The sequence below is a fragment of the Gossypium arboreum genome, chromosome 2 (assembly GCF_025698485.1).
Source record: "Gossypium arboreum isolate Shixiya-1 chromosome 2, ASM2569848v2, whole genome shotgun sequence".
NCBI classification, from domain to species: domain Eukaryota; kingdom Viridiplantae; phylum Streptophyta; class Magnoliopsida; order Malvales; family Malvaceae; genus Gossypium; species Gossypium arboreum.
In genome coordinates, this window is record NC_069071.1 from 82970727 (window position 1) to 83042815 (window position 72089).

A 72089-nucleotide genomic window follows, 5' to 3' on the forward strand; every position below is an offset into this window, starting at 1 on the left:
TCACTAACATAATCGCCTTCGGGACTTAGCCCGGGTATCATTCAATACTCATACACACATAAATCAATAATCAATACATCCATATTTCATTCCACATAATTCAAGTAAGGTCACTTCTTGAGGACTTACCTCGGATGTTGTCGAACGGCTTTTACGGCTATTCGATTACTTTTTCCTTCCCTTGTCCAATTGTGGCCCTCTTAGCTCTTGAGCTAATTCAAACAAATTCAATTTATCAAAACCTCATTGTGCTAGCTTATGGCGAATATGACAAGGAATTTAAATGGTCATATGGCCACCCTTTAGCTTGAATACACAATGGTCATGCACATTTTATACTACATCAAGCAATTCAATACAATTTATTCGAGCATCAAGGAAAAGCTAAGGCCTTCAATAGGCTACCCAAGGCGAATATACTTGTCCATGTTGAGGCCAATTATGCACTTAATACCACACAAAACAGCATGCATTTTACTAGTTAATGCTTTGCATATTGTAGCTCAAAACTTACAATATAGCATCAAGCACTCATATGTGTGCTAGGCAGAATGTGCTTACAATTTCACAATTATTCTTCAACATCTTCTTCTTTAAACAAACTTATTCATCACTTCCTTCATAACCAAAACATCATGTGCAAACATATATATACATATATGAGCATGGTCAATTTCAAGGTGTCCATAGCCATCCAAAACACAAATTTTAACTAACATGCAAGAAGCATGAACCATGCTCATGAATGCATCATGGCGAATATGACAATCATGCTCCTTTTCAACTTCAATCATGATAAAACAAAAGAAAGCTCAAAATCTTACTCAAGAGTAGACAATCCATCATTGCATGCATCATCATCAAGCTTCACACTTAGCATGCAATGGCTTTATCACCATAACAACTTTGGCCAAATACCATTTCCATGGCTTAACAAAGATTTGAGCCATGGCTAACATGCACATCAAGTTAGCAACCAAAACATGCATGAAACTCCTAACATAACCTCATACATACCTTAATCTTGATGCAAACTTAGCCAAATCTCCTTCTAGATCTCTTCCAAACCAAGCATGAAGCAAAATCCTCCTTCTTCCTTAGTTTTGGCTCAAAGAAAGGATGAACAAAATTTTTCTTTCCTTCTCTACAACTCACGGCAATGGGGGATTACCACACTCACACACATTTTTTTTTTCATTTTTTATCACCCATACACCTTTGTTTATTATTTCACCCTAATGCACCAACAAAACATGTTTCATGACATGTTTAGCCCATCCTCCTTGTCATGGCCGCCACCACCTATAAAGGGGAATTTGACATGCAAGTCCATTATTTTGCATGCATGCTTTAATTAGTCATCACACATTTCCTATCATACTTTCAAAGTTCATTACTAAGTCCTTTCTTGTGGAATTCACCCTTATAACACTAAATCAATCATCATAAAATGTCATACATGAGCACACACATATTATAGGCATCAAAATAAATTTTTAATTATTTTTATGCCTCGGTTTTGTGGTCCCGAGACCACCTTCCGACTAGGGTCAATTTTGGGCTGTCACATTGGCAATCCATTCAAAATAGTAGACTTAACTCGGATTATCTCATTATTTGCACACCTCAAATCAATAGTCTTACTTTTGCAATTCACAGCTGCATCATGTACGCTCATCCAATCCAACCCAAGAATAATATCAAATTCATCAAACGGTAAAAGCATCAAGTCAGCCGGAAAATAGGAGCCTCGGATTATTAAGGGGCATTTCTTACACACCTTGTCGACAAGCACAGAACGACCCAAGGGATTCGTCACTCGAATTACGAACTCAGTAGACTCAATAGGTAAAGTCTTACTGGATACTAAGGTCTCACATATATAAGAATGAGTAGAACCAGGGTCAATCAAAGCAATCACATTAGTATCAAAGAGAGTGAAAGTACCGGTAATAACATCTGGCGAGGAATCATCCTCGCGTGCGCATATAGCATAAGCTCTAGCATGAGCGCGAGCCTCAGATCTGGTTGTAGCATCTCTAGATCCTCTCTGACTGCCATTAGCGTTCCCTGCATTTTTAGATGGTCTACCTCGAGTAGTAGTAGCACCCGGTTTCCCACTCTGATTTACGTTCTGTTCAGACAGTCTCGGGCAATCTTTAATAAAGTGGTGGTGATCGCACTTATAACAGAGTCGTCATGGAATCTACAACTCCCGAATGCCATTTACCACAATCACGGCACTCGCTCGTCTCGACGATCATTTCCAACATCGGCGATCAAGTGACTCGTGTACTCACGGGGTCGATCACGATCTCGTCTAGAAAAGCCCAAGTGTCTCTAGATCGGCCTAAATCATCTCTAAATTTCTTCGATGATATTGAAAGGGCTTTCCAAGATCTCTTACAAAACTCCTTTGCTCCCATATCGCCTTTTCTTTTCTCCTTACTAAGCTCTTGACTTTGCAAGCTCGCTCGACAAGTACCACAAATTCTCGATTTCTAAAATGCCAACATACGACTTTCTATCATCGTTCATCCATCTTCAAACGTTTACATCACGACTTCAAGAAATGCATTCTCATGCGTACCGGCTAAGCCTTACAAACTTTCGTTCATAGTCAGTAACCGACACGGAACCTTGTTTAAGTTTAAGAAATTCTTTCTGTTTTTGATCAATGAATCTTTGACTGATATACTTTTTTCGAAACTCGGTTTGGAAAAACTCCCAAGTTACTTGCTCTCTGGGCATAACAGAAATCAACGTATTCCACCAATAGTAGGCAGAATCACGTAGCAAGGAGATCGTACACTTTAGGCATTCATTGGGTGTGCAAGATAGTTTATCAAGTACCCGAATAGTGTTGTCCATCCAAAATTCAGCTTGCTCGGCATCGTCTCTATCTGTAGCTTTAAATTCAGTAGCCCCGTGTTTTCGGATTCTATCAACTGGGGGCTTATTTAACCTTATCTGGTCAGTTACCGGAGGTATCGCAGGTGTAGGGGTTGTATTAGTCGGAAATGGGGGTTGTGGAACAGCCGTATTAGTTCGAATGTATTGGTTGAACCAATCATTCATTACGCTATAAAAAGCCTGTCTAGCTTCTTCATTCTGATTACTAGCAATAGGTTGAGAGTCCACCGTATTTGTCCTTGTCTAAAGGGAGCAGCGCTACACTCTCAAGATCATCAGCTACCGCTTCGGTTGGGATCGGGATCCATTACTATAAACAAACACATTTTTAACTGTCAGAAATCACCACACTATCAAATAGACACACAATGGCATGTATAGCTAGACCCGAACGTATTATGATAGTCCTAGAATCGACTAAACCGTAGCTCTGATACCAATAAAATTGTAACGCCCCGTACCCGAGACCGTTGCCGGAGTCGAACACGAGGTGTTAACGGACTTAATTCATTTATTTACACAGTTCATATGACTAAATGAATAAATTCATATATACACATTCTCAAAATCATAATTTCTTCACGCTTCAACCAATATATTCATACGTGGTATCAAACCTAACTAGAGGCCTAAGCTCGTTAATCAATTGAGCGAGTACTATTTGAAAGGAATCAACCTTTCCGATGCATATCTGAAACATACCTTATCGTTTGTATTTTATGAGCGTATTAATTGAAATTATTACAGCAAGATCGCTCGCTTCCAAACCCAAGTATCTTTGGGATTTAGCCGGATATAGCAACTTGCACAAATGCCTTCGGGTCTTAGCCCGGATATAGTCACTAGCATGAATGCCTTCGGGACCTAGCCCGGATATAGTCACTAGCACAATTACCTTCGGGACTTAGCCCGGGTATAGCAACTACTCATACAAATGCTTTCGGGACTTAGCCCGGATATAGTAACTTTCACAAATGCCTTCGGGACTTAGCCCAGATATCATCCGAATAATCAAGCACATATAACAATAATTCATGACACATCCATATTTCATTATCATAACTAGAATTCAAACACAAGACGCTTCTCAACCATTACCATTTTCGGCTCAATAGCCACATACAAAGAGCATGATTTTGATTTGCTTTATAACATGATCTCTATACACATTCGGCTACCCGTCATAGGTATAAACTAATCACCTCAATATACAATTCAAGTAGAATCATTATATCACTGTTTATTTGTTATGCTTATATGTCATGACTTAATCAAATCATAAACTAAGTTTCATTACTTGAAAACTTACCTCGGATGTTGTCGAACAATTTCAACGGCTATTTGACCAGTTTTTCCTTTCCCTTATCTAACTTTGATCCTCTAAGCTCTTGAGCTAAATCAAATAATTTACTTCCCAATCAAACACAATCATACAGCATCCGTATACATTTTAGAACCATTCTTAACATACTTACTACTCATTTACAAAACAAAATACTCATATCACATTTATAAAACTACAAGCCGAATATACCTATACTTACCTTACTTAAACATCAACCCTCAATTTCTTTGACATAGCACATTCACGAAAATGATAAGGAAATATAACAGCCTTTAATCCAACCTATAATTCATACATATCACATTCCAAGCATTCGCTCTATTCTATCACTTAGCATACAAACATTACTCAATAACTTTCTAGTTCAAATTCGGCAATTACACCAATTCACTAGATGATTTATTATTATTATTGTTCATTTATTCAAACTACTTACAAATACCTTAAACTATCTCAATTAACAACCATTTTCTACCCGTCACGTTTACTCTACTTGAACTGAATGCACATAAAGTCCTTGGCCGAAACTCACTAAACACAAATCAGCCATAATCTTGTATTTAACTTGAGCATAACCTTATTTACCTTCCAAAAATCATAAAAATATCAAACTCTTAATATTTATGTGCAAAGTCGAATCTTAATATGATCCAACCTCCAACTCATTCATTTCAATCACTCACACGGCATTTGTTCAATTCATTAGACAAATCTATGTTTGGCCATTGTACTCATGAACATTAGAATTTATCATTAGAATTTATCATTTGACAAATCTATGTTCTGGAGACGGATGACTGGCTATGTAAACAATGATCAATTATTAATCCATTATTTTCTGGATAGTTTGGTTGGGGCAGCGACTAGGTGGTATAATCAATTGAGTCGCGCAAGGATTGGTTCCTGGAGAGACTTAACGCAAGCCTTTATGCAGCAATATAATCATGTGACTGACATGACTGCTGATAGAATCACTTCACAGAACATGGAAAAGAAGCCTAATGAGAGCTTTAGGCAATATGCACAGAGGCGGAGGGAGGTTGCCATGCAAGTTTAACCACCACTCTTGGAGAAAGAAACTACCATGCTATTCATTAACACTTTGAAGGCCCCATTGGAAGTACTACCAAGAGCTTTACTGATATAGTTATGGCAGAAGAAATGATTGAGAATGCCATAAGGGGTGGTAAGATAGAGGGGAAAACTGTTAAAAGATCGACCCCAAGAAGGAAAGATAATGAAGTGAACATTACAAGTAGTTATAACTCAAAAGCGATTACGGTTAGTCAACCTAGAGCAACTATAGTTGGGCAACAGGATTCCCAAAAGTAAAGATCTGGTTCGAGACAAAGTTCTAAGAAGGTCTCATTTACGCCTATCCCGGTGACGTATCGGGAGTTTTATCAAAGTCTATTTAATGCGCATGCAATAGCTCCTTTTCATTTGAAACCACTACAACCCCCATATCCGAAATGGTACGATGCAAATGCCAAATGTGAATGCCATGTAGGAATATCAGGCATTCAATCGAAAATTGCACTGGCTTTAAAAACTAGTGCAAAGACTGATCAAGATGGGGGTCATAAAATTCGACGACACCCCTAGTACAGAGAACCCTTTGCCAAACCATGGTGATCAAGGGGTAAACGTAATTGGGGACACTGGTATGAGAAGAATTAAAGAGGACGTGGTTGAGGTAAGAATGCCAATGAAAGTAATATGGGAAGAAATGGTGAAAAGAGAAATGATAATCTTTGAAGAGGGAAATAAAGGAGCAAGGGACTACTGCGAGTTCCATGCAGAAAAGGGAGACGAGATCCAGGAATGTGGCGAGTTCAAGGCTTTGGTACAAAGTCTTATGAATAATAAGGAGCTGGAATTTTATAAAGCTGTCTCAGATGAGGGTCATGTATATGCATTGGAAGGTGAACCAAAGAATCAAAGAATCAACCGGCCAAGGATCATTATTTCTATAGCAAGGAATAATGAAGTTGAGACACAAACAGCGCTGAAAGTCACAATTCACAAACCCGTTTCCTTTCCTTATAAGGATAATAAGAGGGTGCCCTGGAATTATGACTGCAATGTGCCAATACTGAAGAGAGACGATGTAGCTAGTACTTCTAAGGAGGCTCAAGTTGAAGGATCCTACACATGTAGTGGGAAGCGTTATGATACAAAAGGCATGAGAGTTGAGCCTACGAAAGTGAAAGCCTTTGACGTTGAGAAAGAGAATAGGGCTGAGGTACTTGTTAATGAACCAGTAAAAGAAGAAGAAGCTAGAGAGTTTCTAAAATTCCTGAAACACAGTGAGTATAGCGTGGTTGAACAATTGCGCAAACAACCAGCTCGTATATCAGTGTTGGCTTTGCTTTTGAGTTCAGAGGTACATCGTGAGGCATTAGTGAAAGTGCTCAACGAGACTTACGTTACTAATGATATATCCGCCAACAAGTTGGATCGATTGGTTAGTAACATAAACGCTAACAACTTCATTTATTTTAATGATGATGAAATCCCACCTAGTGGCATGGGATCAGCTAAAGCTTTGCACATCACCACTCGCTGCAAAGGATATACATTGCCGAGTGTGCTTATTGATAATAGGTCAGCTTTAAATGTCCTGCCATTGTCTACATTGAATTGATTGCCCATAGACAGTTCTCACATGAAAACATGCCATAATGTAGTGAGGGCATTTGATAGCATAGAAAGAAATGTCATGGGAAGAATTGATATCCCTCTGTTGATCGGACCAAATGTGTATGAGGTAGACTTTTTAGTGATGGACATCAAGCCCTCTTATAATTGCTTGTTGGGGAGGCCTTGGATACATTCGGCAGGAGTGGTAACCTCATATTTGCATCAGAAATTAAAGCTAGTAACAGACAGACAGCTGGTCACCATAAATGCAGAGGAAGACATCATAGCAGCGGTCACCAATGACGCACCCTATGTAGAAGCAAACGAGGAGGCTGTTGAGTGTTCTTTTCACTCCTTAGAATTTGTTAATGCAACATTTATTTCAGAGGGGAATGAGGTGTCGGTACCTAGGATATCTAGAACCACAAGAATGGGTTTGCAGATGACAGTGGGAAAAGGAGCCTTGCCAGGAAAAGGATTGGGAAGATATCTCCAATGAGGGATTCAAGTTCCAGAACTAAAGGAGAAGAGAGACCATTTTTGCTTGGGTTTCAGGCCAGATCATAAGCAGAGGAGGAAGGAAATAGAGAAGCGTCAAGAAAGAAGAAGGGCACATTTAAAAGGAAGATAAGTAGAGTAGGAACTGATGACATTCCCTCATATATCCCACACCTTTATATCAGGAGGGATAATTCACCCTGAGAGAGGGTTGCACGAAAAAGGAAATTATCACATCAATGCTGTACATAATGAAGAGTTTGAACGAAGAAACCTTGAGGGCATTCGTCCTTACGAATCGGGAAGCTCTTTAAATAATTGGGTTGCAGAGGAACTTCCTGTAGTTTTTAAAGATTTTTTAGAGTAATTTTCAGAACACTCTTGTTGCTCTAAAGCTTAGGAGTAGTAAGATTTCATTTGTAAAATAGGCTCATGTTCGGATATTTGCATTTCAATAAAACACGACTTTTGTTATCACTCTGAGTGAATATTCTTTTATACTGATCAATATTCTTTTGACCTCTTTAAATTCTTTCAAATTTTTCATTTCATACATAACACATAAATAAACATTCTTAAAATTCATTCATTCTTTGTACATTCTTTCGTACCCCGTAGGTTCTTAGATATCAACGACATGAGCACTGATACTACAAATCCTGAATTCTCTTTTGAGTAAGACATGTGTTTAGAAGAACCTTAGGATTTTGAGGATGATAGGGATTGTGATGTGTCTCCAGATCTATTTAGAATGGTGAAACAATAGGAGAAACAAATCCTACCCTGTGAGAAAGAGGCAATAGAGAATGTAGTCTTGGAGGAAGGAAAAATGGTGAAAATAGGGACACATATTGCAAAGGAAACGAGACAAGGTCTTGTTGAGCTACTACGTGAATTCAAAGATATCCTTGCATGGTCATATGAGGATATGCCGGGTTTGAATACTGATATCGTGGTACATCGTCTCCCCATAAGACAAGATTGCAAGCCAGTCCAACAAAAATTGCGAAGGATGAGGCCTGATATTGTGCTGAAAATAAAAGATGAAGTCAAGAAGCAGTTTGATGCTGGATTCCTACAAGAGGTTAAGTATTCAGAATGGGTGGCTAACAGTGTGCCTGTCCCTAAGAAGGATGGAAAGGTACAAATGTGTGTTGATTACAGAGATCTGAACAAAGCTAGCCCAAAGGACAACTTTCCTTTACCGCACATCGACACTTTAGTGGACAATACATTGGGATATTCGTTGTTTTCTTTTATGGATGGCTTCTCAGGGTACAATAAGATAAAGATGCATCCTGAGGACATGGATAAAACCACCTTTATAACATTGTGGGGCACCTTTTGTTACAAGGTAATGCCCTTCGGGTTAAAGAATGTAGGGGCAACGTACCAAAGGGCTATGGTGACCTTATTTCACGATATGATGCACAAAGGAGATTGAGGTGTATGTTGATGACATGATTGCCAAATCTCGAACAGAGACGGAGCATATTGAAGTCTTGAGGAAGTTGTTCCTGAGATTGAGGAAGTTTTAGTTGGAGCTTAATCCAGCAAAGTGCATCTTCGGAGCTAGGTCGGGGAAGTTATTGGGCTTTGTGGTTAGCGAAAAGGGAATAGAAGTTGACTCAGACAAGGTTAGAGCCATACGAGAATTGCCTCCACCACGTACTTAGAAGGAAGTTCAGGGTTTTCTTGGAAGGTTGAATTATATCACTCGGTTTATTTCACAATTAATTGAGAAATGTGATCCTAAATTTCGCCTCCTTAGAAAACACAACCAAGGTACTTGGGATGAGGAATGCCAGAATGCTTTTGATAAAGTCAAGCAATACTTGTTAAACGCTCTAATGTTATCTCCGCCAAGTCTAGATAAACTATTAATTCTGTACTTATCAGTGTTTAGTAATTCTATCGGGTATGTGCTTGGTCAACATGACGAGTCAGGAAGAAAAGTGAAGGCGATATATTACCTCAGTAAGAAATTCACAGAGTGTGAGATGAGATATTCACCAATTGAGAAGTTGTGTTGTGCTTTAATCTGGACGACTCGAAGGTTGAGGCAATATATGCTATATCATACGACTTGGCTAATTTTGAAACTTGATCAATTAAAGTACATGATGGAGTCAACAGCCTTAAATGGAAGAATGGCAAGGTGGTAAGTACTGCTTTCAGAGTTTGATATAGTCTATGTGAGCCAAAAGGCTATAAAAAGAAGCGCGGTAGCAGAATTTTTGGCTAGTAGAGCTCTAGAAGATTATGAGCCATTGAGCTTTGATTTCCCTAATGAGGAGTTGATGTATGTGGTAACTACTGAAGAATATCCATGGAAATTGAACTTTGACGGTGCATCTAATGCGGTAGGAAATGGAATTGGGGCAGTCTTGGTATCCCCAAATGGTGATCATTATCCATTTACATGTAAATTGGATTTTGACTGTACGAACAATATGACCGAGTATGAAGCATGCATCATGGGGATTTGGGCGGCCAAAGAGCGAAAAATTAGAGCCCTGGAAGTATATGGAGACTCTGCGTTGGTAATTTACCAGCTTAGGGGTGAATGAGAGACTAGGGACCCCAAATTGGTTCATTATCGAAAGGTAGTTTTAGAGTTACTTAAGGAGTTTGATAACATCACCTTCAATTATCTCCCACGAGACGAAAATCAGATGGCAGATGCTTTAGCAACATTAGCTTCCATGATTAAAGTAAACAAAAAAGAGGATGTTAGACCAATTCAGATGAGTATTTCTGAGGTTCTAGCTCATTGCTGTAACATTGAAGAAGAGGAAAAGGATGACCATCCTTGGTATCAAGATATATTACGATATGTGAGAAATTGTGAATATCCTAAGCAGGCAACTGAGAATGATAAAAGAACTTTGAGGAGGTTAGCCTGTGAATATGTACTAGATGGGGACATCCTTTATAAAAGAAGGAAATATCAGGTGCTTTTGAGATGTGTCAACGCTGTGGAAGCCAGACAAATCTTGGAAGAGGTACATGAAGGTATTTGTGGGACACATGCTAATGGCTTTACAATGGCAAGGAAAATCATGAGGTTTCGATTCTATTGGTCTACTATGGAGGGAGATTGTATCAGCTATGCTAAAAAATGTCATAAATGCCAAATATATGGGGACAAAATTCATGTACCACCTTCACCTTTGCATGTTATGACTTCTCCATGGCCCTTTTCCATGTGGGGCATGGATGTCATTGGGCCAATATCACCAAAGGCTTCAAATTGGCATCGTTTCATTTTTGTGGTCATTGACTACTTCACAAAATGGGTAGAGGTAGCTTCATATGCTAGTGTTACCAAGTCTACAGTAAGTTGTTTCTTGAAAAAAGAGATTATTTGTCGGTATGGAATGCCTAAGAGGATCATATCGGACAATGCATTGAACTTGAATAACAGCATGATTACAGAAGTCTGCAGCCAATTCAAGATCAAACATGATAATTCATCTCCATATCATCCAAAAATGAATGGGGCAATGGAAGCTGCCAACAAAAATATCAAGAAGATAGTGGGAAAAATGACTGAGACCTACAGAGATTGGCATGAGAAATTACCATTTGCACTTTTTGCCTATCAAACGTCCGTCAAAACCTCTACTGGGGCAACTCCTTTCTCGTTGGTTTATGAGATGGAGGCAGTGTTACCCATTGAAGTGGAAATACCTTCTCCTCGAATTTTGTCAGAGATAAAGCTGGATGAAGCAAAATGGATTCAATCACGGTATGACCAATTGAACTTGATTGAACAAAAGAGGCTAAGGGCTATTCGTCATGGTCAGATATATCCGAAGTGAATGATGCGAGCTTATGACAAGAAAGTTCGTCCAAGAGAATTCCATGAAGGGGACCTGGTATTGAAAAAGATTCTTCCCATACAGAAGGACTTTAGAGGAAAATGGATGCCAAATTGGGAAGGGACGTATGTTGTGAAGAAGGCTTTCTCTGGTGGTGCACTGATTTTGAAAGAATTGGATGGGAAAAGTTTACCCAATCCAGTGAATTCAGACTCACTCAAGAAGTACTTTGTCTAAAGAGAAGGGAAGTCAAGGTGAAAACCCGCAAAGGGCACTTTGAGACTTCTAAAAAAAAATGGAGGACACAGGCGTGTCCCTATATTGCTTAGGCCGTGTGAGCCACATGGGCCATCAATACGACCATGTTGAATTGGCCACACAGGCGTATGCCCTTATGCCAATTGACATTTTTATATAGTTGGCAAAAGTACCTGAGTTGGTTTCGAGTGATTTAAGATGTGTGTTTTAGGCCTCGAAGGCCCATATTAAGGATATGTTGATAAGTTTGAGAAAGTTTTAAATTTTTCCAAGTCTTGGAGACTCAGAAATGGTTGTAAGCACGAGTTTAAGTGAGGTAACACCTTGTATTTTTCCACAGTTTAAGATACGGGTATGGGGTGTTACATTTAGTGATATCAGAGCTATGGTTCAGTCAGTTCCAAGACTAACCTAGCGAGAGTACGAGTCTAGCTATACATGCCATAATTATATATATTGATAGTGTGATGATTTTTGACGATTATAAATTGTATTTTCATATAGTAAATGGATCCTGATAGAGCTACGGCGGATAACGTAGAGTGTAATGCACCGGCTCCCCCTAAAGGGACTGCGCCAGTTGAAAGTGACCCTATGACTGTAGGCCAAGGAAGAGGGGCTAGAGAAGCCTATCTTTGAATGATGGATGCTTGGTACACTGAGTTTGTCTGTGCGAACCTGAACACTCCACCTCCTCCACCTCCTCCGATCCCTCAGTATGCCCCGTAGCTCCGCAAGGCTCAAACATGTTTAGGAGGGAGAAACCTTCAGTGGATAAGATTCAAAAACAATAGGCTGAGGAATTTCGGGCTGGTATAGATGATGACCTAGAAATAGCAGAGTTTTGGTTGGAAAGTACCATTAGGGTATTCGATGAACTATCGTGCACACCTGAAGAGTGTGTAAAGTGTACAGTGTCACTCCTATTGGTTTCGGCATATCAGTGGTTGAATATCATGTCCATTGTATCGAGAGAGAGAATCACTTGGGAATTCTTCCAGGAAGAATTCCAGAAGAAGTATATTAGCCAGAGGTTCATAGACTAGAAAAGAAAGGAATTCCTAGAGTTGAAGCAAGGCAGTAGGACAATGACAGAGTGCGAACGAGAATTTGTGAAACTCATCAAATACGCATAGAAGTGCGTGTCCTCAGAAGCCGCTATGTGTAAAAGGTTTGAGGATGGTGTGACATCCCAAAATTTGACCATAGTCGGGAAGTGGTTTCGGGACCGCTAAACCGAGTCACCGACATGTTCGAACGTAATATTTATTGTCTAGAATATGTGAAAAATGCATGTGTGAATTTTGAATTCTTTGATTTAGTTAATTTGATTGTGAATTGAAAGAAAAAGGACTCATGTGAAAGGATTTAAATATATGTGGCTAATTTTAAGAGATTAATAAAAGGATGAAGTAAAATAAATGGACTTGCATGTCAAATAGCCCATTCCTAAGGCTAGTGGCCGGCCATGTCAAGAGTGATGGGCAAGGGAAAACATGTTTCAAACATGTTTAGTTAATGGATTATGCTTGAAAGAATAAAGAAATGAAATTGAAAAAAAGGGATATGATGAAAACAAAAGAGAAAAAAAAGTGTCCATCCTCTCATCTTTTTCTTGCTTGGCGAATATACTAAGAAGAAAGGGGGAAAAAGCTTGAGAAAAATCAGCCATGGGAGCTTACTAGACTAAGGTGTTTTGATACAAGAAGGTATGTTTTATGCCACTCTTGAAAATGCATGCATGATTTGGAGGATTGGTTCAAAATTTTCCTTGAATCTCGAATTCGCAACTGATAATAGCCCGATCTCAGATCTATTTTCGAAAACACCGAGGCTCCTTCATTGATCGAACAAATCATCGATACTGTGAAGCGGATATTTGTTCTTTATCGTCGCTTTATTAAGCTGACGATAGTCGATGCACAGCCTCATGGTTCCATCCTTCTTTTTCACAAACAACACTGGCGCGCCCCAAGGCGAAAAACTCGGGTGAGCAAAACCTCTATCCACCAATTCTTGCAATTGAGCTTTCAACTCCTTTAATTCCGTTGGTGCCATACGATACGGAGCTATCGAAATTGGAGTGGTACCAGGTACCAATTCGATGCTAAACTCTATTTCCCTAACAGGTGGCAAACCCGGCAATTCTTCAGGGAAAACATCCGGGTATTCACAAACCACTGGCACAGATTCGGGTTTCTTTTCTGACTTCTTGTCATCGAGCACATACGCAAGGTACGCTTCGCACCCTTTTCTTACATATTTCTGGGCCAACATTGCTGATATTACAGCTGGCAACCCCTTTAAGTCCGTAGACTCAACCCGAATTATCTTATTATTCGCGCACCTCAGATCGATAGTCTTGCCTTTGCAATTTATACCAAGATCGTGCATGGTCAACCAATCCAGCCCAAGAATAACGTCGAATTAATCGAACGGCAAAAGCATCAAGTCCACCGGAAAACAAGAACCTCGAAACACTAGGGGACTTTTCTTACACACTTTGTTGACAAGCACGTAATGACCTGGGGGTTTGACACCAATTACAAACTCGAGATTCAATAGGCAAAGTCTTCTTGGATGCTAAGGTTTCGCATATATAAGAATGAGTAGAACCAGGTCAATCAAAGCAATCACATTAGTATCGAAAAGAGTGAAAGTACCGGTGATAACGTCAGGGGAGGATGGCTCCTCTCGTGCGCGGATGGCATATGCTCTAGTAGGAGCGCAGGTCTCAGATCGAACAGCCGTATCAGTAGCCCCTCTCTGACTACCACCCCTACCTCTTGAAATTCTTGGTGGTCTACCTCTAGCTGTCATTCCACTAGGTCTCGCACCTTGCATCCTATTCTTCTCATCAAGCTCTGTGCAATCTCTAATGAGGTGGTCCTTGAACCGCATCCGTAACAAGCCTTATTGGTAGACTTACCCCAACATTCACCTATGTGTCTTCTCCCACATTGGGGGCATTCTGGGTTTCTCTTGACGGTTATTGCCCACACTAGCTACCCAAGTAGCTCTGGAGTCCGTCAATGGTCGTGGTCTAATGGAAATCCCCATGATCGTCCTCGATCTATTGGTGTCCTCCCGAACTTCTTTACTGCCGAGAACGGAGCTTTACTGTCAATCTTTTGCGATAGTCTCTAGCTTCAAATTCACCTTCTTCTTCTCCTTTCCAAGTTCCTCCGCCTTGCAGCTCGTTCAACTAGTGTTACGAATTCTTTTATCTCCAAAATACCCACTAGTAGTCTTAGATCTTCATTCAATCCTTCTTCAAACCTCTTGCACATAGCAACCTCATCACCACACACTCCGGGCATACCGATCGAGTCTTACGAACTCATGTTCAGTATTCAGATCATGTCATGCGGCCTTGCTTGAGTTCCGTGAATTCCTTACGCTTTTGATCGATGAACCGTTGACTAATATATTTCTTTGAAACTCCGCTTGAAAGAAATCCCAAGTAACTCATTCGTTTGGAACTATGGAATTCAAGGTCCTCCACCAATAGTAGGTGAGTCCCGCAACAAGGATATAGCACACTTTAGACATTCATCGGGTGTGCATGATAGTTCATCAAACACCGAATGGTGTTGTCAAGCGTAACTCGGCCTTTCGGCATCATCAAGTAACTCACGGCCTGAACTCTTCACCCCGCTTCCTAATCAAATCTACGGTGGCTTACTCAAATTTCGGTCGAAGAATCGATGGCATTACAAGCTCTTGGGGTGGATTATTCAAATTCGGGAATTGTTGGACACCGGATTGGTTCGCATATTATGCGACCCACTTATTCATCATGGTAAAGAAGGCTTGTTTAGCCCCTCACCTTGATTATTCGCAGATGACCGAGGTTCAACAGCGGCGTCCCTTGTGCAGAGCACCGCTACACTTTCAACGTCATCCGCCAAGGTTCTCTACATCGGATCCATTTACTAATCAAAACAACAAAAAAAACATTTTAACCGTCGAAGTCATCACACATTTAAACATTAACATTAAGGCATGTATAGCTAGACTCATACGTGCCATGGTAGTCCTAAACCGACTAAACCATGGCTCGATACCAATAAAATTGTAACACCCGAACCCGAGACCGTCACGAGTCGAACACGAGGTGTTAACAGACTTCAAACCACTTATTGAGAAGTTCGCATAAGCCGCCAATCTGTGTACTAGTCGCTTCAAAATTACAAAACTGATTTTCGAGTTGCAAAACGGGCTGAGTGTGTTCTGAACAAGGAATCAGAGTTTCAAATTGATGATGACGATTGTTTGAGGTTCAGAAGTCGTCTGTGTGTTCCAAAGAATTCAGAACTTATTTCGATAATTCTAAATGAAGCCCATTGTAGCCGAATGGCAATCCACCCGGGAAGTACGAAGATGTACAACGATTTGAAACGTCGATTTTGGTGGCATGGTATGAAACGAGACGTCTCTGATTTTGTTTCGAGATGTTTAATATGTCAACAAGTGAAACCGGAACATCAAGTGCCATCGGGATTACTTCAGCCGATCACGATACCCGAGTGGAAATGGGATCGAGTCACAATGGACTTTGTATCCGGACTGCCATTGTCAGCAAGTAAGAAGGATGCGATTTGGGTCGTTGTAGATAGATTGACTAAGTCGGCTCACTTTGTCCCCGTACGTATGGATTTTTCAATGGACAAACTAGCCGAATTGTACGTTTCTCAGATTGTGAGACTACACGGAGTGCCTATTTCCATCGTGTCGAATAGAGATCCGAGATTTACCTCGCGATTTTGGAAGAAGTTGCAAGAAGCTTTGGGTACCAAGTTGCATTTTAGCACCGCCTTTCACCCCCAAACCGATGGTCAATCCGAACGGATAATTCAAATACTCGAGGATATGTTGAGATGTTGCATCCTTGAGTTTAGCAGTTCATGGGAACGGTATTTGCCTTTGATTGAATTCGCTTACAACAATAGCTTTCAATCGAGTATTAAGATGGCACCTTACGAGGCTTTATATGGTCGTAAATGCCGTACTCCAATTATTCGGATGAACTTAGTGAAGGTAAATTCTTGAGGTTGATTTGGTTAAGGATGCCGAGCAAAAGTTCAATAATTCGTGAAAGTTTGAAAGTCGCTTGGATAGCCAAAAGTCGATGCGGATTTGAAAAGAAAAGATATTGAATATCAGGTTGGAGACAAGGTCTTTCTCAAAGTTTCACCTTGGAAGAAGGTGCTTAGATTTGGTTGTAAGGGCAAATTGAGTCCGAGGTTCATCGGGCCATATGAAGTATCCGAACGAGTTGGGCCAGTCGCGTATCGATTAATTTTGCCCCCTGAGCTCGAAAAGATTCACAATGTTTTTCATGTCTCGATGCTTCGACGATATAGGTCTGATCCATCGCACGTAATTGCTCCGTCTGAGATTGAGATTCAGCCTAATTTGAGCTATGAAGAGGAACCGGTTCGCATTATGAGGCATGAAGTAAAAGAGTTGCGCAATAGGAAAATCCTGTTAGTGAAGGTGTTGTGGCATAAACACGGAATGGAAGAAGCCACTTGGGAACTTGAGGACTCTATGAAAGAGCGTTACGAACCTATTCACGGTAAGATTTTCGGGACGAAAATTTCTTAAGTGGGGAGAGTTGTGACATCCCAAAATTTGACCATAGTCGGAAGTGGTTTCGGACCGCTAAACCGAGTCACCGACATGTTCGAACGTAATATTTATTGTCTAGAATATGTGAAAAATGCATGTGTGAATTTTGAATTCTTTGATTTAGTTAATTTGATTGTGAATTGAAAGAAAAGGACTCATGTGAAAGGATTTAAATATATGTGGCTAATTTTAAGAGATTAATAAAAGGATGAAGTAAAATAAATGGACTTGCATGTCAAATAGCCCATTCCTAAGGCTAGTGGCCGGCCATGTCAAGAGTGATGGGGGGAAAACATGTTTCAAACATGTTTAGTTAATGGATTATGCTTGAAAGAATAAAGAAATGAAATTGAAAAAAAGGGATATGATGAAAACAAAAGAGAAAAAAAAGTGTCCATCCTCTCATCTTTTTCTTGCTTGGCCGAATATACTAAGAAGAAAGGGGGAAAAAGCTTGAGAAAAATCAGCCATGGGAGCTTACTAGACTAAGGTGTTTTGATACAAGAAGGTATGTTTTATGCCACTCTTGAAAATGCATGCATGATTTGGAGGATTGGTTCGAAATTTTCCTTGAATCTCGAATCGAAACTAGGTTGTTAGGTGAGTTAAATTTCGGCCATGAATGTTGTCTTCCTTGGTGAGTGTTTTGATGTTGTTGTGATGAAAGCATGGAGATGAGTGAGTTCGAATGTTTAACAAAAAAGGAAATTTTGTGCCATTGAGTTCTTGTTGTTATGTGTGTGTGTGTGAATGAGTATTCGGCCATGCTATAAAATTTATGTTGCAAAATGTGTAATGCTTAATGAGATGTATAATAGTACTTGTGAATGAGCTTGAGGGTATTTAAACAATTAGACATAAAAAGGGTGGTAATGAGGTTGAAAATTGTTGGATGGTTAATTGGGTAAGGAATGAAGCATTCGGCCATATGGGGTATAAATGGGCATGGGTGTTAAATACTTGGTATTGGAAATTTTGATAAATAAGTAGCAATAAATTAAGATGAGATTGAGTAAATTTTCAGCTTAGTTGTGCTAAGTATTCGGCAATAACCAAAATAATGCATGTGAATGCCGTATGTTTGTGTTTGATGGAGAGGTAAATTGTTTGATTCAGCTCAAGAGCAAAAGGGAACTAAATTGGACAAAGGAAAGGAGAAAGCAAACGAGTAGCCGATTTGGAACCGTTCTACCCCAAACAAGGTAAGTCGTTAAGCACATATGTTTGATATTGCTCAAATGATTGGAAAATCTATGCAATTGTGTTTAATGGAATGCTATATATGTATGAATGAAATTGTATGTGTATGGAGTGATGACAATTGTTGAATGTAAAAGAAATAGTGAAATGTGTAGAAAGTTTGCTTCGGCACTAAGTGTGCGGGCAATACGTGTGTATGGTGACGAGATTGGCACTAAGTGTGCGTGCTGGAAATATATGGCACTATGTGTGCGATCCACTATGGCACTATGTGTGCGATTTACTATGGCACTATGTGTGCGATTTACTATGGCACTATGTGTGCGATTTACTATGGCACTATGTGTACGATTTACTATGGCACTATGTGTGCGATTCGCTATGGCACTATGTGTGCGAACATAATAAGCACTATGTGTGCCACATTCGGTTGTGGAAATAAATTGTGCATGAACGAGGTAAGTGATTGAGCTACTAACTAGATAACGAAATTGGGATTGTACGGTGTATGCATAAAATTATCTAGTACATTGTTGTTCCAACTTGTGGAAACGGATCCAAGTCGATTGGGCTGACTTGGCGTTTGATTTGGTTGAAGGACTTGGCATGAGATCGAACCAAAAATTTAAGAAATTGTAGTATAGATTGTTATGGTTGGAAACATTGATTTTGTATTATTTGTTTATTCACTTATGATTGTTATTGTTGGATGGTAGAGTAGTGCTTACGACTTACTGAGTTATGTACTCATTTGGTGTGCTTATTTGTTGTTTATTTAGGTTCTTGATCCATTTTGCGTGCTCGGGACTATCATCGAAGTCATCACACCGTCTAGCGACTTTTTGGTATTTTCGTCTTAGATGGTTTAAGAAAACATTTCGGCATGTATAGGCTATTATGTTTTGTTTGAACTTGGTATGTAACGTTTTGAATAGCCATGCGAAAATGGCTTATAAATGTTTTGAGCATAATGTTATAATCATTTGGTATGTATATGCTCATTAAGAGGCATGGAAGTGTTTGGCAATGACCAGCCATTAGAATGGGTCATCATGCTTATATTTTGGACCATATATGAAAAAGGGGTGGTTGAATCATAGAAACTATGTGTTAGAGAAAGTCTACCCTAGAAAATGATGCTGGCAGAAACAGTGATGTGGATGTGAAAAATCACTAAAAATAGTAGGAATGGAATTAAATAGTGAATAAATTATGTAAATGAACCTTGCTGAATCCGTTTTCATATGGAAGAAACAAAACGGTCATATGAGTTGTATTTTAAAAGATATTTGGGTTTTCGTGAAACAGGGCCAGAACGGTTTCTGGATTCCCTGTTCCGACTTTGAAAATTCATTATAAATTAACCAGAGATAATTAGGAGTCATACCATATATGTATAAATTCCTCTTTGAGTCTAGTTTCTATAGAAACAAACGGCATCAGTATTGAAGCCCTGCACAGGGAGTTATTCGAGTTGTAACGCACGAAGGTCAGTGTAGTCGACCTCTGTAACATGGGAGACTTTAACTAATAAACTGTACTAATTGGCTCGACCAAAAATCCTAGAAAAAATATGTAGATGGAAATATGAGTCTAGTTTCAGGGAAAAATTACGAAACTGATTTTCGAGTTGTAAAACTCAAGTTATGATTTTTGAAGCGACTAGTACACAGATTGGCAGCTTGTCTGGAACTTCTCAATAAGTGGTTTGAAGTCTGTTAACACCTCGTGTTCGACTCCGGCGACGGTCTCGGGTTCGGGGTGTTACAGATGGTCTAAATGAAGATATCCGAATGTTTGTTGGTATTTTAGAGATAAAAGAGTTTGTAGTGCTCCTTGATAGATCATGCAAAGCAGAGTAGCTAGTAAAAGAAAGGAGAAAAGTGACTATTGAGTCGCAGAATTCAAAGAAGAGACAAATGGGGAAATCACATCAAACCTCATCTAAAAGATTGAGAGATTTTACTACCCGATCGAATGCTTTGGTGGGGTTTTCTAATAGGAACAAGAACCAGAAGAATGCAACTTCCAGAGCTCAAACTACTTCTGTCGCGAGAGTTGGTAGTGCTCGGCCAAATAAGCCAGCATGTTCGCAATGTGGTAGATGCCATTTTGGCGAGTGCCGAGGTAAAGGAAGAGAGTGTTTTAAATGTGGTTCATTGGACCATTTCATCCGAGACTATCCTGATTTAGAAGAGGCAGAGAAAAAGTAAGAAGTGAAGACAAGTAGTGCTCCATTGAGGGGTAGACAGCAAAAAAACCCTGGAAGTGGGGCAGTAGCAGGGGTGCGCCAAGAGATGCTACAGTGAGGTCCGAGGGCAGAGCACCTACGAGGACTTACGCTATTCATGCCCGTAAAGAGGCAGAGTCTCTCAACGTGATTACGGGTACCCTTTCTATTCACGATATATCTGTTGTTGCTTTAATTGACTCGAGGTTGACCTACTCTTATATTTTTATGGAACTAATACCTCGTATGAGCATGATAGTAGAGTCAACTAAATTTGTGATGAAAGTGTCCAACCTTTTAGGAAAACATGTGTTTTTAGGCCAAGTGTGTAGAAATTGTACTTTGGCAATTAGAGGTCATTGTTTTCCGGGTAACTTGATGTTATTGTCGTTTAATGAATTTGATATAATCCTTGGGATGGATTGGCTGACTTCTCATAGTGTTGTAGTGGACTGTGGGAGAAAAGTTATTGAGTTGAAATGTGAAGATGGAAATGATCTTCGGGTTGGACCAGACGAGTAGGATGGTTTTCCTGTAATAGTAACGTGTTTGATTGCTGAGAAATATTTGAAAAAAGGATGTAAGACATATTTCACCTTTATGTTGAACACTCAGGTGTTTGAGTTGAAGATTGAATCGGTACCAGTAGTTTGGGAATTTATAGATGTATTTCCAAAAGAATTGCCCGGATTACCTCTAGTGAAGGAAGTAGAGTTTGGAATTGAGTCGGTACTGGGCACGACACCTATATCTATTGCTCCTATAGGATGGCTTCTACGGAATTGAAAGAGTTGAAGGTACAGTTGCAAGATTTAACAGATAAGGTGATCGCGTGATTTCATGATAGGTTTTAAATATTTATAATTAATTGTTCTTGAAACTAACTATTTGCGCGATGTAGGCAAGTGTACTTATCGAACAGTAGTATAGTTTTAGCAATATCGGATTGTCGAACCTAAAGAACTAAAAGTACTAGTAATGACTGTCTTTTTATTATCTAGCGAATAAAGAGGTTTTGTTTTAATTAACTAATTATCTAAACTAAGAACGCACAAAGAATAGAATTGGGGAATTGTTTTTGGGAAAATCGATTGAACGAAAATAATACCTAAGGAAAAATCCACCTAGACTGTACTTGTTAGTCTGGCTCCAAACCAAACGATTTATTCATTTAACTTGTTCCGTAGAGATCCCTAAGTTATGTTATTATCCCTATTCAAGACTAATAACGTCTAATCCCTAGATTGAATAACCGAGACTTTTCTCTAATTAACACTCTAGGGTTGAATTTACTCAATCTATGGATCCCTTTATTAGGTTGAATAACAATATCTTGTCACCCTAGATTGAATAACAAAATCTTGTCACCCTATGTCTAGGCGCACAATCAACTCCGCTTAATTATGACAAATGTACTCTTAGACAGGGTCTATTTCTCCTCTGAATAAAAGCTTATCTTGAATCAGTATCCTGGGATATCAAAACAAGAATTAAGAGCACATAATTAAGAACAAGTTACATATTTATCATACAATTCAAAAAATTATAACAAGATTCATCTTAAGTTTCATTCCCCTTAGGTATTTAGGGGATTTAGTTTATAACTAAATAAGAAAACATCTCAGAATAATAAAGAATACAAAACAGAAAGAAAACCCAAAACTCCTGAAGGGGAATTGAGGGGATATCTTCAGTCTTGATGATGATTTTGGCTTCTGAGATGAACCAATCGGCTTTCTTGGTGTAATACCTTACCCCCTCCTCTGTGTGTCCCCTTTTCTCCTCTTCTAGTGTGTATTTATAGGCTTTGTAATTCCTAAGAGCCCTCAAAAGTGGCCTTTTCCAAATTGGACTCAACTTGGGCTTGGCAGGGACACACCTGTGTGACATGCCCGCGTGCGATTACTTCAGGCCGTGCTCGAGCCTGTTAGAATGGCAGGGGCGTGTGTTATACCCGTGTGAGTCATGTTTTGATTCTTCCAGATTGACACAGCCGTGTGGGCTGCCCGTGTGAGGAAGTCCAGGCCGTGTTGAGTTTGTACTTTGGCCCATTTTCTCCATTTTTGGCCGGTTTCTCGTTCCTTTTGCTCTCCTAAGTGTAAAAAATGAAATTAAAGCATTAGGAGCATGAAATTCACCAATTCTAATGAAAAATCATCCATAAAATGTGTTAAACATGGGGTAAAAATATGTATAAATTACGGTTTATCAAATACCCCCACACTTAAGCATTTGCTTGTCCTCAAGCAAAATTCTCAACTCATAATCAAAATAAATTCTTCTTAACTTATAATTTCTATAGATAATATCTCAAAATAATCCATAGGTAATCGTACATTGAGAATTCAACTAAAAGAACATAAAAGTTTCAAACATTCCAAGTTGAGTATTTAATTATGCAAACAGAGGTGTCTCTCCTCATCTGAGTAATTACCTTCGATTCAGAATATCACAGAGTTTCACATCCTCACTAAAGATTCACTTAAATCACTGAGGTGTTTAAGAACAATAACTGAAGCACTCAATAGTCAATAATGAAAAGTCATTACCATAGGCTTGCATGAGAATCAAATCTCCACCACTATAATTTAAAATGATACATCAATCAAAAGGTCTTTAGAGGGTTGTAATAGGGCTTTGTTAGGGGGTGTGGTCACAAGTTGAAAGAAATGGTTAGAATCGAGATTGAATTGAAAAATTCCCTAACTAAAAAAAGAGTTAGTCTTCACTTGCGTACAATAGAGTTTGTTCTCAGAATATGGAATTACTAATATATATACATAGTTTTTTTTAGAACAAGTTAAATAACATAGGCTAACTTATTACAAACAAGACGTAGCTAAGTAAATTCTTCAACTCAAATCTCGACAAAAATAGGGATCAAATTAGTTTGGGGGATTTCAACAATAATGGGTTAAGGGTCAATATTGAGGATAATACAATGAATGGCTTGTTAGGCTCAAAGGGGTTTACTAAGGGTTAATCGTGGAGGTAGGCTTTCCATGGCATGAGTGGGTTAATCCTAATTGCCTTAATCATTTTGACATATCAAATCAAATGGTGTGGTCTCGATATGCATAATCAAGCAAGTTCTAGAATAACAGTTCAATACTAACGCACTCAAAGCAATAATAAAAGTGAGCATGAAAGAATTAATAGATGCTCAAAAGGCTCAAAAATCTCACAAAAATTATGGCTTTTTGATGTTTAGACTCGTGAATTCCAATTCAAAGTAATACCTAGACTTGGGGAAACAACCTATAATTTTAAATTCTTAAAAATCAACTTATCATGCTTGATTCTCTAATGTTTTAAAGTTTAAACAATCAATGCATAAATCCCTATGTTTTAATTCAAGATATATCAATCAAAAATAATAAATCAATTAAAATTTATCCTAAATATGATATGAGAGCTTTTCAAAAGAACAAAGTGATCATTTAGGGATTTTTCTGATAATGAAATGAATGTCCCCCCTCACTTAAGATGTACATTGCCCTCAATGTACAAAGATATATATTAAAGTACAAGAATAAGAGAGGGGGGGAAGTGAAACTTCCTGTATTAAGAATTGATGATATTCTTGGATTGGTGAGATCGAGTATTGGAAATAAATCTAGATGTCAAGCATGATTCTTAATGATAAAAAGAGAGTGAGGGGAATAATCTAATAGTAGTCACAAAGATAAGCCTTGTTTAAAAGGGAAACAAATAAATCTTAAAAACTTAATGGAAGGAAAATAAAAGAATTAGTCTAATTCTTCAAATGGCACGGTCGGGGCACACGCCTGTGTGGGTCGTGGCTCGGCCGTGTTTGTCGCGAATTAAAATGTCATCGCACGGCCTTCTGGCACGCACGTGTGTATAGGCCGTGTGGCTATATGATCATGTTACACGACCATGTGTGATATGATTCGCTTCTCCTATGGTCGTGTAGCTCTCCACACGTCTGTGTTATTTCGATAGTGTTGTCTACGGGTGCTAGACACGGGTGTGTCGCACGCCCGTGTTCATTTGGCAAATTCAACCAAGGCTATGTCTCACGGCCGTGGCATTTTATCGCAGCCCGTGTTTGGGGAAATCATTTACCCTGTTTTCGCACGGTCGTATCACACGGTCGTTTTTCCATCTATGTTGGTCACATGGCCGTGTGATCGGCTGTGTGGAGTGGGAACCTGTGCTTCAAGTACTCTATTAGTGACCTAAATGTTTAAAACTTGAAATTTAAATAATTTAAAACTGTTAGTACTCGGGTTGCCTCCCGAGAAGCGCTTGTTTATAGTCTAAGCTCAACTGTTACCTTGTTGGTTTATTCAGGGCAGTTTGTGGAGTCGTAGCTCCTCTCCATCGACTTTAAAATTCTCACCATTATAAAGTTTGAGACGATGTCCATTTACTTTGAAAGTACCGTATGATGGGTGACTTACCTCTATTGTGCCATATGGAAGAACAGATTGAATTACGAAAGAGTGTAATGCATCGTGATTTTAGTTTCCCGAGAAACAGTCTTGAGTTGTATAGTAAGACGAGATCTCCAACTTAAAATTGTTTTCGTTGCTTCAAACGAACGTCATGGCACCGTTTTGTTGCTTCGTTGTATAGACGTGAATTTTCGTATGCATTGGTTCGCCATTCATCAAGCTTGTTCACCTGCATCAACCTTTTTTTTTCTCCAAGTTTGGGATCAAGGTTTAGAAATTTAATAGCCCAAAAAGCTTTATGCTCTCATTCAAATGGTAGATGACAACTATTTTCATAAACAAGTCTGTAAGCTGATGTTCCTATGGGAGTCTTAAAAGCAGTTTTGTAAGCCTATAAGGCATCATCTACTTTCGTTGCCCAGTTTTTTCTACTTGATTCTACTATTTTTTCAAGGATCCTTTTAATTTCTCAGTTTGCTACTTCAACTTGTCCATTAGTTTGAGGATGGTATGAGGTGGCTGTTCTATGATGGACTCCATATTTCTTAAGGGTTTTTTCAAATTGGGTATTACAAAAATGAGTGCCCCTATCACTGATAATTGCTCTAGGTGTTTCGAATCTCGAGAAGAGTTTTTTAAGGAAATGTATTACCACTCTAGCATCATTAGTAGGTATAGCTTGGGCTTCCACCCATTTGTACATGTAGTGAACTGCTACTAAGATGTATTTATTCCCAAATGAACTAGGGAATGGGCCCATGAAATTGATACCCCAAATGGCAAATATTTCACATGAAAGCATATAGTTTTGAGGCATTTCATCATGTTTAGATATGTTACCTGTCCGTTGGCATTTGTTACATGAAGTAGCATACCTGATAGCATCTTTGAATAACGAAGGCCAATAAAAACCTGATTCAAGTATTTTGTGTGCGGTCTCAGTTCCACTATAATGTCCTCTGGTTGGCTTTGAGTGGCAATGTTCCAATATTTTATTGTTTTTGATCTTGTAACGCATCTTCTAATGACTTGATCTGTACATCTGTGAAACAGAAAGGGGTCGTCCCAAAAGTAGTTTTACGCATAATTAAAGAATCGCTTCTTTTGCTGGTGTGTTAACCCTTTCGGGATAATGTTAGCAGCTAAAAAATTCGCGATGTTTGCAAACCAAGGTACCTCGGAGTTAGATATAGTGAAAAATTATTCTTCAGGGAACGAATCATTTATTTCAACGTCATCTAGTTCTCTGGTATTAGATTTCTCGAGCCTGGACAGATGATCGACCACGAGATTTTTAGCTCCTTTCTTATCCTGAACCTCCAAGTCGAATTCTTACAATAGGAGAATCCATCGAATGAGTCGAGGTTTTACATCGATTTTAGTTAAAAGTTAGCAAAGGGTGGAATGGTCAGTGTAAACAACAACTTTAGACAATATGAGATATAATCGAAATTTATCAAACCACAGCTAGCAACTCTTTTTCCGTAGTAGTATAATTTTGTTGTACAGCCGTTAAGGTTTTGCTAGCATAATAGATAGGTTGAAAGTGCTTGTCTCTTCGCTGTCCCAATATTGATCTACTGCAAAGTCACTCGCATCACACATTAGTTCAAATGGCAAGTTCCAATCAGGTGCAATTATGATTGGAGCATTAATTAATTTATCCTTTAAAGTATTAAATGCTTCTAAACATTCCTGATTGAAGTTAAAAGGTATATCTTTTTCTAGCAATTTAGTCAAAGGCTTAGCTATTTTAGAAAAATCCTTAATAAATCTTCTATAAAAACTAGCATGTCCTAAAAAGCTCCTAATAGCCTTAACCGAACTAGGAGCTGGTAATTTTTTGATTGTTTCTATTTTAGATTTGTCCACCTCAATCCCTTTACTAGAAATTTTATGCCCCAATACAATACCTTCTTGAACCATGAAGTGACATTTCTCCCAGTTAAGCACAAGGGTTGTTTCCTCACATCTTATTAAAACTCTTTTTTGATTTTTAAGGTAGAGATGGAAAGAGTTACCGAATACTGAGAAATCATCCATAAATACTTCCATGATATCTTCCACGAGTTCATCAAATATGGCCATCATACAGCGCTGAAAAGTGGCAGGAGCATTACATAATCCAAAAGGCATTCTACGATAAGCAAATGGACCGTATGGGCATGTGAATGTATTTTTTCTTGATCTTCAAGAGCTATTGGGATCTGGAAGTAACCAGAGAGTCCGTCTAGAAAGCAGTAGTACACATGCCTGGATAATCTTTCCAACATTTAGTCAATGAATGGCAAGGGGAAGTGATCTTTTCTTGTGGCATCATTTAGTTTTCTATAGTCAATGCAAACTCTCCATCCTGTGACTGTCCTTGTTGGGATTAATTCATTTTTCTCGTTGGTCACAACTGTCATGCCTCCTTTCTCAGGGACAACCTGCACTGGACTTACCCAAGAACTGTCAGAAATAGGAAAAATAATGCCAGCAGCTAGAAGTTTAATTACCTCGGCTTTAACAACTTCCTTCATATTGGGGTTCAGTCATCTTTGAGCTTGCACACACGGTTTGTATTCATCTTCCATCAAAATTTTGTGGGTACAAAAAGAAGGACTGATTCCTTTAATATCAGAAATTTTCCAACTATGGCCTTTTTATGTTCTTTTAATACTTGGATTAATTCCTCTTTCTCCTCGGGTTGCAAGTTAGAAGCAATAATAACTGGTAATGTAGAATTATTTCCAAGGAATGCGTATTCCAAGTGGTTTGGTAATTGTTTAAGTTCCAGTTTGGGAGGCTCCTCAATAGAGGGTTTTTGATTAAGTTCATCGTTTATCTTAATGCCCTCATATTCTACTTATCTTGATGAGTGGTCATTAGGTTCCTCATCTGTCTCCTCTCTTTGAGCTGGGTATGGTTCCGTCGTCTTCTTCTGTACAATTTCTTGAAAGAGTCTTGAGTAATATGATCAATAGAGTCAATGAAATAACATGAATCATCCTGTTCCCTAGAGAACCTCATAGCATCATAAATTTTAAAGATAATCTCCTCGTCACCTACTCTAAGTACCAATTTACCGTCACCCACATCGATTACAGCCCTAGTAGTGGCTAAAAATGGGTGCCCTAAAATTAAGGGTACTTCCACATCTTCATCCATGTCAAGCACAACAAAATCAACAGGGAATATGAATTTATCTACTTTTACAAGTACGTCTTTTATAATACCCTTAAGATATTTAACAGATCTATCAGCTAATTGAATACTCATCCTAGTAGGTTTAGGTTTCCCAAGACCAAGTTGTTTGAACCTTTTATATGGCATCAAATTAATGCTAGTGCCTAAATCAGCTAGTGCTTTTTCAACATTTAGACTACCAATTAAGCAAGGGATAGTAAAGCTTCCTGGATCTTTTAGTTTGGTTGGCAGTTTGTTTTGGAGTATAGTTGAGCACTCATCGTTGAGTTCTACTGTAGATAAGTCCTCGAACTTCCTTTTATTTGTTAGAAGCTCCTTAAAAAATTTTGCGTATGTAGGCATCTGCGAGATGGCTTCAATAAAAGGTAAGTTGATATGTAATTGCTTAAAAAGGTTTAAGAAACTTACCGAATTATGCATCAATGTGATCTTTTTTCAATTTTATTGGGTATGGAACTGGTGGTTTATATTCCTTCAGCACTGGTTTGTCACTATTTTCTGGTTTTTCTTCCCCTCTTTTGCTTACCACGGCTTCTTGTGCTAGCTTCTTTTTAGATTCCGCTAACATTTTCCCACTCCTTAATGTAACTGCTTTTACATTCTCTTTTGATTTGGTGTTACACAGTAAACTTCCTAGTGGTCTTTTCAAAATTAGTTTGGACAGTTGGCCTATTTGAGTTTTGAGCCCTTGGTTCGATGCTTGTTGATTTTTAAGTACTGTCTTGGTGTTTTGAAAACGGGTTTCTGACACTGATATAAACTTTGAGAGCATTTCTTCAAGGTTTGGTTTCTTTTCCCGTTGGTAGGGTGGTTGTTGTTAGCTCGGGGGATGTTGTGGTCTTTGATTTCCTTGACCGCCCCACGATTAATTGGGGTGGTTCCTCCAACTTGCATTATAAGTGTTACTATATGGATTTTTTTGAGGTCAAGGATTATTACCCATGTAATTTAATTGCTTGTTATCCATGTTGTGGTCGTAAGGTTGGTATTCTGAATGGTTTGTTCCACCTCTACTTGCTTCGCACTACATTACTGGGTGAACCTATGAAGAACTAAGAAAACCATCAATCTTTTTATTTAAGAGTTCTACATGATTAGAGGACATGGTGACCGAATCGACGTTATAAACGCCGGGTATTTTCGTTGGCTTTGTCCTCATGACTTGCCACTGATAGTTATTCAGTGACATCTCCTCTATAAACTCATAGGCATCTTTAGGTGTTTTATTGTTGATGGTTCCGCCAGCTGCTGCGTCAACCAATTACCGAGTCAAAGGATTCAGACCATTGTAGAATGTTTGTACTTGAAACTAAAGCGGTAACCCATGGTGAGGGCACCTTCTCAAAAGATCCTTGTATCTCTCCCATGCATCGTAGAGTGTTTCTAAATCCATCTGCAAAAAAAGAAGAGATATCATTACATAATTTAGCCGTTTTAGCCGGCGGAAAATATTTTAGTAAAAATTTTTCGATCATTTGTTCCCAAGTAGTAATTGACCCTCGTGGTAACGAGTTCAACCACTATTTAGCTTTGTTCCTCAATGAAAAAGGGAATAACCGAAGATGAATAGAATCATCAGAGACACCATTAATTTTAAATATGTCTCATAGTTCCAAAAAGTTTGCTAAGTGAGCGTTGGGGTCTTCATCCTGCAAACCTCAAACTGATCAAATTGCTGTATGATTTGAATAGTGTTAGGTTTTAATTCAAAAGTATTTGCAGCTGCAGAAGGTCTAACTATGCTCAATTCAGTTCCTGTTAAAGAAGGTTTAGCATAATCATACATAGTGCGTGGAGTAGGATTTTGATTAACCGCAATTGCAGGAGGTAGCTGATTGCCTTGGTTTTAGCCATCTCTTCGGTTGGGGGTTGAGTATCGTCTTCTTGTTCATTCTCTGTGTATCTTAAGCTTCGCCTTATTTCTCTTTGATTTCTGCGAACTGTACGATCGATTTCTTCGTCAAAAAGTAATAGTCCTGACAGGTTTCTTCTAGTCATAAACTATAAAAACCTGCCAAGAGAAGGAAAAATTAAATTAATAAATAATAATAAAAAAAATTAAATTAAATTGCAAGAAAAATAAATGGCTAAAGTAATAAAAATTGAGCGTTCCTAATATCTATAATTAATCGTGTGATTTCGTGATAGGTTTTAAATATTTATAATTAATCGTTCTTGAAACTAACTATTAGCGCGATGTAGGCAAGTGTACCTATCAAACAGTAGTATAGTTTTAGCAAGACCAGATTGCCGAACCCAAAGGAACTAAAAGTACCAGTAATGACTATATTTTTATTATCTAGCCTAGGAATAAAGAGGTTTTGTTTTAATTAACTAATTATCTAAACTAAGAATGCACAGAGAATAGAATTGGGGAATTGCTTTTGGGAAAATCGATTGAATGAAAACAATACCTAAGGAAAAATCCACCTAGACTGTACTTGTTATTCTGGCTCTGAGTCGGACGATTTATTCATTTATCTTGTTCCATAGAGATCCCGAAGTTATGCTATTATCCCCATTCAAGACTAATAATGTCTAATCCCTAGATTGAATAATCGAGACTTTTCTCTAATTAACACTTTAGGGTTGTATTAACTCGATCTATGGATCCCCTTATTAGGTTTCAACCTAATCCGACAAAATCTTGTCCCCCTATATTTAGGCGTGCAATCAACTCCGCTTAATTATGACAAATGTACTCTTAGACAGGGTCTATTCCTCCTTTAAATAAGAGCTTATCTTGAATCAGTTTCCTGGGATATCAAAACAAGAATTAAGAGCACATAATTAAGAACAAGTTAAATATTTATCATACAATTTAGAAAATAATAACAAGATTCGTCTTAGGTTTCATTCCCCTTAGGCATTTAGGGGATTTAGTTCATAACTAAATAAGAAAACTTCTCAGAATAATAAAGAATACAAAACATAAAGAAAACCTAAAACTCCTGAAGGGGAATTGAGGGGAGATCTTCAGTCTTGATGATGAATCCGGCTTCTGAGATGAACCAATCGGCTTTCTTGTAGTAATTCCTTACCCCCTCCTCTATGTGTCCCCTTTTCTCTTTTTCTATGGTGTATTTATAGGCTTTGGAATGCCTAAGAGCCGTCAATAGTGGCCTTTTCTGAATTGGACTCAACTTGGGCTCGGCAGGGACACGCCCGTTTGACACGCCCATGTGCGATTACTTCAGGCCGTGCTAGAGCCTGTTAGAATGGCACGGGTGAGTGTTATACCCGTGTGAGTCGTGCTTCCATTCTGTTTGATTGACATAGCCATGTGGGCTACCCGTGTGAAGAATTCCAGGCCGTGTTGAGTTCGTACTTTGGCCCATTTTTTCCATTTTTGGCCCATTTCTCATTCCTTTCACTCTCCTATGCTCTTCTAAGTGTAAAACATGAAATTAAAGCATTAGGAGCATCGAATTCACCAATTCTAATGGAAAATAATCCATAAAATGCGTTAAACATGGGGTAAAATTGTAACACCCCAAACCCGAGACCATCGCCGGTGTCGGACCCGAGGGTTAACAAACCAAGTTCACATGTTTTTGCCCACCAATTTGACATTTCCAGTCAGGCTGGAAAACTGCGTCACTGTCGCCTTAAAATCATATCTCGAGTTTCAAAACTCGGAAACTGGTTTCGTAAATTTTCCTGAATTTAGACTCATATATACATCCATGGATTTATTTCTAGGATTTTGGTCGGGCCAATTGGTACAGTTTATTAGTTAAAGTTACCCAAGTTACAGGGATCGACTGCTCTGACCTTCGCGCGGTATAACTTGAATATCTCTCTGCACAGGGCTTTAATGCTGGTGTCGTTTGTTTCTAATGAAACTAGACTCAAAATGGAATCTGTACATATAAGGTATATCTCCTAATTCTTTTGGATAATTTATAGTGAATTTTTAAAGTTGCGACAGGGAACCCAGAAACCATTCTGGCCCTGTCTCACAATAGCTTTAATATCTCTTAACCTGTAACTCCTATGACTGTTTCTGTTTCTTCCATATGAAAATAGACTCATCAAGGTTCATTTACATAGCTTATTCACTATTTGATTCCATTCCTATGAATTATGGTGATTTTTCACATTCACGCCACTGCAGCTGGCAGCATCTGTTTTAAGGTAGGACTTACCTATTTGGTAGTCTCCATGATTCAACTAATCTTGCCATACATAGGTTCATATATGATCATTTTAACCATGCCAATGGCTGATCATATGACCAACATTCCCATTTCCAAACCATAGCCACATCATGACCCCAAATATATATACATACAACCCACAATAAGTCTAAGTTCATGCTCCCTTTCGAGCCATTTTCGCATGGCCATACATACTTACATTACAACGTATTTAACAAACAAGAGGTAGTCCTATACATGCCATCTCAAGTTCAACCAAAATTTATACCAAAATGGAGGCTTGATAGTGTGGATGACTTCGACTTCAACGATCCCAAATCCGATTGCCTCGAGCGAAATCTAGAAAACTAAGAGCCAAAGCAACGGGTAAGCATTTTTATGCTTAGTAAGTCTCAAGGAATATAATGAACTATAATTTACAGCAATACATTCACATAGCCAAATGCATCATTTCATTAATACACATTCTTACTTCATACTTCATCATTGTATAAGTTCGCAAAGCATCAATCAATTCAATAACTGAAATTCATTAGTCGATTGAGCGAATGTTGCTCAAACACGCCGACTTTCCAATGCACATATAACGTACCTTATCCTTTGGGCTGTCCGAGTGTACTAATTAAATTCATTTCAGCAACCAACACTCACCTCCAGCCCAAGATTCTTCGAATATAACCGGATATAATCACGTGCACAAATGCCTTCGGTCTTAGCCCGAATAGAATAACTCGCACGAATGCCTTCGGCCTTAGCCCGGATATAACCACTAGCACAATTGCCTTCGGTCTTAACCGGATATAATTTCAGCATAATTGTCTTCGGCTTAGCCCGGATATCATTCAATTTCTCATGCACACATACATCAATAATCATTGGACATACATATTTCATTTTCGTTACTAAGGCTCAAACACAATTAATATCATTAGCATATTCGCCTTTCGGGACTTAGCCCGGTGGAATTCAAATACTCATACACACATAATCAATAATAATACACATCCATATTTCATCTCACATAATTCAAGTAAGGTCACTTCTTGAGGACTTACCTCGGATGTTGTCGAACGGCTTTTTCGCTATTCGATCACCTTTTCCTTCCCTTGTCCAATTGTGGCCCTCTTAGCTCTTGAGCTAATTCAAACAAATTCAATTTATTAAAACCTCATTGTGCTTGCTTATGGCGAATATGACAAGGATTTTAAATGGTCATATGGCCACTCTTTAGCTTGAATACACAATGGTCATGCACATTTTATACTACATCAAGCAATTCAATACAATTTATTTGAGCATCAAGGAAATGCTAAGGCCTTCAATAGGCTACCCAAGGCCGAATATTCATGTACATGTTGAGGTCAATTTTGCACTTAATACCTCACAAAAACAGCATGCAATCTACTAATTTATGCTTTGCACATTGTGGCCCAAAACTTATAATATAGCATCAAGCACTTATATGTGTGCTAGGCGAATTGTGCTTGCAATTTCACAAGCATTCTTCCACATTTTCTTCTTTAAATCAATATATTCATCACTTAGTTCATAACCAAACATAATGTGCAATCATATATATGCATATATGAGCATGGCCGAATTTTCAAGGTGTCCATAGCCATCCAAAACACAAACTTTTAACTAACATGCAAGAAGCATGAATCATGCTCAAGAATGCATCATGGCCAAGTATGACAATCATGCTCCTTTTCAACTTTAATCATGATAAAACAAAGAGAAAACTCAAAATCTTACTCATGAGTAGAAAATCCATCATTGCATGCATCATCATCAAGCTTCACACTTAGCATGCAATGGCTTTATCACTATAACAACTTTGGCCAAATACCATTTCCATGGCATACCAAAGATTTGAGCCATGGCTAACATGCACATCAAGTTAGCAACCAAAACATGCATGAAACTCCCAACACAACCTCATACATACCTTAATCTTGATGCAAACTTAGCCAAATCTCCTTCTAGATCTCTTCCAAACCAAGCATGAAGCAAAAATCCTCCTTCTTCCTTAGTTTTGGCTCAAAGAAAGGATGAACAAAATTTTTTTCTTTCCTTCTCTACAACTCACGGCAATGGGGTATGCCACTCTCTCACACACATTTTTTTTTTTTCATTCTTTTCTTACCCATGCTTATTTGTTTACTATTTCTCCCTAATGCCCAACAAAACATGTTTCATGACATGTTTGACCCATATTCTTTGTCATGGCCGCCATTACTTGTAGAAAGGGGAATTTGACATGCAAGTCCATTATTTTGCATGCATGCTTTAATTAGTCATCACCTATTTCCCTATCGTACTTTCAAAGTTCACTACTAAGTCCTTTCTTATAATTTAGCACCTAATTAATAAAAATCGAGACACGAAATATTTACGCATACCAATTCCACATACAATAAGTACGGAATATAACACTTAATTATTCTTGTGACTCGGTTTCGTGGTCCCAAACCACTCTCCGACTAGGGTCACATTCGGGTGTCACAACTCTCCCCACTCAAGAGATTTTCGTCCCGAAAAGCTTACCGTAAATAGGTTCGGATATCGCTCTCTCATTGAGTTCTCGGTCTCCCAAGTAGCTTCTTCTATCCCGTGCTTGAGCCATAACACTTTCACTAGCGGAACCCGCTTGTTTCGCAACTCTTTCACTTCTCGTGATAGGATACGAATTGGTTCTTCCTCATAACTCATATTAGCTTGAATTTCAATTTCGATGGACTAATCACGTGCGATGGATCGGATCTATAACGTCAAGCATCGAAACGTGGAAGACATCGTGAACCTTTTGAGTTCGGGGCAAAATCAAACGATATGCCACCGGACCGACTCGCTCGATATCTCATATGGCCCAATGAACCTCGGGCTCAACTTGCCCTTACTACTAACTCGAGTATTTTTTCCAAGGCGATACCTTGAGGAACACTTTATCACCCACCGATACTCGATATCCTTACGCTTCATATCCGCTGCACGACTTCGACGATCGAAGGCTATCTTCAAACTTTCACGGATTACTTTCACTTTCTCTCGGCATCCCTAATCAAATCCACCCGAAAATCTTGCTTTCACCAAGCTCACCAAAACAATGGTGTACGGCATTTACGCCCGTACAAAGCCTCGTAGGGTGCCATCTTAATACTCGATTGAAAGTCGTTGTTGTAAGCGAATTCAATCAACGGCAAATACCGCTCCCATGAACCACTAAACTCGAGGACGCAACATCTTAACATATCCTCAAGTATCCGAATTACCCGCCGGATTGACCATCGGTTGGGGGTGGAAGGCATCTTTGAAATGCAACTTGGTACCCAAAGCTTCTTGCAACTTTTTCCAAAACCGCGAGGTAAATCTCGGATCTCTATCCGACACGATAGAAATAGGCACCCGTGTAATTTCACAACTGAGAAACGTACAATTCCGCTTAATTTGTCCATTGAAAATCCGACGACGGGGACAAAGTGGGCCGACTTAGTCAATCGATCTACCACGACCCAAACCGCATCCTTCTTACTTGTCGACAATGGCGGTCCGGATACAAAGTCCATTGTGACTCGATCCCATTTCCACTCGGGTATCGTGATTGGTCAAGTAATCAAGGCACCGATGTTCCGCTTTCACTTGTTGACATATTAAACATCTTGAAACAAAGTCTGAGATGTCTCGCTTCATACCATGCCACCAAAATCGACGTTTCAAATCATTGTACATCTTCGACTCCGGTGGATTGCCATTCGCTACAATGGGCTTCATTCGAATTATCGAAATGAGTTCAATTCTTTGGGACACATGACGACTTTTGAACCTCAAACAATCGTCATCGCCGATTTGAAACTCCGAGTCCTTGTTCGAACACACGCAGCCCGCTTTTGCAACCAACTCGTCATCGACTTTTCGAGCTTCTCGAATTTGGTGTGTCAATAATGGTTTGGCTTTCATTTCAGCCACTAACACACCGTCGGATCGGATAGACAAGTGCACATTCATCGTCAGAAGTGAATAACGATTTACGACTCAAGGCATCCGCAACTACATTCGCCTTTCCCGGTGATAGTCAATGATCAGCTCATAATCCTTTAACACTCGAGCCAACGCCTTTGTCGCAGATTTAAGTCTCGTTGGGTCATCAAATACTTGAGACTTTTGTGATCCGAGTATACATGGCACCTTTCACCAAATAAGTAATGTCGCCAAATCTTTAAGGCGAATACGATGGCGCCAATTCGAGATCATGAGTCGGATAATTTTTCTCATGTGGCTTTAATTGCCTCGACGATAGGCCACAACTCGACCTTCTTGCATTAATACGCAACCTAACCCAAGTAGAGAGGCGTCGCTATAGATGACAAACTCCTTGCGGACTCGGGTTGCACTAGAATTGGGGCTTCGGTCAAATAAGTTTTCATTGATCAAGCTTTTTGGCATTTCTCCGTCCATTCGAACTTAACATCCTTTTGGAGTAGCCTTCATCGGCGTGGCTATCGTTGAGAAGCCTTTACAAATCGTCGGTAGTAACCTAAGAAGCCCCAAAAAGCTTGAACCTCAAGAATATTTCTGAGGCTTCCAATTTAGTATGGCTGAAATTTTATTCGGTCGACTCGAATACCCGATGCAGATACCACATGACCCAAGAAGCTTACCTCTCTTAACCGTAACTCACACTTGCTGAACTTAGCATATAATTGCTTGTCCCGTAAAATTTGCAAAGACTAACCGCAGTGTTCAAGATGTTCGGCCTCATTTCTTGAATAGACCAAGATGTCATCAATGAACACGACTACTAATCGATCCAAATATGGTCTAAAGATTCGATTCATTAAATCCATAAATACCGCAGGGCATTAGTGAGCCCAAACGGCATCACCAGAACTCATAGTGACCATATCTCGCTCAAGGCGCCTTGGGCACGCCTCAATCTCGGATTCGCAATTGATAGTAGCCCGATCTCAAATCTATTTTCGAGAACACCGAGGCTCCCTTCAGCTTGATCGAACAAGTCATCAATACGTGGCAACGGATATTTGTTCTTTATCGTCGCTTTGTTAAGTCGACGATAGTCGATGCATAGTCGCATGGTTCCATCCTTCTTCTTCACGAACAACACCGCGCACCCCAAGGCGAAAAACTCAAGCGAGCAAAACCTCTATCCACCAATTCTTGCAACCGAAGTTTTCAACTCCTTCAATTCCGTTGGTGCCATACGATACGGAGCTATCGAAATTGGGGTGGTACCAGTACCAATTCGATGCCAAATTCTATTTCTCGACAGTGGTAAACCCGCAATTCTTCGGGAAAACATCCGGTATTCACAAACCACGCGCAGATTCGGGTTTCTTCTCCGATTCCTTGTCATCGAGTACGACGCAAGGTACGCCGCACCCTTTTCTTACATATTTCGGGCCAACATCGCCGATATTACGGTGGCAACCCTTTAAGTCCGTGGACTCAACCCGAATTATTTCATTATTCGCAAGACCTCAAATCGATAGTCTTGCTCTTGCAATTTACAACCGCATCGTGCATGGTCAACCAATCCAAACCAAGAATAACATCGAACTCATCGAATGGCAAAAGCATTAAGTCCGCCGAAAACAAGAACCTCGGAACACTAGGGGACTTTTCTTGCACACTTTGTTAACAAGCACGTAATGACCCAAGGGTTTGACACGAATTACAAACTCAAGAGACTCAATGGGCAAAGTCTTATGGATGCTAAGGTTTCACATATATAAGAATGAGTAGAACCAGGTCAATCAAAGCAATTACATTTGTATTGAAAAGAGTGAAAGTACCAGTAATAACATCCGGAGAGGCAAGATCCTTGCGTGTGGCAGATGGCATAAGTCCTAGCAGAGCACGAGCCTCAGATCTGATGGTAGCATCTCTAGATCCTCTCTGACCGCCACTGACATTGCCCATATTTCTAGGTGGCCTACCTCGAGCAGTGGTAGCACCCGGGTTTGCACTCTGACTTGCATTCTGTTCATGCATCCTCGGGCAATCCTTCATAAAATGGTCGGCCGATCCACACTTATAGCAGGAGCGATCACGAAACCAACAGCTCCCCGAATGCCATTTGCCACAATGTGGACACTCCGTCCTCTCTCGGCGATCATTTCCGCCACCGGCAATCGAGGTGACTCGTGTGGTCACAGGGGGTCGATCGCGTCCTCGTCTAGAAAATCCCGAAACGCCTCTAGACCGGCTCGCATCATCTCGAAATCTCTTCGATGCTTGTTGAAGAGACTTTCCCGAGGACCTCTTTCGGAATTCTCCAATCCCCACATCAGCTTTTTGTTTCTCCTTTCTAAGCTCTTCGGCTTTACAAGCTCGCTCAACAAGTACTACGAACTCTCGTATCTCGAGAATGCCAACAAACATCCTTATATCATCGTTCAGCCCATCCTCAAGCGTTTGCACATAATAGCTTCGGACGAAATGCATTCTCGCAGATCTGGCTAAGCCTCACAAACTTTCGTTCGTAGTCGGTAACGGACATAGAACCTTGCTTAAGATCAAGGAACTCCCTCCGCTTTTGGTCGATGAATCTCTGACTGATATACTTTTTTCGGAACTCGGTTAGAAAGAATTCCCAAGTCACTTGCTCTCTAGGCACCACAGAAGTCAGAGTACTCCACCAATAGTAGGCGGACTCGCGTAGCAAGGAGATGGTACACTTTAAGCACTCATCGGGTGTACAGGATAGCTCATCAAGCACCCGGATAGTGTTATCTAACCATAATTCAGCTCGCTTGGCATCATCATCATCCGTAGCCTTAAATTCAGTGGCCCCATGTTTTCGAATCCTATCGATCGGGGCTTACCCGACCTTATTGGGTCACCAACGGAGGTATTGTAGGTGCGGGGTTGCATTCGTCGGGAATGGAGGTGGTGGAACATGCCGTGTTGGTTCGAATGTATTGATTAAACCATTCGCTCATCACACTATAAAAGGCTTGCTTAGCCTCGTCATTAGGATTGCTGGCCATAGGTTGAGAGTCCGCCGCGCTGTCCCTGCTTGGAGCAGCGCCACACTCTCCACATCATCAGCTATCGCCGGTTGGGATCGGATCCATTGCTATAAACAAACATGAAGTCAAATTGTCAGAATTCATCACACTATCGATTCATCATTTAATGGCATGTATAGCTAGACCCCAAACACATCACGGTAGTCCTAGAATCGACTAAACCGTGGCTCTGATACCAATAAAATTGTAACACCCCAAACCCGAGACCATCGCCGTGTCGGACCCGAGGGTTAACAAACCAAGTTCACATGTTTTTGCCCACCAATTTGACATTTCCAGTCAGGCTGGAAAACTGCGTCACTGTCGCCTTAAAAATCATATCTCGAGTTTCAAAACTCGGAAACTGGTTTCGTAAATTTTCCCTGAATTTAGACTCATATATACATCCATGGATTTATTTCTAGGATTTTTGGTCGGGCCAATTGGTACAGTTTATTAGTTAAAGTTACCCAAGTTACAGGGATCGACTGCTCTGACCTTCGCGCGGTATAACTTGAATATCTCTCTGCACAGGGCTTTAATGCTGGTGTCGTTTGTTTCTAATGAAACTAGACTCAAAATGGAATCTGTACATATAAGGTATATCTCCTAATTCTTTTTGGATAATTTATAGTGAATTTTAAAGTTGCGACAGGGAACCCAGAAACCATTCTGGCCCTGTCTCACAATAGCTTTAATATCTCTTAACCTGTAACTCCTATGACCGTTTCGTTTCTTCCATATGAAAATAGACTCATCAAGGTTCATTTACATAGCTTATTCACTATTTGATTCCATTCCTATGAATTATGGTGATTTTTCACATTCACGCCACTGCAGCTGGCAGCATCTGTTTTAAGGTAGGACTTACCTATTTGGTAGTCTCCATGATTCAACTAATCTTGCCATACATAGGTTCATATATGATCATTTTAACCATGCCAATGGCTGATCATATGACCAACATTCCCATTTCCAAACCATAGCCACATCATGACCCCAAATATATATACATACAACCCACAATAAGTCTAAGTTCATGCTCCCTTTCGAGCCATTTTCGCATGGCCATACATACTTACATTACAACGTATTTAACAAACAAGAGGTAGTCCTATACATGCCATCTCAAGTTCAACCAAAAATTTATACCAAAATGGAGGCTTGATAGTGTGGATGACTTCGACTTCAACGATCCCAAATCCGATTGCCTCGAGCTTAAATCTAGAAAACTAAGAGCCAAAGCAACGGGTAAGCATTTTTATGCTTAGTAAGTCTCAAGGAATATAATGAACTATAATTTACAGCAATACATTCACATAGCCAAATGCATCATTTCATTAATACACATTCTTACTTCATACTTCATCATTGTATAAGTTCGCAAAGCATCAATCAATTCAATAACTGAAATTCATTAGTCGATTGAGCGAATGTTGCTCAAACACGCCGACTTTCCAATGCACATATAACGTACCTTATCCTTTGGGCTGTCCGAGTGTACTAATTAAATTCATTTCAGCAACCAACACTCACCTCCAGCCCAAGATTCTTCGGAATATAACCGGATATAATCACGTGCACAAATGCCTTCGGGTCTTAGCCCGGATAGAATAACTCGCACGAATGCCTTCGGGCCTTAGCCCGGATATAACCACTAGCACAATTGCCTTCGGGTCTTAACCCGGATATAATTTCCAGCATAATTGTCTTCGGGCTTAGCCCGGATATCATTCAATTTCTCATGCACACATACATCAATAATCATTGGACATACATATTTCATTTTCGTTACTAAGGCTCAAACACAATTAATATCATTAGCATATTCGCCTTTGGGACTTAGCCCGTGGAATTCAAATACTCATACACACATAATCAATAATCATACACATCCATATTTCATCTCACATAATTCAAGTAAGGTCACTTCTTGAGGACTTACCTCGGATGTTGTCGAACGGCTTTTTCGGCTATTCGATCACCTTTTCCTTCCCTTGTCCAATTGTGGCCCTCTTAGCTCTTGAGCTAATTCAAACAAATTCAATTTATTAAAACCTCATTGTGCTTGCTTATGGCCGAATATGACAAGGATTTTAAATGGTCATATGGCCACTCTTTAGCTTGAATACACAATGGTCATGCACATTTTATACTACATCAAGCAATTCAATACAATTTATTTGAGCATCAAGGAAATGCTAAGGCCTTCAATAGGCTACCCAAGGCGAATATTCATGTACATGTTGAGGTCAATTTTGCACTTAATACCTCACAAAAACAGCATGCAATCTACTAATTTATGCTTTGCACATTGTGGCCCAAAACTTATAATATAGCATCAAGCACTTATATGTGTGCTAGGCGAATTGTGCTTGCAATTTCACAAGCATTCTTCCACATTTTCTTCTTTAAATCAATATATTCATCACTTAGTTCATAACCAAACATAATGTGCAATCATATATATGCATATATGAGCATGGCCGAATTTTCAAGGTGTCCATAGCCATCCAAAACACAAACTTTTAACTAACATGCAAGAAGCATGAATCATGCTCAAGAATGCATCATGGCCAAGTATGACAATCATGCTCCTTTTCAACTTTAATCATGATAAAACAAAGAGAAAACTCAAAATCTTACTCATGAGTAGAAAATCCATCATTGCATGCATCATCATCAAGCTTCACACTTAGCATGCAATGGCTTTATCACTATAACAACTTTGGCCAAATACCATTTCCATGGCATACCAAAGATTTGAGCCATGGCTAACATGCACATCAAGTTAGCAACCAAAACATGCATGAAACTCCCAACACAACCTCATACATACCTTAATCTTGATGCAAACTTAGCCAAATCTCCTTCTAGATCTCTTCCAAACCAAGCATGAAGCAAAAATCCTCCTTCTTCCTTAGTTTTGGCTCAAAGAAAGGATGAACAAAATTTTTTTCTTTCCTTCTCTACAACTCACGGCAATGGGGTATGCCACTCTCTCACACACATTTTTTTTTTTTTCATTCTTTTCTTACCCATGCTTATTTGTTTACTATTTCTCCCTAATGCCCAACAAAACATGTTTCATGACATGTTTGACCCATATTCTTTGTCATGGCCGGCCATTACTTGTAGAAAGGGGAATTTGACATGCAAGTCCATTATTTTGCATGCATGCTTTAATTAGTCATCACCTATTTCCCTATCGTACTTTCAAAGTTCACTACTAAGTCCTTTCTTATAATTTAGCACCTAATTAATAAAAATCGAGACACGAAATATTTACGCATACCAATTCCACATACAATAAGTACGGAATATAACACTTAATTATTCTTGTGACTCGGTTTCGTGGTCCCGAAACCACTCTCCGACTAGGGTCACATTCGGGGTGTCACAAAAAATATGTATAAATTATGGTTTATCATAAGGGCTTTGCGATACCAAGTTATTCATCGTGGGGTGCCCCGATACTTTTTGTGAAGAAGAAAGATGGTTTGATGAGGTTATGTATCGACTATAGATAGCTTAACAAGGTAACAGTGAATAACAAGTATTCTTTGCCAAGGATAAATGATTTATTTGACTAGTTAAAGAGAGCTACAGTGTTCTCCAAGATAGACTTGAGGTCTAGTTATTATCAGTTGAGAGTTAAAGAGAAAGATGTACCGAAGACTACTTTTCGGAGGAGATACGAGCATAATGAATTCCTTGTCATGCCCTTTGGCTTGACTAATGCCCCGGCGGTGTTTATGGATTTGATGGACCACATTTTTCGACCGTATTTGGATAAGTTTGTAGTCATTTTTATTGATGACATATTGATTTACTCGCGTGATGAGGGAGAACACACGGAGCATTTGAGAACTGTGTTACAGACCTTGAGAGACAAGAAATTGTATGCCAAGTTTAGTAAGAGTGAATTTTGGCTTAAAGAGGTCAGATTTCTAAGACACATTGTGTCAGGTGATGGGATTAGAGTTGACCCAAGTAAGATCTCGGCTATTGTTGAGTGGAAACCGCTGAGGAACGTGACTGAGATTTGAACCTTTTTGGGATTGGCCAGATATTATAGACGGTTTGTAAACAAATTTTTTATGATAGCTACACCGATGACTAGGCTGCTGTAAAAAGATGTCATGTTTGAATAGACAGAAAAGTGACAACAGAGTTTCAAGAAATTAAAGGCTTTGTTGACCGAAGCCCCAGTATTAGTGCAACTTGAGTCAGGCAAGGAGTTTGTGATATATAGTGACACCTCCTTGAATGGTTTGGGGTGTGTGCTTATGCAAGAAGGCAACGTTATAGCCTATGCCTCAAGACAACTTAAGGCACACGAGAGAAATTACCCAACCCATGACTTGGAACTAGCAGTTATAGTGTTCGCAATAAAGATTTGGAGACACCATCTGTATGACGAGAAGTGTCGGGTGTTCACTGATCATAAGAGTCTTAAGTACTTGGTAACTTAAAAGGAGTTAAATTTGTGCCAACATCGATGGTTAGAGCTAATAAAAGATTATGAGTTGATTATCGATTACCATCTGGGAAAGGCAAATGTAGTCGCTGACGCTTTGAGTAGAAAATCATTATTTGCGTTGAGAGCATTGAACTCCAATTTGGCATTGTTAGATGATGGTTCAGTTCTGGTAGAGTTGAGAGCTAGACCGATATTTCTGTAAGAAATTCGTGAAGCCTAGAATAGTGACAAATATTTGAGAGTTAAGAGAACTCAGTGTGAGTCAGGGATTGAATCAGATTTTTGGATCAGCACCAATAGATGTCTAATGTTTAAAGATAGGGTTTGTGTACCCAAGGACAATGAGCTTATTTAGAAGATTTTATGAGAAGTGCATAGTGGTTGTTTTTCCGTCCACCCGGGTAGTGTGAAAATGTACAATGACTTGTGGAAAGTATACTGGTGGTCGGGGATGAAAAGAGACATTTCAAAATTCGTTTCCAAGTGTCTAGTGTGTCAGCAAGTGAAGGCTGAAAACCAAGTACCTTCGGGTTTACTTCAGCCTATCACGATCCCAGAGTGGAAGAGGGATCAAATCACCATGGACTTCGTGAGGGGTCTGCCATTAACCCCGAAGAAAAAGGATGTTTTTTGGGTTATTGTGGATAGGCTAACAAATTCGGCACATTTTATACCAGTGTGTACCGACTACTCCATTGAGAGATTGGCCGACTTGTATATTTCTGAGATTGTGAAACTATACGAGATACCCTTGTCAATTGTTTTAGATAGGGATCCAAGATTTACCTCGAGGTTTTGGAAAAAGTTACAAGAGGCTTTGGGGACTAAGTTGAGTTTTAGCACGGCATTTCACCCGTAAATTGACGGTCAGTCGGAAAGAGTCAGATTTTAGAAGATATGTTGCGGTGTTGTGTTCTCGAATTTCAAGGTAGTTGGGAAAAGTACTTGCCATGGTTGAATTTTCTTATAACAACAGTTATCAAGCAAGTTTGAAGGTGACACCTTATGAAGCTTTGTATGTGCGAAACTGTCGGACGCCCTTATATTGGATCGAGCTTAGAGAGAGTCAGATTCACAGGGTCGATTTAGTCAAAGAGACTAAAGAGAAAATTAAAGTTATTCATGACTGCTTGAAGGCCGCCTCGGATAGACAAAAATCCTACGCAGATTTGAAACAAAAGGAAATTGAGTTTCAAGCTGGTGGTAAGGTATTTTTAAAAGTATCTCCATGGAGGAAAGTCCTCAGATTTGGTAAAAAAAGGCAAGTTGAGTCCTCGTTTCATAGGACCTTATGTAGTTACTGAGAGAGTAGGGCCAATTGCCTATCGATTGGATTTTCCACCGGAATTGTAAAAGATTTACGATGTGTTTCATGTGTCCATGTTACTTCGATATAGATCATATCGTTCGCATGTGATTACACTGTCAGAGGTTGAAAATCATCCGAACATGACTTATGGTGAAGAGCCAGTTAAGATTTTAGCTCGGGAAGTCAATTAGTTGAGAAATAAGAGTATAGCACTTGAGAAAGTTTTGTGGCATAGACATGGAGTCAAGGAAGCCACGGGAACCCGAGGAGACTATGAGAGATCCGTACCCGAACTTATTCACCAGTAAGATTTTCGAGGACGAAAATCCCTAAGGGAGGAGAAATATAACAACCCAATTTTGAGGGCTAGTCAGAATAGTGGTCTCGAGACCACAAATTCAAATTAGAGAAATTATCTTATTATTAAAATAGAGTCGTAGCATGTTTATAATAGTGCATGAAAATTTTGGTGAGCTAATTTTAGCGTTTGTGAGCCTAATTGCCAAAAAGGACTAAATCGCATAAAGTGTAAAATCCTAAATTGATAACTAAGGGTGCCAAATTGCCATATATCATAAATTGGGGGTTTTTAAAGTAAATATGGGCCATTAAATAGGTGATAGCCGGCCATGGTAGATGGAAATGTTGAAAAGTCAACATTAGGTGAAATTTGATGACATAAGGTGTATTATAATGATACCTAAGCCTAGCTATAATCTTTTTCTTTCATTCTCTCTTCATTCCACCGATTTTTTTCAACCATTGTTAAGGGTTTTGAACTTCAAAATTTTCAGCAACTTGAAGCACTCACAAGTGATTTCTATGTCTTTTGTTGATGATTTTTGTACTTTTGAGACCTTTGAAGCATGAGCTTTCAAATGAGGGGTCTATTTTGCAAAATGTTTGAAAGTCTAGGGTTTTTCCATGAGAGTATTTAGGGTGTTTTCTCAAATTTTATGGAAGAAAATGAGTCTTGGGTGTCTTATAAACAACTTTTGTGAAAGGTGTTAGCATGAAAACACCTAATAGGACTAATGTGCATAAGTTGTAAAATAGAAAATAAATGTGTGAAATAGTGGGAATTTGGAGTTTCTATAAGCGTCAAAGAGGTCCAGCTAGCCTTAAGAAATAAATGAATTCGATAAAAATCTATTTTTGGGTCGAGGGGTAAAATGGTTATTTTGTAAAAGTTTAAGGGTAAAATGGTCATTTAGTCCAATTGTGAATTGTTGAGTGCTTAGGTTGGTAAAGTGACTTAATAAGTGAATTTTGTTATTATAGATCAAGAAATATCGAGTCTGAACCTAGACTGGGGGAAAGCTAAGCAAACCGACTAAATTGGTTAGTCGACACATTTTGTAATCCGAGGTAAGTTGTATGTAAATAGTACAACTACATTATTAATTATATGTGCTTGAATTATTGCAGCATAAATTGCTTGAGTGTGAAATTGATAATGTATAATGATAAATGAGATAATAGAATTTCCGTTGGAACTTTAGGAAGTAAATCAAATATTCATGCCATGACATTTGCGTCATTCGTGTGTGAGATAGTGTAAGACATGTCTGGGACATGCATTAGCCACATTATGAGAGCCAGTGTAAGACCATGTCTGGGACATGGTATCGGCATCGAGATGAGGGCTAGTCTAAGACATGTCTGGGACATGCATAGGCCTTGAGACGTAAGCCAGTGTAAGATATGTCTGGGACATGCATTGGCTATGAGATGATAGTTAGTGTAAGACCATGTCTGGGATCGACTTGAGATAGGAGCCAGTGTAAGACCGTGTCTAGGACATGGCAAAGGCACCTTATCCTATGCTTGAGGCTTATGTAATATCCAACAGTATTCTGATTAGTTCAATAGTGAAAGTTATGTTCTTAAGCTAATGAGGAAAGTATAACTGTTGTGAGTGGTACAGGTACCTAATTGGTATGTATGAGATATGAGCTCAATATATAATATGTGACTAGTATGGATGGTAATGAGTAAGTCATGCTTATGCCTACCTTGGTGTAATGAGCATGTTGATTATTGATAAATTGTTGTTGTATACTTACTTATATGCAACTTACTAAGCTGTTATGCTTACTCCCTTCCCCTTTCATTTCCTTATAGTGCCGCCTAGCTAGCTCAAGGATCTCCGGAAGTCAGAGATATCGATCACACTATGAACCAAAACATTAGGTATAGTTGGATTTATATTTTTGAATATGGAATGTATAGGATTTATACTTTATTATTTTGTGTCATTAAGGTTTGCCATATGTATTGGCTTGGGTTGGAAACCCTTCAATTTGTATTAAGCCTTGAGTGATGGCTAACATTCATTTTAAATTTATAAAAGATGCATTATCATGGTTGAATGAATGTCTATTGTGGCTAATTTGTTATAGGAATTATGCTTATTTTGGTATTGTCTAGTATTTGTATAGAATTACATATGTAAGGGTGGCAATGGGGATTGGTAAATAGCCTTATATTGTCTACATGGGTAGGCACACCGGTGTGTGTGACACACGGTCTACCCCATGGGCATGTGGTCAGGCCCTGTGTCCCCTGCACGTAAAAAATTTAAGTCGGTATGTATGATAATATGCACACAGGCAGAGACACGGCCATATGTCTCAGCAGTGTGAAGGGCACGGCCTAGCACAAAGGTGTGTGTCTTGGTTGTGTGACATTTTGGGGTTGCTGACGTCAGAAACAAAATGTCCATGTTTTTGTACACGGGCTAGTACACGGGCGTGTCATGGTCGTGTAGAGGACACGGGTCAGGCACACGGGCTTGTGCCAGGCTGTGTGAAAACCCCTATAGGTGTGTATTTAAAATAAATTCCACACGAGTGGAGGACACATGCTTGTCCCTATATTGCTTAGGCCGAGTGAGCCACACGGGCCATCAACACGACCATGTTGAATTGGCCACACGGCTGTGTGCCCCTTCCACAAGGGCGTGCGCCTCTATGTCAAGTGACATTTTTCTATAGTTGGCAAAAGTACCCGAGTTGGTTCCGAGTGATTTACAGTGTAGCCTCGAAGGCCCATATTAAGGATATGTTGATAACTTTGAGAAAGTTTTAAATTTGTCCAAGTCTTGGAGACTCAATAATGGTTGTAAGCACGATTTTAAGTGAGGTAACGCCTCTTATTCCGTCACAGTGTAGGAGACGGGTTTGGGGTGTTATACCCAGAGCTTCATGAAGCTTCTTTCGGAACTGAGACGTGAAGCGAAGATCCCTGTCAAAGATGATCGAAATTGGTACCCCATGCAGTCTCACTATCTCAGACACATACAATTTAGCCAGCTTCTATAGAGAGTAATCGATACAAACCGATATGAAATGAGCAGACTTGGTCAATCGATCCACTATGACCCATACAGAATCCTTCTTAGTGGGTGTGAGGGGTAACCCACTAACGAAGTTCATAGTCACTCTCTCCCACTTCCAAAATGGAATCTTAACTGGCTGCAACAACCCTGAAGGTAACTGATGCTCAGCCTTAACCTGCTGACAAGTCAGACATTTACCCATAAAATCGGTAACCTCATGTTTAAGGCCTGGCCACCAGTATAACTCACGAAGGTCTCGGTACATTTTATTCCCACCAGGATGCATAACATAGTGGCTACTATGCGCCTCTCTTAGTATCAACTGCCTCAACTTAGTGTTCTTTGGAACACAAATTCTCCCATGGAAACAGAGCACCCCTTCGCTATTCAGTCTAAAATCCACAATATCACCACCCTCAACCTGTCGAAATTGAAGACTCAATGACTCATCCTCTAACTGTTTAGCCTTAATTTGATCAATCCACGTTGGTTTAACCTGAAGCTCGACCAACAAACTACTATCATCAAATAAACTGAGATGAGTAAACATCTCCCTTAGATCAGTCATAGCTCTACAGCTCAGCGCATCGGCCACTACATTAGCCTTGCCGGGGTGGTATTCGATAGTACAGTCTTAATCCTTAAGCAGTTCGATCCATCTATGCTGCTTAAGACTTAACTCCTTCTGAGTGAGGAGATACTTGAGGCTCTTGTGATCCGTATAGATGATACACTTTTCACCATATAGGTAATGCCTCCAGATTTTAAGTGCAAAAACCACTGCGGCTAATTCCAAGTCATGTGTCAGATAATTCCCTTCATGAGTTTTAAGCTGACGAGACTCATATGCTACCACCTTACCCTCTTGCATCAACACACATCCCAAACCAACATGTGATGCATCGCTATAGACTGTGAACTATTTTCTAGACTCCGGCTATATCAACACAGGAGCCTCTATCAATACGGTTTTGAGCTTCTCGAAACTCTCTTGCTATGAATCAGTCCAGTTAAATGACGCACACTTACGTAGCAGCTTAGTCAAGAGTGCTACAATCAGTTAAAACCCCTCTACAAATCATTGATAACACGCAGCCAGTCCCAGAAAACTACAGATCTCAGATACATTTTTAGGCTGCTTCCTATCCAAAATAGCCTCAATCTTTTAAGGGTCAACTTTAATCCCCTTTGTAGAAACCACATGCCCTAGAAATGCTACTTCTTGTAACCAGAACTCACAATTACGGAATTTGGCATAAAGTTGTTTCTCTCATAGAATTTGTAGAACCACTTTGAGATGTTCATCATGCTCATCCTCAGTTTTTGAATACACCAGTATGTCATCAATAAATACCACATGAACTGATCCAGATAAGACTGAAACACCGAGGTCATCAGATCTATAAAAGCTGTTGGTGCATTCTTCAGTCCAAATGAATCACTAGGAACTCATAATGTCCATATTGAGTCCTAAATGTTGTTTTATGCACATCAGCCTCGTTAACTCTCAACTGGTGATACCCTGATCGAAAATCAATCTTAGAGAAAATCAAAGCACTCGGAACTAGTCAAACAGATCATCTATCCTCGGTAGGGGTACTTGTTCTTGATGGTCAACTTATTCAGTTGCCAGTAGTCGATACACATACAAATGGATCCATCTTTCTTTTTCACAAACAACACTGGTGCGCCCCATGGAGACAAACTAGAACGAATGAATCCACGATCCAGTAATTCTTAAATTTGAGCTTTAAGCTCCACAAGCTCTTTCAGTGCTATTCTATAAAGCGATGGACACCGGAGCTGTGCCAGGAAGAAGCTCAATCCCAAATTCTACTTCACGATTCGGAGGTAACCCAAGTAACTCCTCAAGGAAAACTTCTGGAAAGTCCTTAACTGTTCTGATATTATTAACCAAAGAATCAATAGAATCCAAAATACTGATATAGGCCAGATACGCTTCACATCCCTTACGAACTAACTTTTCAACTGTCAATGTAGAAATTATATTCGATAAATAGTTCCGACTCTTCTCAATTATCACTACCTCACCGTCTTTATCAATTCTCAACACAACCCTTTTCGTGGCACAGTCCAAGCTCACTCAGTGCTTCACCAACCAGTCCATTCCCAGTATCAGATCAAACTCTCCAAAAGGCAGTTCCATCAGATCAGCCAGAAAGATAGCCCCTTGAACCTTTAGAGGAACATCTCTAAATAGTTTGTTAACCCTTATCGACTACCCCAACAGACTCAGTACAGTGACCTCACTCGAAGTGCTTTCAATCAGAATACCCAAGTTTTCAGATACAGTACAAGCTATATAGGATTGAGTGGATCCTATATCTATCAGTGCAGTATAAGGTACATTATAAATAAAGAATGTACCCATGATGATGTTCGGAATGTCTCCATCCTCTCGACGACGTGCAGCATAAACTAGAGTCGACTGCCTTGCCCCCAGTATGCCGAGCACCTCTACCCAGTGCTCTCTGACAACGGCCCAAACCATTTCCACTTATGGCCTGACCACAGCCTCTCGGTGGCTACTGAACTACCCTCGGTGGTGGTGCAGTACCAGTACCCGGAGCTTGCATCTGATAAGACCTCCACAGACACTCTCTAATATGGTGCTCTAGTGAACTACACCTCAAACATGCCTTAGTTCTTTTCCAACACTCGCCCTGATGGTGTCTAGCATAGCCAGTACATGGAGGCTGTCCAGGAGCAGCAATAGGAGCCCCAACTCTGATCGGCCCATCAACCCTGGCCTTTTTCATAGGCCTTTGAACAGAACTCAAGGGCTCCAAATCCTTTTTACTCCTACCTCTCTCTCGGTTCTGGCACTCAGTGCGCTTCACTTCCTCGGCAATCTTTGCCTTATCAACTAGTGTAGGAAAGTATCGCTCTCTGTGTGGAGCTATCAGAACCCTCAAATTATCCCTAAGGCCATCCTCGAAGCGAACACATCACTCGTACTCAGTTGCCCCATACATCGCGCATAACGGCTCAGTCGCAGAAATTTAGCCTTATACTCGACCACTGATCTATCACCCTGGGTCAAACTCAAGAACTCCCTCATACAGGCATCCACATAACTAGCACCCACATACTTCCCCTAGAAGGCAGTCTTGAAGAACTCCCAAGATAGTCGATCGGGCTGAGTGCCCTCCTTAATCGTAAGCCACCACTGGTAAGCCTCATCTCTGAACAGTTGCGCTGCACCCTTTAGTTTCTACTCGGGGGTGCAGTCCAGATCATCTATGATCTTTTCTGTGGCCTCAATCTAGTACTCAGCCACATTAGAGGCGACCCTAGCGACACCCCTGAATATCTCAGCTTTATTATACCAGAGTTGTTCCGTAACTAACTCTCAGTCTCTAGCTCCAGTATTAGGCCCAACGACCCTCTCCAAAATCCTCAACATGGCCTGGGACAGTGCATCGTTCCCATCCACTCGATCATGAGACCCTGACCTAGTCCCAATCTCTATAATCGGCAACACTGGCATTTCGCTAGTGTCTAAATTTGGCATATCACCCAGTGAAGAGGACTCAGCTCGAGCCCCTCCACAGCCTCTACCACAGCCTCTTATACCCCATCCACAAGTACCTTGAATGCTCATTATCGAATCGTGTTTATCTAGATTTAACAATTTTATGCATCAGTTTACAATTTTAGTAATTGTTTAACAAAAGTTTTATGCAGAACAGTATCAGTAATTCAGAGTTCATTTTCGTACAACGCAGTGTCTATCAGTTTAACTATAGTCTCAGTATATATTACCTATAGCAGTTTCAGTCAAAACATAAAACAGTTATAGAAAGCTTACAGAATCGGCACTAGAGACTCAGTGTACCATAGGTTCAGTAAAAATATTCCAGTATTCAAAAATTAATTAAATACAAGTTTTTCTTTTTAAAACCCAAATCCATAGTTGAGTTTTGTAACTTGGCTCTAATACCACTAAATGTAACACCCTAAACCTGGCCTAGACGTTATGGTCAAATTTGGCGATGTCACACGATAGCGTTAGAAACTAAGTTGTTACGATAAAATAATTTTCCATTTGTTTACACTTGTTAACCTCAAAACCATTACTTAACTAGTCATTCGTTTTTACATATTTCGTTGTGGAAGCTTTTAAAAGTCGTTTTGAGTAAATCACGAGTTTAGAGAAAACTTGCCTTTTTGAAAACTGAGTTTTTAAACGTCTTAGTAGTGATAAATCCATAAAAATAAATAATAACCCAAATTAAGTAAAAGTCCCAGAAAGTCCGCAACTTACATAAAAAATTGCCCCAGAGTATAATTAAAAATTAAATACACAAAGTTGAAGTAGAAGTTTAGGTTCGTGTGGCCACCACCAAGTCCTCTGCTGTACTGATTCATCAAGTCTTGGGATTACCTACACTGAATAAGCAGAAGTGGTGAGTTTACATAAACTCAGTGTGTAATTCCCCACAAACAAACAGATAATATACAAAATAAACTCAGTTTGGGCCTAAGCCCTTTTCAGTATCAGTGACAATATCAGTTAGGGCTTTAAGCCCATCTCATTACAAAAGCAGTCATGCATTTGGGCCTTGGCTCACATCTGAGATCGATGAATCGGTGCAAGAACAGATTATGCAGTAAACAAGTCCTACCCAGCCAACCTCTACACACCATCTCTGTCCAACCCTACACTCCATGTGGGGATAGAATCAACCCACCCATTCGTGCACTCTAAAGTTTTACCAAAAGTGGCACTGGACACTAATTTGTAGCTGAGCTACCAGTATATTAGGCTTAAAGCCCTTCAGTGAACTTCCTCCACATATATCATCCCAACCCTATGCAACGCAACATATAGTCATAGCATGCTATCACATAGTGTCATGCATATAATCAATACAGTAAGCTAATCATGCTTAGTAAAAAATCATACATATATCATTCAGTCAATTAGGGAATCAAAGCTTTGCTTACCGACCCTACAGTAGGTTCACAATCGACTCGGGCAACCCGTACAACCTTCGCAAACAAATCAGAAAATTGGGCTCACCCGCCCATATGCTCTCTCGTGTGGCCCACATGGCCCAAATTATCCTTGGCCGTGTGGATCACACGGCCTGGCCCAACATCCCATATGCCAGTGTGGTTCACCCGTATGGGCCACACGGCCTAAATTAGTCGAGCCTATATGTCACACAAGGCCCACCTGACCATCACACGATTGTGTCATGCGCATACGACCTAGCTCGTCAACCACACGCCTATGTTCTGTCACACGGCCTACCACATTGCGACCAGACGCTTGTGTGGCATCACAGAATACTACTTTTCACTCTTGAACACTCTAGAACCGATATTCGACAATAAGAAGCCCAATATCAATCACTTCATCCAATTTACTATGAACAGAGAATTCTCAAAAACCATCGACAACCTTACCTCGCTTAGGCAAACCCAAATCCGCACAACCATAGCGTCAAAAGGAATCCAACAACCTCTTAATTTGCGCCTAAACAGACAGTGACTCTAATCAAATGAATATTCATTGAATAAATCGAAAGGACTCAATTACCACTTACCGAACGTGTGAACTACGTTGCACAAATACGACAAATAAGAGACGAAGCTAAAAAAGGAAGAAAGGAAAAGAAGAATCCAACAAAAAGAAAAGGAAAATTCGGTAGCAAGGGAAGAATGGAGAGGAAAATGGCAGAGCTTAAAGAATCACGTCAGGAATTTGGGAGAAACAACAAAAATTTTGAAAAAGAAACTACTTAGGATAATCCCAACTCCCACTCCCTCAAATTTGTCCACTAATCCCACTACTCAGAATTCTGATGCAACCAAAACTTTGCCACCAACCCAAGTGAAAAAACACCTTTGCTAAAGCGGGGATTTGAAAACAAGACTTCTAGCAGACTGGCACTCCTCCTAACCACAAGACCAGTAGGCCCACTCTAATGTGAAATTACCAATAATTTAACATAAGTCCTAAAGGCCAAGTTAAAGCTTTACTCATAAAAAAACAAAAAATTTTCCCCAAGACAAGGTTTGAAATCAAGACTTCTCAGACACTCCCAGAACACTTAACCACTAAAGCAGATACACAGTTGTGTCAAATTTTTAACAGAACCAAAAATATAAAATTTGGGGCGTTACATGGACAATGCAACACTATTTTGTTTCTTTGAAAACTATGATATTAGCATGTTGTCTAAGAATTGACAAATATCAAAGGTGCTTTTCCTATCTAATTTGCATCCTCCAAAATTCGCATTTGAGAATGCATTCTAGCAAAAAGATAAGTCTTTAAGATACCAAATACCTGAATTAATAGTGTCTCTAAGGTATCTAAAAGTTCTCTGAAGGGCGTGTAAATGTGATTCTTTAGGACATGATTGAAATCTAGCACACAAGCAAACACTAAACATAATATTGAGTCCACTTGCTGTAAGATAAAGCAAAGAGCCAAGTATAGACCTATATAAACTTTAAATCAACACATTTACCTTCCCCATCCTAAACTTCTTGATCATTTCCTTTGTGTACTTAGCTTGATTGATGAGGGTGTCATCATTTCTTTGTTTGATTTGGAGTCCCAAAAAGAAATTTATTTCTCCTATCATGCTCATCTCAAATTCACCTTGCATTAACTTGAAAAATTCTTAACAAAGAATATCATTAATAGCTCTAAAAATAATATCATCAACATGTTTTTAAACTATTAATAAATCATTATATTTTCTTTTGTTAAAAAAAATATTGTGTTAACCTTCCCTTTTTCCAATAAGAAAATTTGATAATCTTTCATACCAAGCTCTAGGAGTTTGTTTTAAACGATATAAGGCTTTTGAAAGTTTGATTTGATATAATTTAAAATCATTAAAGCATGCAAAAGCTAAAAGCATTCTAATGGCTTCCATCCTAGGTACGAGAGTATAAGTTTCATCATAATCTAATCATTTTTATTGAGTGTAACCTTAAGCAACAAGTCTAGCTTTGTTCTTCACTATGTTACCACTCTCCTCTAACTTGTTCCTAAAAACACATTTAGTACCTCTAGTAGATTTATCACAAGGTCTTTCAACTAAGGTCCATACTTTACTTCTCTCAAATTAATTTAACTATTATTGCATAGCCAATATTCAATATTCATCATTTAGTGATTCTTTGATATTTTTAGGTTCAATTCATTAGAGAAATGCAACATAATTATAAGTAGTTCTAAAAAAAGACCTGGTAGTTACCTTTTTGGATGGATCTCCCAAAATCTTACCATCCTTCACATAGTTGAATTCTTTTAGATGAGTGACATCCCTCTCCTCTATTGTAAGCTCCTTTAGAGCATACTGTGCTTGTTCTTATATCTTCTTACTTGATGATTGATCCACTTCATCATTATTGTTAAAAATTTCTGCATCATAATCATCAATACAAGAATCTTTTCTAAGAGGAAGGTTAGAGTCATAAAAAAATAACATGTATAGACTCCTCTACTACTAAATAAATTTATGTGAATTAGTTGAAGAACTCTACTAGTTAATACATCATTAATAGGTTTAAAGGAAGCTTTCTAATGTTTGTCTTTAACACATGCATCGCAAACTTTATCTAAATTAAAATCAAAATCAATTTTATACAATCCTTTTACTAAGTCATTTTTGGCTAGTTTATGCAACATGCTAGTATGTTCTAGTTTTCTATACCATAATAAAGAATTATTTTCATTTTTAGCAACAAGGCATATGAGTAAATCATGCAAATCATCTAAATGCATAAACAAGCCAATATTCAATATTCATCATTTAGTCATTTTTGGCTAGTTTATGCAAAATGATATTGAGACCATTATCGCACAATTGGATAATATTAAGTAGATTATACTTAAGGCTATTGACATAAAAGACATTTTCAATAAGAATTGAAGAGTTTTTATCAATAGAGCCAATTCCTTCTATTTGTCCTTTGGATTTGTCACCAAATATAACTATTCCTCTATTTTTTGGCTTTAAAATGATAAAGTGGCTCTTATCATCGATCATGTGCTTTGAGCATTCACAATCAAAGTACCATGATATTTTTAATGAATCCCTACCTTGAAGTAATGTTCCTCTTACTACAAACATAGAGTTATATTATGATTTTTGGTACTCAAATTCTTCCGGGTCCATAAGCATTAATTCCTATAATTTTAGTCCCTTTAGATATCCAGTTTGAATGGATATTTATAATTTTTAGGGACCTATAAACTTTTAATAATTATTCCTTTGTAAAAACTTGGGGGACCTCTATATTTATAGAAATTAAAACTAGTTTTGAAAAGTTTTATTTTGAGTTTTCTCTTCTTAAAAACCTTTTTGGTAAAACTTTGTTAGGGTGAGCTTTTTCACTCTTAAGCAACTCAAGTTGCTTTTGATGATCATTATGAACTATTGAAAGTAAATTGTGCAAGTCTTGGTTCTTTTTCCCAAAATCATTTATTATTGCTTGCATATCATGAATTTTACTTTTAGTTCATGATTGGCCTTGGAGAGTGAACTATTTTCATCTTTTATTTTTGAAATAGTTTTCTTATATTTTGAAACCATAGTTTCAAACTCCAAGCCTAGTTCATCATAGGCATCTTGTTACTCATCAAAGGAATAGAAAATTGAAATAGATGAGTTAGAATTTACCTTTGTTTCATAGATGGCCATAAGACAAAGATTGACTACTTCTTGATCATTATTTTGGATGAGTCCTTATCACTCCAAGTAGTAGCATGAGCCTTAAGTTTTTGTTTGTTTGATCTCTTTTTTCATTGAGGACAATTAAATTTAATGTGTCCCAACTTCTTACACTCATAGCAAATTGTCTGTTCCTTCTCCTTGAAAGATTCAAGTTTGAGTCCTTCTTTCTTTTCGAACATTTTACCTCTATTTGATCTCATAAACCTCTTGAATCATCTAGTAAACATTGTCATCTCTTTCTCTTCATCCACCTCATCACTTGAATCATTATATTTTTAATTAGTGGATTTTAGAACTACTTCCTTCTTTTCGACTTTTTTTTTCATTCCCTTCCTTGAGTCTCATTTCATTAGTGACTAAAGAACTGATCAACTTGTGTAATGAAAGAGTCTCAAAATTTTTTGATTCCTCTATGGCTGTAACTTTGGCTTCCCAAGATATTAGCAAGCTTCTAAGCCTTTTTCGTACTACTTCTTTATCGGGATAGGTCTTCCCATAGGAGTTCAGCCCATTGATGATGATCGTGAATCTATCATACTAGCTTTGATGTCCTCCTTGGGCTTTATAATTAAGGGTAAAAATTTTCACCTTTGATATCATAACTTGGTTTGTACCAACATGAGTGAACTCCAATTTGTCCCAAATTTCATTGGCATTAGAACATGAAGATACTTTCCTATAATTGTTCGGACTAAGTGCACAAAAGTAAGTGCGCATAGCTTTGAAATTAAATTGTATGCTTTTTTTATCTTCTTCATTCCATTCCTTCTTCCTTTTAGGAACTAAGAGCTCTCTTTCTTGCTTGAGTGGTATGGATGGACCATCCATGATGATGTCTCATATGACAACATCATTTTCTTGTATGAAAAACATCATCTTTGTCTTCCAATAGGAATAATTACCACCATTGAAGTAAGGAGGCTTAAAAATTGAGACTCGCTAAGATAAATAGAGTCGAAAGTAAACGTCATCTCCTATGGTTTGAATTGTCAAAAGTTGAGCTACCTCGAGGATCTTCTATTGGTTGATAGACAATCGTTTAGAGAGTAGATCTGCTACCAATTGTTAACTCAAAAGGTCAAACTAAAATTTCCAAGAGGGAGTGAATTAGCTTTTAAAAATTTTCTGAAAGTTAAAGAGAAAGGATAGAAAATTGAACCCAAGAATTTAGAGTGGTTCGGCCCCAATTGCCTACTCCACTACCTTAGCTTTCCACTTTTAAGGATTTTCTCAAATTCACTAATTTTATCAACCTTTGAGGACAATATTTAACCCCACAACTCTTTTAAGATTTTTAACCAAATCTTACGATACAAACCCTTTCAAAGAGATACAAAGAAGCAAATAAAGAAATAATTCTTACAAGATCTGTGTGTTTGCGAATTAAGCTCAATTATAATGAAAAACACTTGAGCAAATATAATAGAACTAACCAATTTTTTGCTTGAATGTCTTTCGTGTTGTTGTAAGACCTTTAGAAGCTGGTATTTATATCATCTAATTCGTTTCCAACTATTATGGTTGTTGCAAAAATAAATAAAGTCATTAGGGATGAAAATACTAGATTATTAAATTCACTTGCAACAAAAAGTGTCAGTACTTTTTCTACAAGTATTGATACTAGTAGCATTTAATGTCTGATTCAGTGACCGTTAAAGTTAGTTTCCAATTATAGCAAGGATGATTTATCAATACCTGATAAAAGGTATCGATATAATTTTATGGGTATCGATACTTTTTGTCAATTGTTTAAAAGATCATAAAAAGAGAATGCAAAATTGATACTGATATAAAATTCTGGTATCGATAAAATTCAATAGGTATCTTTATAAATTTTAAAAGTATTGATACTTATTGTTTTTATTTAATTTTTTTAGTAAAGTCGAGAGCAATTTTAGTAATTATACTTTTTAGAAAATATTTATACTTTTGTAGGCGTAGTTTTCAATTGTTTTAAAATTGTTTCAATCAAGTTCAAGAGTGTAAATTCATTTTTGAACTTTGTCAAAAATATTCTAAGTGTTCAAAGCAAAAATTTAAAATTTTGTTTCTTAGACTTCAATTGGAAAATCATTTTTTCAAATTGGTTTAATTTTAACCTTTATTCAAAAACACTTCAATTTGTTATATTAAAATAGATTATCAAATAGAGCTTAGTTTAACACAAAGGCTTGCATAACAGAATACCTTTTTGGTCTCACCTGTCTAGGTATTCTACTAGGGTCCTCAATACTAGTATATTGAGATCTTTAGCAAACTCAAATAAATACCCAAGTTTCAGATAAATAATCACTTAATTAAATAAATAGCTAAACAATCAAATAATGCAAGATATTTATGAAGTGTAGGTTTTATTATCATATTTATAGAAACAATCAATTAATTAAATTTACCAAAGAGATATAAATAAGAGAATAGAAAAAAAGAATGCTCATTGATTAAATTGAGATAATAGCCCGTGTTCGGAACATTCTCCGCTTGCAACGTCTAACTTTGGAATAGAGAGTTCTGATTAAGTAAACATAAAAACCTAAGCTAAGTAAAAACAAAAAACTGAATAATGGCTAAGTTTGAAGTCTAAGTCGAAAAGTACCTAATTCTGGTTACAAAGTTAATTATATAGGTCAAAAGATAAAGACTAAGATGCCCTATCGTTTATAATAGCAACTAGGGATTTATATGGGAAAAATACATCGAGTTGCCCTTGAAATTGTAACTGATCATGTTAGATAATCGTCACGATGCCATGATGTTGAGCACCTTGCTCATCGTGATGTTGACTCAGTTTGTGCTCTTTCTTACGTCTAATCATAATGTCGTGACTTTCAAAGCCAAATGTCATGACATTCGCACTAGTTCATTCTTGAAGTTGTTTTTGTGTTTGTTTATGATGCCGCGACTTCTATACTTCGTCGTCGCAACATTGACAACAATTTAGGCCCGAAGTTGCATCTTTAGCTCTAGATCCATCATACATAAACATATTATCTTATTTAAACATCAAATACTAAAAAAACTACTAAAAAGCATAAATTGACTACGTAAACTATAAAAACATAATTTATTACTAAATTGACTTAATTTAGCTATTAAACAAGCTCAAATTATGTGAAAAAGGGATATAAATAACATGATTTGCTTTGACAGATCACAATTTAAGTTACATTTCATAATACCATACCAAATTTGGTTCATTTTATTCGATTTTAATATGCAATTTCAATATTTCGCCCAACGGAACCTACTAAAACAGACTCAGATACATCGGTGAACTACACCACACTAGATAACTTGTACGATCTTAAACTACACCACTCCAAGGTGCCGAATTGCAAAGCCTGTAGGTGTCAAATGTTTAAATATTTCAATTACATTCCTCCACCACACCAAAGTCTCCAAAGAGACGATAATACTCGATGATTTTCAACAAATTCTGGATCTCAATATAACCTCCATATCATCACAAATTCGGTACAAGTGCACATAAGACCCTATTGGCAAGCTAATCGTATCCTAACATTTTACTAAGTTCACTTGGGCATCAAATATTCGTATTTAACTTATCATACATTGCAATTCATATTCACATATCACACCCTCTAATCATTCAAATTTGCATTTTCATACCCTGTACACTATATTGTAACATAATAATCTCTTATCTCATTTCATTTCAACGCAATCCCATTACTAGCCTTGTATGTCAGATTCATCAATATTTTAAATTATGTTCAAACATAAATATAATGAAATAAGCACAAGCATACACATAACACAAGGAAAGGTAGTAAGTTCCAAATGAACTTACCTTTTCAAAACACAAAACGGGTAAACTCTTTAGGTACTATTCCATAATATTTACTTTTCCCCAATTATGTTACAACCCGAAAATGTGATGGTAGTGGAAAAATGAAAATTTATACATTTTTACATACCCTTTTTAACTTAAAATCATATAGTTTCGATAAAATTATTGTTAAAATCATACAGTTTCGATAAAATTATTGTCAAAAAATAATTAATTTTTATAAAATAATTAATGCACACTTAAAATATGAACATGTTTAATTTTAGTTAATTTTACAATTAATTTTGATGAATTTTGGTTATTTTCATGGCTTGGCAGACACTGCTAGAAGCACAAAACCGAGAAGCAATTTGAAGTATCGAGGTGAACTAAATTTCAGCCTAAGACGGTCCAAAACTATATTTATTAATTCATAATATAATTAATTTTAATTTATATCCAATTTAATTTGGGAAAATAAATTATTATCAATTAATTATGAAAAAGTGGTCCAGTTGAACTAAGCTGAGTGAACCGAACTAACCAAGAAATGGACAGCCCAAAAACCATCCCAAGAGCTAACCCAAATAAGCTTATTAGCTAATTATTTAAGCTTGCAAAGAGGCCCTTTGTAACGACCCAAATTTTAAAGTCACTGGAAAAGTGAGTTTTCGGGTCTTTGATTCTGAAAATTTGATTCGTAAATATTTATTAGAAATATTTACGAGGTTAAGTGAGAGATTAGTTAGATTTTAATTAAGTGAATTAGCATGAATTAAGGTTAATTCAGTGTAAAGACTAAATTGAATAAAGTGTAAAATTTTAATTATAAACTATAGAAAAGTCAAGGGACTAAATTAGCAAATAAACCTTATGTGACAAGTGTGTGGTAAGTATAAATACATGTGTATTATTTTAATTGGTACAAATGTATGTATATATATATGTATTTACTTATATTTTAAGTATAAGATATTTAATATATATAATATATTATTATAATAATTTAATAATATAATAAGATATAATATAATAAGTAAAATAAATAAAAGAAAATAAAGAACAAAATAGAGAATAAGAATAGAGAAAGAAACGAAATAGGAAAGTAAGAAAAGGGGAAATTAGGGTTTTGAAGTTTGAAGCTTAATTGGTTAGTCAATTTAGTCCATTTTCTTGCAATTTTGATGTTTTTGGAATCCTAGAACCAAGCTCTACTTGAATTATGTTGAAATTTAGAAAATTAGTGAATTTTTCGATGTTAAATAAATAGATGAATTGTGATATTAAGTGATAGAAATTCAAGTTAGAAGTGGGAGAAGGATTGGATTGTAAAGAAAGATATAAGTTTTGTTATAGTAGGGACTAAATTGATTAAATTGCTTTTAGGCAAAAGTCAGAGAACTCCACGGGATGATGACACGGGCGTGTCATATCAGACACAGGGCGTGTCACATAAGCCACACGGGCTTGTGGTACTATTTAAATGAAGAAATTTTAAAATTTCACGAAAATTTTTCTAAGCTTCCGATCGAACCCCAGTTTGTTTTAAATATACTTATTAAGTACTAAGGACCCATTAAAGGTATATTAAGATGTACAGTATTGCATTTATTCCTGTTTTATATGTAATATACTGTAATGACCGGTAATATTCTGTAGTCCTGTTCTGGCGATGGGACGTGGTTAAGGGTGTTACATTTAGTTGAATCAGAGCTAATCGGGTTTAGCCAATTTTAGGATTAAGTTGAGTATTGAAAGGAGTCTAGAGGTACATGGCATTTTTATGTTAAATTTGATTCGGGATTGGATGTTGATTTATATATATACTGATGAATTGACTCTATTTTATAGTGAGTAAAAGATGTCTGACAAAAGTATTGAGGGTATCGATCATGAAATGTATAGTAGAGATGAATCATGTGATGTAAATGAGTCTGAATCTGCTTCCAGAGGTCGAGGGCCAAGCCGAAGTGGTCCAGTTGCTAGAGAAGGTACTAGAAGAACTAGTGAAAATACTACACAGCAATCTGAAGTAAGAGCTCCGGCCCGAGCATATGTTGTAAGTGATGAGGGAGATGCTCATGATGTAGTGACAGGTATATTCTTATTACATTCAGAACCCGTCTATGTTTTAATAGATCAAGGATCATCACATTCTAATGTCAATACAAAACTGGTTGAGACATGAAACTTAAAACCTAAATTGTCTAAAGTAACGATAGAAGTGTCTAGTCCATTATGCCAAACTATGTTAGTGAATCAAATATGTCAAAGATGTCCATTAATGATTCAGGATAAAATCTTTTCTGTTGATCTATTGATTATGCCATTCGGCGATTTTGATATTATACTGGGTATGGATTGACTATCAGAACATGGAGTAATTTTGGACTGCAATAAAAAAAAATTCACTATTTAGAATAAGAATGGTGATCAAATCGAAGTAAATGGTATTTGGACAGTGGGACAGTTCGTGTTATTTCTGCAATTAAAGCTAGTAGGCTTCTTAATCAAGAATGTGTTGTTTTCTTAGCCTATGTTATTAATTCCAATTCAGTTGAGAGTTAGTGCAGTAAAATCTGAATTGTATGTAATTTTTCTAATGTGTTTCCTGAAGAATTGTTTGGATTGCCTCTTGATCAGGAAGTAGAATTTGTGATTGAAGTATACCCGGGTACAGATCCAGTGTCAATACCTCCATATAGAATGTCACCTACTGAGTTGAAAGAATTAAATGTACAACTGCAACACTTATTGGATCGAGGTTTTATACGACCTAGTATGTCACCGTGGGGAGCTCCAATGTTATTCGTTAAAAAGAAAGATGGTTCAATGCAGTTATGTATTGATTATCGACAGTTGAATAAGGTGACTATCAAGAACAAATACCCGATACCTCGCATTGATGATTTATTTGATCAATTAAAGGGAACTTCTTTGTTTTCAAAAATTGATTTGAGGTCGGGATATTATTAGTTGAAAGTAAAGGAGAGTGATGTACCGAAGACAACATTTTGTACACAGTATGGGCACTATGAATTCTTGGTGATGCCATTTGGATTAACAAATGCTCCATCTGCTTTTGTGGATCTTATGAATCAGATTTTCCAATCGTACTTGGATTAGTTTGTAGTGGTTTTTATTGATGATATCTTGGTATATTCAAAGTCTGAAACTGAACATGAACAACATCTCTGAATTGTTTGGAAAATATTGCGAGAGAAGCAATTATATGGGAAATTGAGTAAGTGCGAGTTTTGGTTAACGAAGGTTGTATTTCTTGGTCATGTAGTATCAGTAGATGGGATTAGAGTAGATCCAAAGAAGATTGAAGCCATACTTCAGTGGAAAGTTCCCAGAAATGTGTCAGAGGTACGTAGTTTCCTTGGATTGGCCTGATATTATCGAAGGTTTGTGAATGGATTTTCAAAGATAGCTTTACCGATGACAAAGCTACTGCAAAAGATGTCCCATTTGTATGGAATGATTAGTGTCAGCAAAGTTTTGAAACATTGAAACAAATGTTAATAGAGGCACTAGTGTTGACTTTGCCAGAATCGGGGAAAGATTTCGTTGTGTATAGTGATGCTTCTTTAAATGGACTTGGGTGTGTATTGATGCAAAATGGAAAGATAATTACTTATGCTTCATGGCAATTGAAACCACATGAACATAACTACTCGATTCATGATTTAGAATTAGTAGCAGTGATTTTTGCTCTAAAGATTTGGAGGCATTATCTGTATGGTGAGAAATGTTATATCTACACTGATCATAAAAGTCTCAAGTATCTTCTAACACAGAAATAATTGAATTTGAGACAACATCAGTGGATAGAACTTTTAAAAGATTATGATTGTGTTATAGACCATCATCCCGGGAAAGCGAAGGTTTTAGCTGTTGCACTGAGTAGAAAGGTTGCAGTTGAATTATAAGAAATGTTTGCACGTCTCAATATTATCGATAATGGAGGTCTTTTAGCTGAATTGAGAGTAAAACTGATAATGTTTAATCAGAGTAGGTCAACACATTGACAGATGATAAATTAATGAAGAAAGGAGAGATGGTATAGAAGGTACAGTAGGGAATTTTAGTATTAATGAAAATGATTGTTTGAGATTTCAGAATCAGCTCTGTATTCCAACTACTTCTGAAATAAATGAGTTGATTCTTCGAGAAGCTCATAATGGTCAATTTGCATTACATCCCAGAGGAACGAAGATGTATCATGATTTACGAGAATTGTATTAGTGGCCAGGTATGAAGAAAGATATAGTGGAATATGTGGCTAAATGTTTAACATGTCAGCGAGTTAAAGCTGAACATCAGGTTCCGACTGGATTAATTCAATCTATTAATATTCCTGAATGGAAATGGGACTGCATGACGATGGACTTTGTAACCAGGTTACTGTTATCAGCAAGTAAGAAAAATGCTATTTGGGTGATTATTGATCAGCTCACAAAGTTAACTTATTTTATAGCAGTCAGAACGGATTGGCCACTTCAAAAGTTGGCAGAAACTTATATTCGAGAAATTGTTAGACTACATGGTATTCCTATACCAATAATTTTTTATCGGGATCCACGGTTTACATTGAGGTTTTGGAAACAGTTGCATGAGTCTCTCGGTACTCGGTTTCATTTTAGTACAACTTTTCATTCACAGATTGATGGACAGTCAAAACGAGTCATTCAGATATTAGAAGACATGCTCCAAGCTTGTATCATTGATTTTGAATCAGGTTGGGAACTTTATTTACCATTAGCTGAGTTTGTATATAATAATTATTACCAATTAAGTATTCAAATGGCACCATATGAAGCTTTCTATGGTCGGAGTTGTCGATCACCAGTGTGTTGGATGAAATTGAATGAAAGAAAAGCAATTGGTCCAGAGTTGATCCAAGAAACAGAAAATACTGTTAGAAAGATTCGAGAAAGATTGAAAGCAGCATTTGATAGGTAGAAATCGTATGCAGATTTGAAACAACAGGACATTGAGTACTCATTTGGAGACAAAGTATTTCTTAAAGTCTCTCATTCAAAGAAAATCTGGAGATTTGGTCGGAAGAGTAAATTGAGTCAACGATATATTGGACCATATGAGATTATAGAAAGAATTACACCAGTGGCATATCGTTTAGCTCTGCCTCCTGAATTACAGAAGATTCATGATGTTTTCCATGTTTCTATGTAAGAAGATACTGATCAGATCCATCTCTTGTGATTTCAACTGAAGATATACAGATTGAACCCGATTTTTCATATGAAAAAGAATCGGTTAAGATACTGGCACATGAGGTAAATGAATTATGTAATAAACGAGTTCCCTTAGTAAAAGTGTTATGGAGAAGTCATAATATTGAAAAAGCAACATGAGAACTAGAGGATACAATGAGATCACAGTACCCCCATCTCTTTTCAGGTAAATTTCGAGGACGAAATTTATTAAGGGGGGAGAAATGTAACAACCCAAATTTTAAAGTCACTGAAAAAGTGAGTTTTCGGGTCTTTGCTTCTGAAAATTTGATTCGTAAATATTTATTAGAAATATTTACGAAGTTAAGTGAGAGATTATTTAGATTTTAGTTAAGGGAATTAGCTTGAATTAAGGTTAATTTAGTGTAAGGATTAAATTGAATAAAGTGTAAATGTTTAATTATAAACTATAGAAAAGTCAAGGGACTAAATTAGCAAATAAACCTTATGTGACAAGTGTGTGGTAAGTATAAATACATGTGTATTATTTAATTGGTACAAATGTATGTATATATATGTATTTACTTATATTTTAAGTATAAGATATTTAATACATATAATATATTATTATAATTATTTAATAATATAATAAGATATAATATATTAAGTAAAATAAATAAAAGAAAATAAAGAACAAAATAGAGAATAAGAACAGAGCAAGAAACGAAATAGGAAAGAAAGAAAAAGGAAAGAAAAAAAAAGGGGAAATTAGGGTTTTGAAGTTTGAAGCTTAATTGGTAAGTCAATTTAGTCCATTTTCTTGCAATTTTGATGTTTTTGGAATTCTAAAACCAAGCTCTACTTGAATTATGTTGAAATTTTTTGATATTAAGTGATAGAAATTCAAGTTAGAAGTGGGAGAAGGATTGAATTGTAAAGAGTGATATAAGTTTTATTATAGTAGGGACTAAATTGATTAAATTGTTTTTTTTAAAAGTCAGAGAACTCCATCGGTTGATGACACAGGCATGTCATAGATGACACAGGCGTGACATAGTAGACACACGAGTGTGTCACATAAGCCACACGGGCGTGTGGTACTATTCAGAGGAAGAAATTTTAAAATTTCATGAAAAATTTTCTAAGCTTCTGATTGAGCCCCGGTTTGTTTTAAATATACTTATTAAGTACTAATGACCCATTAAAGGTATATTAAGACGTACAGTATTGCATTTATTCCTGTTTTACATGTAAATGTACTGTAATGACAGGTAATATTTTGTAGTCCTGTTCCAGCGACGGGATGGGGTTAGGGGTGTTACACCCTTGAAGACTTGTTCAAGCTGCATTCAAACCCCTCCACAATTGGTGGCTTTGTAGATATGCCCCAAGCCAAATTTAGCAAAGTTGAAACCATCAACCTTGCCACATGTGTGGTAGGCCAAGTGATGGCTCTTTGGCTGCTATTTTTAGCTAATTTTATTAGCCATCTTCAGCTATAAAACCCCCTTTTGGCTGATCATTAAACACATCTCATTCATTCACATATTTTCTCTCTTCTCTCCACTTTCTCTCTTCTTTGCCATTCTAAATTCTCTTGCTCTCTTGCCTATTTATTCCCTTGGAAAAGGGGTGTTCATTAGCCATTTTGGAGCAACATTGAAGTGTTCATAGCATCTTTGGTCGATGAGGACAAACAGAGAATGAAGAATGGAGCAAACTAGTCAAGCCAGGGAGAAACACCGGAATTGATTCTTGTCCCTATCTCTTTTATTTTTGTTGTTGTTATGATGAACATATCTATGAATATTTATGTGTTGGAATGATTAATTTAATCAATTTAGCTTGAATTTAATTCATGTTAGGTTGGCTGCATTTTGTTTGCTTAAATTGTTAAAATTGTGTTTATGTTATTATAGGCCTCGGTAAGATGCTTGATTATGTAAAATCATGACTAAGTTATTCTTGCATTACAATTGTTAGGTAACTAATGAATTAATTATTTATAACTCATTGAAATTGTAATTAATGGACACAGTACTTAATTAGTGCATGTTTAATCATCTAAGGTAGCTAAGGGTTAAATTAGCAACGATATCTGGCGATACAATTGCCTTGCATAACTTGCAAGATTGTTGTGATTAAACTGTTTCAAGGTAAGGATACTTTGTTACCTCACATAGTCTTTTATGTGCTTATTAAATTGAGTTAATTGTTTGAATTGACATAGGGATATGTGACTTTTTAGTTTTTGTGACTTTTCGGCAAAAGTGAAGATAAGGAAAGAAGTAGTAGATGAACAGAAGGGAATAGTGGACTGGTTTCGGAAAAAGAAAAGGAAGAAAAGATGGATGGAAGGGTGGTAGTTTCGGCTAGAGAAGAAGAAAGAAAAAAAAGAAAAGAATAATCCTATGGTTTACAGAAGAAAACAACACAACTAAGCCCCTAAATGCCGAAATACTAACCTAATATTCCTCTGCTGAAATCCCCTCTCTAATCCCCATTATTCGGCCAACTCTAAACCTCCCTTCCAATCCCTAAAATCTCTCCCCTTATAAATCCTTAATCCATGCGTTTGACTGATTTAAACACTCTCCAACAGAGTTCCATTCGGCTTTAAACTTCTGCATGCACAAGGCATAAAAATAACATCACATTTGCCATCACAGAGAATCGAACCCAGGTTTCCCCCAACCACTTACACGCCACCTTTTTAGCTCCTTAGTGGCGTCACTTAGCCACTTTGCCAGGGGCTCCTTTGTGATACATTTTACCCACAACTTTTAATAAAGCCATCTACCCAAAGCCCCTAACTCCTTAAGTCCAAAGTTAAAAAATTCTTCCGAGTTTTGGTCATCACATGGGCCTTCTATAAGCCCATGTACTTATTCCAACTATGAATTTTCACTACCAAATACCAAATTTTAAAAAACTTTACCAAATTCTCAGAAACTATGAAAAACCCAAAAAATCAGGATGTTATAACTCTACCCTCCTTAAAGAAATTTCGGCCTCGAAATTTACCTTATCCAAATAGTTGAGGATATTGTTGACGCATTGCCTCCTCGGACTCCCAAGTAGCTTCTTCTTTGCCATGGTTTCTCCAAAGTAGCTTCATCAGTGGGACTGACTTCCTTCTTAGCACCTTGACGTCGTGATCAAGTATTTGAACAGGTTCCTCTTTGAAGGTCAAATCCGACTATACTTCAATTTCTGCAACTGGCACGATATGAGTTGGGTCAGAACGATATCGCCTTAGCATGGACACATGAAAGACGTCGTGAATATGATCCAATTTCGGAGGTAATTCCAGTTGATAAGCCACCGGCCCTATCCACTTAAGGATTCGATAAGGCCTAATAAATCGTGGACTCAACTTGCCCTTCTTACCAAACCTCAATATCTTCTTCCAGGGCGATACCTTCAAAAAGACCATGTCCCCTACAACATATTCAATATCCTTACGCTTCAGATCAGCATAAGACTTTTGTCCATCTGCTGCCTCCTTCAATTGATTCCTGATCACCTTAACCTTGTCTTCAGTATCTGCTACCAGCTTTGGACCAAGTACTTGCCTTTCCCCCAACTCTGCCCAACAAGTAGGCGAACGACACCTTCGCCCATACAGTGCCTCGTAAGGAGCCATCTGAATACTTGCTTGGTAACTGTTGTTATACACAAAATCTGCCAATGGTAAGTAATCCTCCCAACTGCCCCTAAAGTCGATAACACAACCCTTCAACATATCTTCTAGAATCTGAATGACCCTCTCTGACTGCCCATCCGACTTAGGGTGAAAAGCCGTACTAAAATCCAATCGCGTTCCCAATGCCTCATGCAACTTCTGCCAAAAATGAGATGTAAACCTTGGGTCTCAGTCAAAAATTATCGATACTGGCACCCCATGCAATCGCACTATCTCTGCCACATACAACTTAGCCAACTTCTGAAGTGAGTAATCGGTTCAGATAGGTATGAAATAGGCAGATTTCATCAGCCTATCCACAATTACCCAAACTGAATCCTTCTTGGAAGGTGTCAATGGAAAACCACTTACAAAATCCATAGTTGTAACACTCCGTACCCGAGTCCGTCACCGGAGTCGAACACGAAGTGCTAACAGACATAAATATATTTATTTTCACAGTCCATTTAAAAATCTCCAGCCGGTGGCTAAGCGTATCACTGTCACCTTGAAAATCATATCTTGAGTTCCACAACTCAAAAATCAGTTTCGTGATTTTTCCCTGAAACTAGACTCATATATACATCTACAAATTTTTTTCTAGAATTTTTGGTCAGGCCAATTAGTACAGTTTATTAGTTAAAATCTCCCATGTTACAGGGATCGACTACACTGACCTTCCCGCATTACAACTTGGATATCTCCCTGTACAGGGCTTCAATACTGATGCCGTTTGCTTCTATAGAAACCAGACTTAAAGAGGAATCTATACATATATGGTATGACTCATAATTATCTCTGGTTAATTTACAATGAATTTCCAAAGTCGGAACAGGGAATCCAGAAACCGTTCTGGTCCTGTCTCGCGAAAACTTCAATATCTCTTAACATACTGTTCATATGATCGTTTCATTACTTTCCTATGAAAATAGATTCATCAAGGTTCATTTACACAATTTATTCAATATTTAATTCCATTCCTACTATTTTAGTGATTTTCACATCCACATCACTGCAGCTGTCAACCTCTGTCTTTAAGGTAGATTTTACCTACTTCATAATTTCCTTGATTCAACTAGCCCTTTTAGCATACATGGCACAAAAGATGATCACGGTTAACCATTCCAAGGGCTAATCGATTCCAAATATTTCCACATCTCTTAATGAACAACATACAAAATGATTATGATACCATGCCAAAGTGTATATAAGCCATTTTCGCATGGCTATCCAAATTTATACAAAATCAAAGGGTCTATGACCAACAAACGAAAGAGTAGTCCTATACATGCCATTTCAATGTTCAACCAAAATTTGTACCAAAAGGGGCTTTGATAGTGTGGGAGACTTGACTTCCAAAAATCCCGAGTCCGATAGTGACTAGCCAAAATCTATAAAACAGAGAACAAAGAAACGGAGTAAGCAATTTATGCTTAGTAAGTTTTGAGCAAGGATTCCAAGACAACAAAAGCATAGCATTCATATAGCTAAACGGATAATTTCATATGCACACATTCTCAATATCATACTTACTTCACATTACCAACCCTTATGTTCATACACAAAAGATCAACTTAGCTAAAGGCGGTAGCTCGTTTATCAATCGAGCGAATACTTATTTGTAAGGGCTCAACTAATTCAAAGCACATACTGAAACATACCTCATTGCTGGAATTTTGCAAGAGTATTAACTGAAATTTTTACAGCAAGATTGCTCATTCCCGAATCACGTACCTTCGGATTTTATCCGGATATAGCAACTCGCTCAAAAGCCTTCGGGACACGGCCCGGTTATAATAGCTCACACAAATGCCTTCGGGACTTAACCCGGATTTGGGAACTCGCACAAATGCCTTCGGATCTTAGTCCGGATATGGTCACTTAGCACAAGGCCTTGGGACTTAGCCCGGACATCATTCGAATAACCATGCACATTTAACACTAAATCATGACACAATTCGTATTTCATTTTCATTAGCAAAACTCAAACACAAGACACTTATCACACTTGCAAATATCGGCTCAATATCCACACACAAAGAGCATGATTTCGATTTGCTTAAAACATGATCTAATCAAATCATAATTTAAGCTCTATTACTCAAGAACTTACCTCGGATGTTGTCGAACGATTTCGATGGCTATTCGACCACTTTTTCCTTCCCTTTATCGGATTTAGATCCCCTTTGCTCTTGAGCTTAATTAAACAAATAAA

At 38.0% G+C, this 72089-nt stretch overlaps 1 non-coding gene across 1 annotated transcript; it reads left to right on the plus strand.

The window, feature by feature from the left end:
- The first annotated feature begins 29474 nt into the window (after positions 1-29474).
- Positions 29475-29582, plus strand: LOC128289958 (small nucleolar RNA R71). Its single transcript, XR_008279598.1, has one exon. It is a non-coding gene; the product is annotated as a small nucleolar RNA R71 (small nucleolar RNA).
- Positions 29583-72089: the final 42507 nt, after the last annotated feature.